The sequence below is a fragment of the Lactuca serriola genome, chromosome 7, assembly GCF_051521515.1.
Source record: "Lactuca serriola cultivar US96UC23 chromosome 7, Lser_US96UC23_V15, whole genome shotgun sequence".
NCBI lineage: Eukaryota > Viridiplantae > Streptophyta > Magnoliopsida > Asterales > Asteraceae > Lactuca > Lactuca serriola.
In genome coordinates this window covers 142,452,709-142,524,797 of record NC_136414.1, presented here as the reverse complement: position 1 = coordinate 142,524,797, position 72,089 = coordinate 142,452,709, and the positions used below count along the sequence as shown (strand labels likewise).

Below are 72,089 nucleotides of genomic sequence, written 5' to 3'. Positions count from 1 at the left end.
CTTGATGTTATATCTAACGTTGGATTTGGTTGGATGCTTTATATTTTTATTTGTGTCATCTGAGACGAAATATTTACATCCGTAAATACTATAATGAAGCATGTATAATCAAAAAGAAGACCAGAACCATTGCCAAAAGAAATTGGTATGAAATGATGCTCTATTTATATGCTTTTCCTTTTTCATATGTTTACCTTATTTACCTTCTGTTCTTGTTGATAGTAGCTAAGAAATGGACTGTGGAAGCTCATCTAGCAGGAGGATCTTTTCCTCGTACCATTTTCTTATAAAATTGTCAATGAGAGGTAAGGGTATAATTGTCTATTTACAGTCCCACTAGTGTTCAACTTGCCTTTGGATTGAGACAAGAGAATGAAAATTCCCTTGATAGTGCAAGAGGATTGGCGTATCTACATGAGGATTCACAGCCTTGTGTGATTCACAAAAATGTTATGGCTTCTATTATCTGGAGAAAAACTTTCATGTGCAGACTTTGGCCTAGCTCAACAAGCGGAAGAGCAACTTTTTTATGTACTCATGTGGTGGCTACATTCAGTTAGTTACTTCCCATTCTTCTTTAATCACTTGTTTTCAACTATTAAACATAGATGATTATAATAGTTGTTGAATTGTAATTGATTTATAGGTACGTGGCCCCAAAATATGCTATAACCGAACATTTTTTGGTGAAGAGTGATGTGTACATCTATCGTGTGGTCTTGCTTGAAGCGTTAACTAGAAAGATGGTCAATATTTTTGACAAGCTAGACACTTTGTTGAAGGTAAGTTCCTATCTTTTTTTATTACAATTTTTCTTTTTAATTCTAATAAAATTGCATATTAAATATTCAGATAGAAGTAGAAAGCAAGATTGGTTTTCTTGCATTAAGCTTGCTTTATAGGGACAAATTGAAGCTAAAATGATTGCTTTGTTGACATCATCTCTTGTTGAAATGAAATGTAAGAGACATAATTTTCTTATTTGTCAAAAGATTGAACATGTCTTTTTGGTTTTCTTCATTAACCTCACTTGCCATGTATATTGTGCATTTTTGTTTATTTTTTATGTAAGGTTTATGGTTTCCTTTTATTATTTTTATCATGTTCTACTTCTATTAAGATGTAGTCAGTATAGATGCATGAAGTTTATTATTATATATAATAATTTTCAATTCATAATGTCATGTTTTTGTACTTTCAATTTTAACCACTTGGATCTAGTAGTTATAGATTATGAAATATGGATGTTTTACCAAAGGGATGTAACTAATTAAACATGTCTTTTTGGTTTTCTTCATAATTTTCAATGATCTTTTATGATGTGTTACGGGGTTGTATAAAATATTATTAAATAAACCTTTTAAGAATATACTTTAATTCATCATTTCGTTTGGTTACTATTGACATTTAAATGTCATCTTGCTTATAGATAATGATACAAATACATTGAAAGAGGGGCCAGATACTTGTATCCGCAGAAGTAACTCATGACCCTCTTGAATAAAACATAAACTATGAAGATATGCCCTTATCAGGTGATGTCGTTGAGAATGTACAATTTCTAGTTTCATGAATATAATTCATTTATCCATTCTTCATACTGTGCAAACTTTGTTGGTGTGTATATAAGTACAAACAAAAATCCAAAGGGATTGGTTACATGTAAGATTTGCAGGAAAAAGTTAAAGAATTTGACAATTATTAGATCGATATCACCCGAAAGCCCTAAAAGATTCAAAGATTTCTTTGGTGTATTAGTCAACATTGTCACAAAACTTGAAAAACATGAAATATACTTTTGACTAAAATTTAGAATATACTTTTGTATTTGAGACTATGTTTTATATAATTGGTTGTATTGTTGTATATGTATGATTTTATTTTGCATTAGACATTAAATGTGTAATTTAGCTTGATTAAAATATTCGGTACAAATTTAGAATGAATGAATATATATATATATATATATATATATATATATATATATATATATATAGACACACACGTAAAGTCATATATGCATATTTTAAAATAATATCAGAAATCATGACGTACAAAATATGTCGTGAATGTCTGTCAAGAATTAGAAAAATGTTACGAATTACGACATACAAAGTCAGTCATAATTGTATGTCGTAAATGTATTTCATGTATCTATGTCGTAATTATAGGTCATGAAGACCTGTTATAAATTTTATGACATGCCAAATGTTTGTCATTTTCGTTTATGACATGACTTTCAATGACAGACATTTGTCTTTCATGTGTAGACATTTACAACATACATTGTCTGTCATAGAAAGCCTTTTTTCTAGTAGTAATGTTACAACAACTTAAGAGAGCAATGGTAGAATGAGGGTGTCATTGGCATCAATGCGGGAAAAGTTCGTCGACGATGGAGAGTGGCCGATAAAGGAGACAAAAGGACGAGAAAGGATGGAGCATTTTATTTGGTAACAAGGATGAAAGGAAGTATATTTGATTATAGAGATGAAATTCATAAATTTTTATATTTTATAACAACTATTTATTATATATTTTATAATAAATATTTCTAACAATACCGGTAATACAAAAGTTCAAAAAGTGTAGAAAATGATAAATAAATCATCTTAAGTATTAAATAGAAAAAGAGTTACAAAACAAAACCATAAAAACAGAAAAACGTAAGCTTTAATGATAGACATTAGACACAAACACTAAATTTTTTATACCACATAAAAAATCATGTAATTTACTTATAATTTAGTAACTACTAGTTGTGAAACCCGTATATTATACGGGTTGATTAAAACAAAATGTTAAATAGAAACGATTAAATGAGAAGTTTATTTGAATTCGAAATTTGAAATAAATAAAAATTATGAAAAAAAAAAACATGCAAAAAATAAATAAATTAAAATTATTGTTTAGTTATCAGACTCGTATACTAAACAGGTTAATTATAACAAAATGTTAAAAACAAATATTTAAACTGTAAATTTATTTGAAATTGAAATTGAAATTTAAAATTTAAAATTTGAAATTAATATCATTATGGTAGGTTTAATTTATGAAAATTAATTAATAATATATTAGATATGGAAAATGAAATAAATGACAAGTGGAAAATAAATATATCTTTAAATTATGACAAAATGACATGTGACAAATTGAATTAGAGAATGACATGTGGCAAAATCATTCTTATTTATTAGGGTAGATACTATAGTCTATTGGTAAAAAGTGATATTTTTAATTCAAATATGCAATTTAAATTTAAGTACAAATATTTATTTATTTGTTTTTAATTTCTCTTTTTATTTACAAAGGTTTTATGAAATTAGAAAAAGTAGGAAACGCGGCGGAGACACGGATCTAAGAGCATTAGATAGGGCTGACGTACTTGTTTGAGATACCTAGGAGAAAATAAACCACTTAAATGATGCCACGTGGAGAACTCGATTCCAAGACAGATAGATCGGATGCAGCGAATGGGAAGCGAAGGAGGCACGTGTGCTTCGAGGTTGGGTGTCGGCGACTCCACGGGCTTAAGCTTCAGCCGATGCTGGAATTATAAAATCTCATGCCACATGCTAATTGATATTATTAGAAAGATATTTTCTTCTTTTCCATTTCATTGTAATTTGATGAGTTGTGACTTGTACGAAAAAGAGTAATGTATATTTGTTGATTTATTTATCATACTAATCTAAATAAATTAGAGATACATTGTATAATTTGTACGTATTAGCTCTAATGTAGAATTATTTCACAAAGAAATTTGAAGTCTCATTTTAGAACAACCAAGGGATTTCATTAAAACAACTAGCAATTAAGTAAAAATAAAACATAAACATAGGTTACCACTTACAAGTAAATTTTTTATCCAATCTGACTAAGAATTTTTTTTTCTTACATGTAGCATCTATCAAATAAAAAACCAAGTTCTTGCGCATTCGTTTCTCAATGAAAATCCTTTGATTTCTTTACATCCATATCATCCACATGATAGTAAGGATGATAACATCGACAATTTCTTTTTAAATACATGCATTTTATATTGTTATATTCCGTACAATTTAGTTTGTGTCAAGAATTTTGTTTGATTCAAATCCAGAAACTACCACCAATTTTGTAACTTTAGACCAAATATCATTGGTAATTATGTAGTCTATAAAGAAATATTTACTAGAATCCATTTTCAACATGCAAGTGGACAGGGGTGTGTTCGAAAAAAAAAAAAGTTAGCGGGTAGCTTGTAACTTATAGCTTGCACCATTTTGTTAAACGTTACATGAAGTAACATTTGAATTTTAAGCGTTTTGTTTAAACTAAACGCTAGAAGCTTGTGGTGTCAAAAAATACTTTCTGTTTAAAATGGAGCGTTTTATCAAACGTTCGAAGCTAAAAATTTTCAAACGCCCACAAACGCTCTGTGTTGAACTTTTTCATGCTACTTACATTAATTATATACCTCTTAAATTCAAATAATTGTATACCTCTCAAATTCAAAATGATCCAACTAGCCAAATGATCCATATAACATATGTATTTTGAGGCTTGAACTTTTAACCTCTAAGTATAAATATAAATAAATAAATAAATAAATAAAATGTTGTTTTAAATTAAATAAAAATACATTTTTTGAAGTGTTAGGATTAAAGTTTAAGATATTAAAGATAAGTGTTGACATTTGAAGATTGGGAGTTGAGGTATATAATTTGACAAAAGTACATTTTACTAGAAATAGATTTTAATTGTAAGAGAAATTTATTTTTGGGATCAATGTAGAAAGTTGGTAACTTAAATTGTTAGACAAAGTTCTTGATTTTGTTATTTTGCAACAATAAGTACTTAAGGGACTAGATCTAGCAATAAGTAGAACTTTGTGAAGTTGTAAATCCACAACCCCTCTTCCTTTTCTCTTGCATATGCTTACCCCAGAGAAAGAGAAAGAGAGGGAACTTGATGTTCGAAGATAGATATATTTTTTTAAAGGAAATAGTTGTCCTAATCAAGTTTTAGCATCATCTTTGAGAGTTAAAGTTGAGAGGTAATGATCTCCTTCATTTAAATGTCTATTTTTTTAGATTTTGAGTTTCATTAAACGTGAAGCACCTTCTAGTTTCACCAATCTCGAAAGTGATGAAGAAAGTCTAATACTAAATGAGTTTAGTAGTAGATTCTATTGCTATAATGGTAATTTATTGATATTAATCCATCTCCATTGCTAAATTTGTAATCATGAAGCTTGTGTAGGTATTTTGAATCGTAACTTTGATGAAGCATTGATTCATTTGATCATAGTGTTCTATTGCATTTGAGAGTTAGATTTTATCTTTCTAAGTTTAAGTCATGAATGGGAGTAAAATGTAGTGATCATCTTTAGAGTTTTGAAGCTTGAAGTTAAGATGTAGAGGATAATTTCTTAAATTAATGGATGAACTAACTTCTCGCTGTTAATTATATTGTTATCACATATTTAAGTTTAGTTTAAGACCATTTAGATTCATCCTAACCTATTATATTAAACCGGAAGAGTATAGTGACTATTCATAAAGCTTTTCACAACTAATCATGATCATATGATCATACCGACAAAAGGTTTAGTGTAGACGAGAGCCATTGTACATGTCGGGGAAGTTGATAATGGCTATATGGCCCTAAAATGTAACGTTGATTTTCACCAAATTTTTATTTTAATTTTAAAACATAATTTAACAGCAGTTAGCAACGAAAGTCTTTAAAAGAAGCATTTTCAAAATCATCAAACTTTACGTTTTAAACCAATGAATCTAAACCAAAAATCCATTAAGTATGATAATATAAAACACATCAACAAGAAAAAGAGCAAGTGTTAGCAATTGCTACATGATTCAATCATAAGTACAATGTAAAAAGAAAACATAAATATCTCATATAGATCAATCATTTAAATTATCACCGAAAGCATGTTTTCTACAACTCACGCCGTATTCCTTCACATACAAATGTAACGTCCCAAAGTCCAAAAATGTTAAACGAGCCCACAATGGAATTGGGCCATTTACGCTGGGTGTACCCACAAGTACGCTGGGCGTACTCCCAAAATCCTCAATACGCAGGGCATACTATCAATTACTCTAGGCGTACACATGTTTTCTCCAACATTGACTTATGACTTAACTCCCTAAGCCCTTAGCCCCAAAACCTCATGAAACCTTCATAATAAGCTCTTAACTGATAAAGTTGGCAACTTTATCAGTTTTCATGTCTTAATGGGGCCCAACAATCAAATTAATCCTCCAAGACCCATAATAGCCACCTAGACACATGCTCGGTCCATCCTTAAACATCAAGCAAGCATCTTTATGAACTAATAACCTAAGAAATACTAAGAGTAGCAACTCAAAGCTCCTAGAGTGGTGTCAAACCACTAAATCTCACCCATGAGACCAAAATGGGACCAAAACTCATATAATGATAGATCCAAGATTCAAATGAGCAAGGTTAGAACTTTATACCTCTAATGAGCTGGAAATGAAGTAGATAGTCCAGATCTACAAGCCTTACCTTGATATACCACCTTGCATCAAACTTCCACTTCTTGAATAATCACCAAAACCCACCAAAGATGCACACAATGAACTCACAACACTATTGGAGGGAGCTAGGGTTCAAAATTAGGGTTATATGACAATGGAGGTTGATAAATAAGAGAGTCTTGAGGTTATAAAGATGTTTATATAGTGCCCAAACCCTAAAAATTTTGATTTGGCACTTTTCCCATTACGTGGGGCGTACCTGGTCCTCCTACGCGTTCCTTAGCACTGCAAAATGGACCAATCAGCCAACTTATTCCACCAAGGGCCAAACTTGCCAAAACTTTAAACTGCCATAACTTCTTCATTATAAGTCCGTTTCCAACAAACTTTATATCCACGGAAAGGTGACGAGAATCCCTACACTTCTAACAACTCACCTTTGCCTAAGAAATTACCAAAAAAAACCTAAAATTCCTAGGGACTAATTTATCAAATTACGATTTTACCATTGGCCTCCGAAACACAAACGAACACCTGGGTCACTTAGGCTATAGCACCCACATCCAAAAAGGGCCAAATCCTTCCTTCACCAAGGCCCAAAGCCTCATGATGACTGATAACAGGGCCACGACCCAGAACAGTGAAACTATTCAAAACCAGTTGTTACGACTCTTCACCACTTAAATTCGATTTAGTCCTCAAAAATAATTCCTTACCATTCCCCGCATGCTCGACAGTCCACGAGACACAATCACAACCTTGAGCATACAACAGTCTTCCCAAAGTAACCGAACCCAACCCAAGCAGAACATTCCAACCCCAAGAGGACAATCTGAAACCCATGCAGAAAACCAATCCTACTTCTCCTGAAATCATAAATCTTGAATTAGTCTGACTCCCGGACAGACCGCCCATACTGAACCATTGCTCAATCCATTCCACTTTATCCCCCAACTGACTATTCATATTCTGATAACTCGAGATCCCCAATAGAAAATAGAATCACTGACCAAAAATTGTTGTAGAACACTTATACTTGACAGAAGGCTCAGATAATCCTTCGAGTAGAGAACTTATCCCTACAACGGTTAGACTCAAACGAGAGCTGCACAACAGAGTCCAATCAACCACACTGAGATTATTTATTCCAACTACAAGTGACTTAGCATATACCCCAAACAACAAGTAACTCCACACATGAATCCCAAATCACTGAAACCACTCTGACTCCTCTTGCTACTCCCTAACTACTTTCCAAAAGCAATTAAGACCTCCCTGGTCACAAATTGTCTGCCAACCATCTGAGACGCTGGACTCCTGCCCGATTGTTGAGTCGAAAGACACACAAAGACAATCGCCCCACGTGACTCCCGAGAGAAACCTTGTCTAGCGAGAATTGCTCGAACCATCTTGCCACCAAATCTACTACTAAAAGAATTCTTCATAACCAATTGTTGTCACATATCATACCTGGTCTCCAACGACCTACCATTTCCTGATTTCAGACATAATATGGCTCCCCCACACATAGAACCATCCCAAGATACAAACACAATGTCTTGATCTATATGCCAGGGGACCCAATCCCAAGACACAAACACAATGGCTTGATCTATCTGCCAATACTCATTCCACTAAAACAAAAATCCTGCACAAAAAACTTGCGATACCCGACTCGAGATCTTACCTAAAAACCAACTTGACACTCAACTCGTAACCCAAGATCCATAAATTTGCACTTGTATTTCACACCAAAACCTTCTGATTCCCGATGACCCCTCACTTGACTGATATAAATGTTCCCAAACCAACTCTGAGACTACCAGTCTCGCACCTGGTTCAACCACCAGTTTCCTAAGAGTCCACACAACAAGGCACCCAGCCTATAAACCCCTCTGCGCCACACACTGACCACCCACTTGATCCTACAACTAAATATGCAAAACCTTGACCCAACGGTCTCTACTAGGTCCAACCTGTGTTTCCATAAACACACGGGCCTCACCCACGGCCCCACCCATTGAGGGCTACTCAGGTCCGACTACACCTCGGACCCCAATGGTCCTCAATCTTAAACAAAAAATACTCCTCGACAATCCTAGCCAGCGTGCCCAAGGCACGGACTGATTTCCCCTCCACACTCGTGACCATCTCTAACAATAGTTTACCACGAACCGGTGAATCCAATGCTCCCATCTCAATATTACAACACATCAACCAACCATGGTTACCACCCATGGCCTTGCCATACCCTAATCATCATAACTCTACGTATCCTGAGTCAAAACCTGAATCCAAATGCGTCCCAAAAGATGTTCGGGACATGCTTCGAATTTCGAATCCCTCAACTTGGACTCACCCACAAGTCTACAATGCATAATAAAGGAGACGTTAACCAGCGGTTGGAAGTTTCCTAAACTCCCACTTATACAACCTCAATCTAAACAGCCACTCAAGTCGTCCCTCTCCCCTTAGCCAGGATGTGAAACTTGCCATAGCTCCACACCCTTCCCTACTTCCGGAGATCCGGATCGATCCTCCCCCACTTGGATTCGATGAAGCTCTCTCTCACCACTTAATTTTGATGGATCTCCGACCCGCCTATCGCAAATAGCATGAACCGTCTATAACCTTTTCTAATCAATACTAGCCTTCCATTGATAGCCAAACTCAGGGATCGCCCAACACCTGAAACCCTGAAGGATGCTCCTTAAATCTTACCAAATTTGATAATCCAAATCACCCCCCCCTAATGATACTATACCATTTCCTCGAGTTCTTATGCTGGCGGCTGAAAACCATAGCCCTTGCCTTGAACTGATGAATCCTCATCCCAGCTCCCACTCTTGAAGAATCTTTGAGTTCTAGTCGATTGCAACCTGAGCAAATATAAAACTCCCTTGACATTTCCTGTAACCAACAACTCATGCAACTGAAACCATCATCTCCCTGCCACCGCTCATTTCCTAGCAACGGTAGTGTTTGAACCCCCACAGTTTTTCCATAGGTAACTGCTACTCCTACCTGTACAATTACAAAACCACTAAAACCTGACTATATTGGAGAACTTTCCCACTGAGTCCTGACTAAAGATCTTCCACACAATACCCCTGAACCGATCTCGACCGAACCCAGAATAACAACCAAACACATTAGAAACCGTTACACGAGATACAATGTGACATCCCCATTTTTCACAGCCAGAAAAGACCGATTTTGTTTATGCTTTGTAAAAATCAGATTACTTCTTTTCATAAAAATGTTGCGGAATTTGTTCCTACAAAAACACGTCAAATACGTTATCAAAATTTTTTCGAAGAAACGTATTTTATTCATTTTAAAAACATTTGGGATGTCATCGTCAATACAGAAACATAGGCATAAACAGAACTTACAATTATTTACACTAGTGATCTACATCTCTTTAATCTCTCAGTGTAATGTGACTTCATAAAAACACCTGTGATATAAATAAACTAAGTGGGTCAAGTTGGAAAACCTGGTGAGTACATAGGGTTTTCAACCCACAATAATATAATTATTATGTTTAATCGTCAAACAGTTAACCCAATTACCCATCCCCATTATCTTCTTTACTCTTAAGGGTCTACCCTAAGAATCAGCTACTCCTCGTTAATTCATTCCTAAGGATCATCTTAAGGAATTGGCATGAAATCCATTGTTGCAAGGGTTTACTCGACGGGCACTATATCTATAGCTGCCAGGGTTTGCTTGTAACGCCCGCAAATTCGGGCTAGTCAAATTAGAGGCAATAAGGGTCGAAAATGACTTTTTGGCAAAATATTAATTAGAACAAATAATTTAACCAAGTTGTAGTATATGTCACAAGGTTTCCGTACATATAAAAAACGCCGAAATCCGAGTTATAACGAATAAGTTATGACCCGTTGAAGTTTTGCGACGGAATCGACACGATGTCGAGAAGCGTAAATAGTGAATTTATGATAGAGCGAAATTTAGCCTTAGCAATCCAAACAAAAGTCGTAGAATACGTAAAACCGAGAGTGTCCATCAAAAGAACGCCCAAATCTGACTTCGTATGAGGAAATTATGATTTTTCAAAGTTTCATATTAGCAGTGTACAGCCCGAAATTCGAATATTAGATCGAGCAGTTTTTAATCGACATGACCTAAATGAGAATCAAATATCTCGTTAAGAATAGCGTAACGAGAAAAAGATGGGCGAAAACGGACGTCGGATGAAGAAGTTATGAGAATTTAACGGACCAATCATGTCCCGGCTTGTTAATAATATAACTTTTAAAATAAATTCAAAATTAGCCGACGGAGTCTAAACAAAAGTTGTAGAGTACGTTCCCACCTTTGCGTGTATATAAAGAACGTCAAAAACGGAGCTCGTACGCGAAATTTACGAATTTTTAAAGTTGAAGCATGAACTTGCGAAGCTGATGCATGAAATGATGACGTGGCCGAACTCCCAGCCGTCGGATGAACTCGCTTCGGATGGTGACACCTGGTGCGAGGGTTACGCCCAGCGTAGCGAAGAGACACCTAGCGTCCGGAGTACGCCCCGCGTCGGAAAGAATTGTGCCCCGCATACAGTTGTATTCCCTCAGTCCAGAAGAAGCCTCGTCGCCCCACCGAAGCCGCAACACGTGTTGTACGATGTGAGAGTACGCCCAGCATACCTCGGAATTACGCCCAGCGTAACCGAGGCCTCGCAGGCTATAAAAGGGGGCCGAGGCAACTTCATTTTTTCACACAAAAATCATTCTCTCTTTAGTTTCTTTCTCTCTCTAACTCCCCTAAACCCTCCTAAACCCTAGGAAAACCCCTTAGCACCCGAAGGAAGCCCCGAGGCTCCCGGAGTCCTGAGAAAAAGTGTCTTTCGATTTCGAAACGCTGCTCCGAGCAAAGCCCAGTTTTCTTTAAAATCCGCCGTAAGTGAGCTACGCTTACGTAACTTTTAATATAGCTTTCAAATAATTATAGTAATGTTATTAGGTCCTTAAAATAATTATTTGGGCTATTCTTATGAGTTATATTGAGTGCTATTTAACGCTTATATAATAATAATAATAGTCAGACTATTAATTTGTCGCGGTTATCGTTAGACTAAACCCTAGTGGTATTGGTACTAGGTTTTATCGAAGGAAAGTTGTTTTGAGAGCATCGAAGTGCTATCCGAGTGTTGAGTCACCACCTTTCAGGTGAGTGCATAGTTACTTTCAGCTTACACATAGATATGAAGTATTTTATATAAATTACGTGCTATGTGTGCATATTATCAGAATACTTGTTATCTATGCTGGGTGAACGATTTTATACACGTTTTAAATGATTTAAACTGTATATGTATTTTATATCTACGAAAATGTTGGGGTAAGACATGGGTAGATGTAATAGATGAAATATGAGTTGGATGATGAGTTGAGAGGTGAAATAGACCGTGAAGTGAGGGTGAGAGGTGGACGATGTGAGAAGCCTTTTTCCAAATGATGGCCCCGTCATTCATCAGAGTATGGATGACAACCACGGACTATTCTAGACAGTCCAGTGGAACACTAGCAGGCTCACAACCTATAGGTGTTGTGAACGACATGTTCACCGGTGTACTCTAAGAACCCATTGATGTGTATTGCGAGTGGACTCTCGAAAACGATACTGTCAATAAAACCCGACAGATGCGCCTAAAGGACTCTACCGGCAGAAGCGCCTAATAGAGAACCTCATAACCCCGGCAGATGCGCCTAAAGGACTATTTCGGCAGATGCGCCCCATAGAGAATGTCACAATTTTGGCAGCTACGCCCTAGTGACAGAACTAGCAGTTGTGCTTGACAGATGCGTCATTTACAACGATGGAATTTGTACCTATTCCTTAGGATACTCCTTAAGAATAAATGAACGAGGAATAGCTGATTCTTAGGGCAGATCCTTAAGAATAAAGAAGATAATGGGGATGGGTAATTGGGTTGATTGTTTAATTATTTAAACATAATAATTATATTATTATGGGTTGAAAACCCTATGTACTCACCAGGTTTCCCAACCCGACCCACTAAGTTTATTTATATCACAGGTGTCGATATGAAGTGACATTACACTGAGAGATTAAAGATATGTAGATCACTAGTGTAACTAAATGTAAGTTCCGTTTATGCTTATGTTCCTGTATTGGCAATGACATCCCAAACGTTTTAAAATGAATAAAATACGTTTCTTCAAAAATGTTTTGATAACGTATTTATCGTATTTTTCTGGGAACAAATTCCGCAACATTTTTATGAAAAGAAGTACTCTGATTTTTATAAAGCATAAACAAAATCGGTCTTTTCTGGCCATGAAGATGGGGATGTCACAGTTGGTATCAGAGCATTAGTTTAAGCGAACTAGGAATATAGATTTATTTCTAGACTTAAACTTAGAATGCTAAGCAATGATTGTGAGGAGTGTGTCTAATAAAATTTAGGTAATACACCTGAATAGACACAAGCACTAGCTTATTTGGGGAAAATTCCTAACATACTTTTAGGTGCTAAATGATTTATGATATGCATTATATGATCGGATCTATGGTCTGTTGTCGACCGGATCTGGAAATTTTATGTGCTCAGGTTTCTAAACATTTAATTACGATATTAGAACTGGCATGTAACTTTTTGGAGTAATAAGGAGGAATACGCGTCTAATTCTTCCTCTATCTATATTCTCGTCTCGATACACCAAACGCCTGCTTTGGAGAATAGAATGTCATGATAAGGACTCATAGAGAATTAAGTAAATAGAGGAAATGAAAAGGCTTATGATAGTGAATGACACCTATCGGAAGATATCATAAGAGTGGTATCTTGCCTTTAGAATATGTCATGCAGTACGTTTAGAGGAGTACAGTACGTCCGAAGTACACCTTCGATTGGCAGGATGATGGAATGATTGGCGTAATTCATGAAGTTGACCCATCGTATGGCATTTCCACCAAGCTGAAGCAGAATTGATGATTGAAGATACGCATAGAAGAAGTCCTAGTAGAGTCTAGGGAAAATTTTGTGATTGTTTGGACACATTTTTATGTGTTAAAAATTGTTTTTGTAATAATAACTTGGAAAACTACGAGACAATACTTGGGACGAGTATGAGTAGGTGTGAATGGTACTAGAGGCCTATACTACTGGAAGCACAGGACTCACACTTAATTCAAGGAAAGTCACAAGGTTACCAAGAAGCTAGTAATTGATTTCGTTTTATTCAAGTATGACGTTACCATTGTTTCGGTAATGACTAAGAAAAATTGTTGTTATCCCGACCCTAGTGGTCATATCACATTGAGTCCAACTACGATGAGTAGGTTACATGGTTCAGAGAACCAAGTTTGATGTAGCGTCCGACTTAAACAAAACGATTGAAATCAAAGCAATCAATAGAAGTATCGCGCTCGTTGTTAAAGAAGTTGGTAGCTAGAAATGCTACATGTTAAAGTGTGATTATATCACATTAGAACATGAAGGAAGGCATAGTCTGTTTTAGAATTTAACTCTAAGAGACCTGAGTCTAAACGTGGATCACATGATGATAGGTCATAATTTGGAGTCTAACCTGAGGTAGAGAGCAGGTGCACGATTAAGTTCTACTTACAGTCAATAAGTCTAAGAGATAGACTTGAAGGAATATAGAAGTTATAATTATTACCTAGGATGAACAGATGACGTATGGAGTCATTATACGAGCCCTGTTTCGTTGATGATTCCGGGACGTAATCATCCTAAAGGGGAGATAATTGTAACGCCCGTAGATCCGGGCTAGTCAAATTAGAGGCAATAAGGGTCGAAAATGAATTTTTGGCAAAATATTAATTAGAACAAATAATCTTAACCAACTTGTAGTATATGTCACAAGGTTTTCATACATATAAAGAACGCCGAAATCCGAGTTATAACGAAGAAGTTATGACCCGTTGAAGTTTCGCGACGGAACCGACACAATGCCGGGAAGCGTAAATAGTGAATTTACGATAGAGCGAGACTTAACCTTAGCAATCCAAACAAAAGTCATAGAATATGTAAAACCGAGAGCATCCATAAAAAGAACGCCCAAATCTGACTTCGTATGAAGAAGTTATGATTTTTCGAAGTTTCGGATTAGCAGTGTACAGCCCAGAATTCGAATATTAGATCGAGCGGTTTTTAGTAGACACGACCTAAACGAGAATCGAATATCTCATTAAGAATAGCGTAACAAGAAAAATATGGGCGAAAACGGACGTCGGATGAAGAAGTTATGAGAATTTAACGGACCAATCCTGTCCCGGCCTGTTAATAATATAACTTTTAAAATAAAGTCAAAATTAGCCGACGGAGTCTAAACGAAACTTGTAGAGTATGTTCCCACCTTCGCATGTATATAAAGAACGTCAAAACAGAGCTCGTACGCGAAAGTTACGAATTTTTAAGGTTGCGAGCTTGCTAGTGTTCCACTGGACTGTCTAGAATAGTCCGTGGTTGTCATCCATACTCTGCTGAATGACGGGGCCATCATTTGGGAAAAAGGCTTCTCACATCGTCCACCTCTCACCCTCAACTCACGATCTATTTCACCTCTCAACTCATCATCCAACTCATACTCCATCTATTACATCTACCCATGTTTTACCCGAACATTATCGTAGATATAAAATACATAAACAGTTTAAATCATTTAAAACATGTATAAAATCGTTCATTCAGCATAAATAGCAATTATACAGATAATATTCACACATAGCACGTAGTTTATATAAAATACTTCATATCTATGTGTAAGATGAAAGTAATTATGCACTCACCTGATAAGGTGATGAATCGATACTCGGACAGCACTTCATTACTGTTAAAACAATTTCCGTCGGACAAAACCTAGTATCATTACCACTAGAGTTTAGTCTAACGTTAATCGCGACTAACTAATAGTCTAGATATTATTACTATTATAAAAGCGTTAAGAAACAATCTTATATAACTCATAATAATAGCCCAAATACTCATTATAAGTTCCTAATAACGTTACTATATTAAAACATAAGCTATACTAAAGATAGGGTAGGCATAGCTCACTTACAGCGGGTTTGTCTCAAAACCGGGCGCCGCTAGAGAGGTTCCCTAGGCTTTTCGGGGGGTTTCGGGGCTAGAGAGAAGTTCTAGAGAGAGAGGGAAGTAAGGGGAGGTGTGAGGAATGAATGGAGGCCTCACCACTTATTTATAGGGGCTGGAGGAAGGTTCACATCCTGAATTTTTAATATTCACATCATGAGCCAGGCTGGCTACAGCCGGGTACAGCCTGTTGCTGACACGTGGCATCGCACATAGGGTGGAAATCAGCCGATTTTCAAAAATCCATAACTTTCGCATACGAGCTCTATTTTCGACATTCTTAATATCCACGCGTAGGTAAAAACAGGATCTACAACTTTCATTTAGACTCCGTTGGCTAATTCTCGACCGATCTTAAATTTAACAGTAGGAGGGGATTAGACTGCTAAATGACCGCGAAGAATTCGTAACTCCTTCATATGGAATCCATTTTTTTCTATCTTTTTACCATTGAGTTCCTATTAATGAGATTTTCAACTCTCATTTAGGTCGCGTAAGCCAAAAACCGCTCGAACTAAAATTCGAGTTTCGGGTCGTGCACTGCTAAGCCGAATCATAGAAAAATCATAACTTCCTCATACGAAGTCAGATTTGCGCGTTCTTTTTTGTATGTTCTCAGTTTAACATATACTACAACTTTTGTTTAGATTTCTAAGGATAAAAGTCGCTCCATCGTAAATTTACTATTTACGCTTCCCGGTGTCATGTCGGTTTTGCCGTAAAACTTCGACGGGCCATAACTTCTTCGTTATAACTCGGATTTCGGTGTTCTTTATATGTACGGAAACCTTGATACATATTCTATAACTTGGTTAATACTATTTATTATAAATAATATTTTGCTGAAAAGTCATTTTCGACCCCTATTATCTCTAAATTGACTAGCTCGGATCTACGGGCGTTACATACAACCCCTCAATAACCCACTAATGATTCAAGGCATGCAAAAGACATAAAACAAATCTCGAAGATATATCCCAAAAATCAGAGAATTAACCAAAGATAACGCATACCAAACCAATTTAAAATTCCAAGCAAGAAAATATTTATAACAACCGAGTAGAATGCAAAAGATAACATACCCGCAAAATCGTCTGCTGGAGCACGAGTCCCCCCTTACTAACACTGATATAACTGGATCCCCTATGTTGGGGCTCCTGTCCTACCCTCATAACTATAAAAAATCCACAAAACAGCTAGAGTAGGTGCACTCACTGATCCTCAACTCCTCATCGTACATCGGACATCAGATATACCTCCTCGTCCAACGAGATGAACTCTCGCATCTACTCGTTAATCGGCTCAATACCCTCAACTGAGCCGGAACCAAGACCTAAACCTCCAACCTAGAAGGTCATCACCAAAATGAAATACAACATGCAAAAGATCGGACATACCCAAGAATCCTCTTCCCACGAGCTTCTTAGATTCTCCAAGACTCTCCCCGAATCGAGTATGGATCATGTGCTTTTCAGTAGTACAGGCCCAATACTACCTTCCATACATATCCATACTTTGCTCAAGAATCATCCCGAATCCTCTAAGTCACCTTCTTAAACCGATGCACCCAAAAGTCACTCAACAACACAACAAAACCTGCTGGAGCACTTCCTAGGCTCTCTTAGGTTCCCGACCTCACCCTGCCATCAGCTGCTGAAGAACTCCCCATAATTCCAGTCACCCACCTCATGAATACATTCATATTTACTTAGTGGCTAACTCCCATTACCTAAGAGTTCGACAAAGCACAAAGTAAGAAACATTCGTGCAGTAACACTCCAATCCATAAAACGATCATAATATATTCAACCCACATACCACAACTCATGCTAGAAATTTCCATTATTGCCAGTAGCCTTATGCATGCAAATTATACACAGAACAGGATCAAATAGACCGTCGAATAATAGGCTCTACCCTAGAACCACAACCAGACAAGGAACAAGAATTAAGGGCAAATCATTTATTCTAGGGCTATGAGATCCTAACCGTATACAATTTTTGAAGCTTACACTTAGCATTTACTAATACCAATAGATATTTCCATTAAAGCATAGCGTCCAATACTCCCAATACTACAAAGCATCACACATATCAAGCCAACCTATCACTGACTAATCAGCTCTAGCATGCAAGTCTACCAACTCATACAATAGACATACAAAGGCATTTCCCCTAGCATTCTATCATGCAAAAACTGAGCAGATCCTTAGCCTAAACTAGCATGCGATTCACAAATTCATAAATAAAATCATATTAGAAAACACGTGTTGGAATTTTGGGAAAACTTACTTGATCTCGGCTAATTGTATGCACCACACCCTTTTCTTATCTTAGAAAATTTATTTTCTTAAAAATATTTCTCTTTTGAAAACTCTACCAAATCCTCAGTTTGAGTTCAGACACACCCGAGAGTATGTCTAAATCCCTCAAACCAAGGCTATGAGAGTATATATATATATATATATATATATATATATATATATATATATATATATATATATATATATATATATATATAGTTTTAATAATGGAAATGATTAATAAATATTTAAAAGATTTAGATATTAACATAAATTTTCTTGTGTTACACTTGTATTCCATCCCCCCCCCCCCCTCTAAAATAGTGAAAAATCATGAAAACGTAGGGGTATGAACTCACATTGTGTGTGATAGCGGTTTTATTAACGGAATAGAAACGGTAACTTTGATTTAGAACACAAAATGATAGTCATATCCTAATGATTTTAAACACATTATCATGTGTGATTAAGATGATATAATTAACATATGTGTTGTATAATACAAGTTTTATGACTAAAACTTACCAAAATATGAAGGATGAAAAAGTGGATCAAAGCTTCTTGTGAAGAGTTTTGGTGAATAAGTCATTCACTGGAACTTTAAATTGAAAGGAAATGAGGGTAATTGTCTTTTATGGATCTGTAAAAGTGATCCATTTTGTTGCTTAAATATGAAAGAAAAAGATAATCGGTTTGGGGATTTTAGCCGAGAAACGAAGAGATTTCGGCCGAGAAGTCAAGCTGTTTGCGGTCCGAAGAAGGTTTCTGATGCAAGAGGTTTTCGGTCAGGTGTTTTCGGTCCAAAGTTGGGGTGATTTTGGTCTTAACCGAAATCTCTTTTGTAGTCCGAGGAGGTGGGGGTCTCGCGAAGGTTTTCGTCCCAAAATTGTTTCTAAAGTGGTACTCATGAACTAGGGAAAAGATGTGGATACTTTTGCTTCATTTGATCTTCCCATTCCCAAGTGAATTCAAGTCCCCGCTTAGCATTCCAGCGAACCTTCACTATTGGTATACGACTTTATTTTGTTCTTTTGACTTCCCTGTCCATGACCTCCACTGGTTCTTCTACAAAATGTAGACTCTCGTTTAACTCGATTTCGTCGAGTGGGGTTACAAGAGTCTCCTTAGAGAGACACTTCTTGAGATTAGAGACATGAAAAGTGGGATGAATATTATTGAGTTTATGCGGTAGATTGAGTTTATAAGCAACCGGACCAATTCTAGTAAGAATCTCGAATGGTCCGATGTACCTTGGATTTATTTTTCCACGTTTTCCGAAACGTATCATTCCTTTCCACAGTGAGACCTTTAACAAGACGCGGTCACCAACATGGAATTCCAAGGGTTTTCGTCATTTGTCCGCATAACTCTTTTGTATATCTCTAGAAGCTTTCAATCGTTCCCGGATTTGTACAATCTTTTCTGTTTTTTCTCAAATGATCTCGGGACAGGTTACAATACTGTCAGGTACTTGGTTCTTGGCTAGTTGCGTATCATCCACTTCAGTCGAGCAGAGAGGAGATCTACACTTACAGCCATAGAGGGCTTCAAAGGGAGCAACTTTTATGCTAGTGTGATACCTATTGTTGTACGAGAATTCGATGAGTGGTAAATGGGTATCCCAAGCTTTACCAAAATCTATTACATAAGCTCTCAACATGTCTTCCAGCGTTTGTATGGTTCTTTCACTTTACCCATCAGTCTGAGGATGGTACATTATACTCATGTCAAGATTGGTTCCCAAGGACTTTTGTAGCGATCGTCAAAACCGCGGGGTAAATCTACTATCTCGGTCAGAGATAATGGATATTGGCACACCATGCAATCGTAATATCTCTTTAATGTGTGTCCTTGTTAACTTCTCCATTTTTTCAGTTTCTTTATTTTCTCTTTAATGTGCGTCCTTGTTAACTTCTCCATTTTGTCAGTTTCTTTATTGGCAGGAAGTGTGTGGATTTGGTTAATCTGTCGGCGATTGCCCAAATGGTATCATGGCCACTCGTTGTCCTAGGTAACTTGGTTATGAAATTCATTGTAATGCACTCCCACTTCCACTCAGGTATTTTTGGTTGTTGTAGTATACCTGAGGGCTTTTGATATTCTACCTGGACATTGGCACAAGTCAGACACTTGCCCACATAGGTAGCAATCTCAGCTTTCATGTTAGGCCACCAATAGAGTTTCTTGAGCTCCAAATACATTGTTTCTGAACCTGGATGAATGGATTATCGAGTTTTATGGGATTCATTCATGACAACATCTCTGTAGCCACCAAAATTCGGTGTCCAGATCCGATTCATGAGATAACAAACTTCGTCACCCTTGATTTCCAATTTCTTTTTCCATTCCTTTTAAGACTCCACCTGTCACGTTCTCGGGTTTTTAAGGCTTCCAGCTGAACCTCCTTGATCTGTGTGGACTTGTGGGAATGGATAATCATAGTTAGAGAATTTACTTGGTGTCCCGAGTACTCTTTTCAACTAAGGGCATCTACTACTACATTGACTTTACCGGTATGATAGCGAATCTCGCATTTGTAATCATTGAGTAGCTCTACACATCGTCGTTGCCTCATTTTTAGTTCTTTTTGATCAAATATGTGCTGGAGACCTTTGTGATCTGTAAAGACTGTGCATTTCGTACCATACAAGTAATACCTCCAGATCTTTAGAGCGAAAACCATTGCCCCCAGTTCAAGGTCGTATGTGGTATAGTTAACCTCGTGGTTCTTAAGCTATCTTGAGGAATAGGATATGACCTTTCCTCGCTGCATAAGAACGCAGTCCAGCCCTTGCTTGGACGCATCACAGTAAACTACAAAATCTTCCATCCCTTCTGGGAGGGACAATATCTATGCGCTGCAGAGGGCTCGCTTTAGTGTCTGGAAATCAGTTTCTTGTTTCTCCTACCAGCTGAAGGTTACATCCTTCTGGGTCAAGGTGGTGAGGGGTTTTGCGATTTTGCAGAAGTTTTGGATAAACCTCCTGTAGTAGCCATCGAGACCTAGAAATTGATGAATCTTTGTTGCGGTGCGTGGGGTCGCCCAATTTTCGATAGCTTTGATCTTGGAGGGATCTACATGTATCCCTTCCTTGTTGACTACATGACCTAGGAATTCCACCTTTTGAATCCAAAATTCTCATTTCGAGAACTTCGCATACAATTTCTCTGTCCATAAGGTTTCCAATACTTGTTGTAAGTGTTGGATATGTTCTTCCTTACTCCGAGAATAGGTTAGTATATCGTTGATGAAAACTATAACGGACTAAGTAAGGTCGACACACATGGTTCATCAGGTCCATGAACACTGTGGGCGCATTCGTTAGACCAAAGGGCATCACTAAAAATTATAGTAACCGTAGCGAGTTCTAAAAGCATTCTTTGGAATATTGGCCTCTTGGACTCGTAGCTGATGGTATCCTGATCTTAGGTCAATCTTGGAGAAGAAACAGGCTCCTTGATGTTAGTCAAAAAGGTCATGAATTCGAGGCAAAGGATATCGATTCTTGATAGTAAGTTTATTTAATTCCTGGTAGTCTATACACATGTGGAACGATCCATATTTCTTTTTCACGAACAGGACCGGTGCTCCCCACGATGAGAAGCTTGGTCTAATGAATCATTTGCTTAGAAGTTCGTTCAATTGGCTGGACAGTTCCTGCATCTCTGACAGTGCAAGACGATATGGGGGTAGCTCCGGGAATCAAGTCGATTCAGAATTCGACTTGGCGTTCAAGAGGAACCCCTGAGAGATCCTCGGGGAATACATCAGGGAAATCACAAACTTCGGGAATATTGTTGATGTTTTTCACTTCTTGAGTTTTATCAACCACGTGAGCTAATGTCACACCCCAAAACCAGAACAGCCGAAACGTTCTGGGGCGGAGGACGTCATGTACAGTATCACAACAATGCATAAAAGTAAACAAGCGACAACATCATCCATTACATTAATAGTATAGTTCATTACAAGTGTGTTATGTGCAATAATAATAAGACACCAAAAATGAATAATCAAAATAAAGAAGAGTCTTGAAAGCTCCGTCTTCACAAAACCTGGTCATCGGTGCCTATCTACTGGTGATCTGAGAATACAAGTTATTTTGAAAGAGTTGATTAGCATTTAAGTTGGTGAGTTCATAAGTATTTTAGTGTCATTTGATGTATAAGTTTCATGAAAGCGTTTGAAAATGTTTATGGTAAGTGTTTGTAAGTGTTTGTAGTAAATGTTTGTATCTCCTAGAAAATCCTATATTTTCTACTATAAAAGTAGCCTTGTACCAAGGCCCGAATGTTCTGTATGTTGTTTGTTTGTAAAATTGTGTGTTTATCCCAAGTATAACTATCATTACCAAAATATAGTTTACATTTGGTAAGTGTTTGTAAGTGTTTGTAGTAAATGTTTGTATCTCCTAGAAAATCCTATATTTTCTACTAAAAAAGTAGCCTTGTACCAAGGCCCGAATGTTCTGTATGTTGTTTGTTTGTAAAATTGTGTGTTTTTCCCAAGTATAACTATCATTACCAAAATATAGTTTACATTTCCGTTTATGTGAGAAGATCACAAAATGAATGCAATGGGAAAATAAAGATGTATTGTAGTATTATATGTAAGTAACTACCAATGTACTAACTACCTTAAACCAATTTGTGTAATTAAGTTAAAATGTGATGAAGTTGTAACCATACTTGATTGACTAGTATAACACGACGATCGAAGACGTCGATATGGTATGACATTCATCACCCGTAGACCTGCAAGCCCCACTGTAGCTAGCAGTAAGGTGTAGGACGGTCAGTCCCGTATAGATCTATACACAAACTCACACTCTCCCTCCAGGAGACTCTGGTTAAAAAACATGACACAGGAGTATGATGCCATGCCATGAAGTAGTGGCTCACATTAGTGTTATAGTATTCTTGTATATGTATAGTATGTTCTATATGTTCTAGTGTATTGTGTGTTCTCTTTGTATAGTGTATAGTATGTTCTCTATGTATAGTGTATAATATGTTCTTTCTGTTTCTTGTTATAGTATGTTCTTTCTGTTTCTCGTTATAGTATGTTTGAACTGACTCGTGTATGAACTGACTCTTGTATGTTTAATTGTTCTAGAAACAGTGAGTAGTAAAACTCTAAACTATACCTATTATAGTTTACTAGCTTTTTAATGAGTGTGAATGTTTGTACACCTTTGCTACCCAAAGGTGTTGAACTGATAGTTATTAATCACATGTGATTGATATAATAACTATAATGTTTTCAACTTGTATTCCCCCCATAAAAGCATTTAAAATCATTTAAAAGGTAGATTAAGGGGTATGAACTCACCTGTAGTGAGTGATCTGGCAAGAAAGACAGATATAGGATACTAAGTGTCAAGTGAAGTCTCGAGCACAAACGGATCCTATTGACTATTGAGCATATAATGACACATATATGTATATAATTAGTGTATAAGCAACTAATCATGCAAGGAAATCACCTTAGGGACTAGGAAACACTTATATTGAAGTGTTACAATCACAAATGATTGCATCAAAGGGGGTCACGTCCACACCATGGTGTGTATGGCCAAGATGTGTACGGTCCATATGGTGTACGGAAAATGGGTGTACGGTCATGGAGTGTACGGTCGTACACTCATGTTTGAAACATGCAAAAGAGGTATTTTACGGCTCTAACTAGCATCCACTAAGTGTTCATGATCCTATATTAGGACATAAGATAAGTTGGAGGCCAAAACATGCACTAAACAAGGGTTTACAGCCATATGAGGAGTGTACGGCCGTACACCCTTGGTGTTCATGAATTAGATGGTGATTTAGGGCTAGAAATAAAGTGTTTCTTAGGCTCAACTAGAAGATAAAAGAAATACTCAAACTTTTGAAGGTTCCTAAGGAGTTCACGGCCCAAGAACAAGTAGGTGTTCTTGGTGAAAGTGAAGAAGACTTGAAGATCTATCCAAAAGAGATATTTTGTAACGCCCGTAGATCCGGGCTAGTCAATTTAGAGATAATAGGGGTCGAAAACGACTTTTTGACAAAAGATTATTTAGAATAAATAATCTTAACCAAGTTGTAGAATATGTCTCAAGGGTTTCGTACATAGTGAATTTATTATAGAGCGACTTTTAGCCTTAGTAATATAAATGAAAGTCGTAGAATATGTTAACCTGAGAATGTCCATAAAAAGAACACCCAAATCTAACTTCATATGAGGAAGTTATGATTTTTCGAAGTTTCGGCTTAGCGGTGTACAACCCGAAGTTCGAGTATTAGATCGAGCGGTTTTTAGCCGACACAACCAAAACGAGAATCGAAGATTTCATTATTAGTAGCGTAACAATAAAAAGACAGATGAAAATGGACATCAGATTAAGATTTTATGAGATTTTAACGGACCAATCATGTCCCGACCTGTTAAAAATATAACTTTAAAAATAAATTCAAAATTAGCCGATAGAGTCTAAATGAAAGTTGTAGAGTACGTCTCCACCTACGCGTGGATATAAAGAACGTAAAAAACGGAGTTCGTATGAACAAGTTACAAATTATAATAGCATATTTAGGTATTAAAATAAAGTATAAATCATATATACGTACACATATATATATACATATGTATATATCATTAGAAAGGTATCGACGATGCGATCATTATAAGACTAATGTTGAGTTCTTTTGACATTAGTTTAGTACAAATATCATTAAATCTATTTAAAATAGTATTATAAAGGGGTGTTTAGTTGTTTATATAACTATAAGGTCATTAAGTAATTATGGAGGGTAGTTTTTGTAAATTCAATTACTATAAATAAGAGCCTTGGGCTCTCATATTTCTTGCACTATTCTCTTGATTCAAGAGTCTTTCTCTCCTTATCTACCAAGCATTTCGGTCCCTCATGATTCGAATTCTATTTCTGTAGTTTTTAGTATAGTAAGGTGAGCGCTGAAGCGTTGCACGAATCTTTCTTAGAAAGATTCAGCGACGAAGTTCTGCCCCTGCAGAGCCCGACTCCTAGCTAAAATCCCCTTGTAAGTAAGTTATGCTTACCCTATTTTAAATGTAGTTTATATTTAAAATTAGTATTGTTATTATAAATTTATAATAAATATTTGAGCTATTATTATGACTTATATAAGTGTCGTTATAATATCTTTTTAACTACTCGCGGTACGGGGAATCTGGTTTAAAGGGCCGCATAGGGTTGTTGGATTTCAGAAGTGCTATACGCCAAAATGGTCCTGCCCTCCGGTGTTTTATGTCTGGCCCCTGTCTGTACATAGTGGTTGGAAAGTATTTTTTAAACGCTTATATAATAATAATAATAAGACTAATAATTAGTCACGGTAATATTAGACTAAAATCTAGTGGTAATAATACTAGGTTTCGTCGAAGGAAATTATTTTAAAGTAAACGAAGCGTTGTCCGAGTACCGAGTCACCACCTTCTCAGGTGAGTGCATAGTTACTTTCATCTTACACATAGATATGAAGTATTTTATATAAACTATGTGCTATGTGTGCATATTATCTGAATACTTGCTGTCTATGCTGGATGAACGTTTTTTTTATACATGTTTTAAATGATTTGAACTGTATACGTATTTTAAATATACAAATATGTTGGGTATGAGATGGGTAGATGAATGATGAGAGATAAAAGATGATGTGAGTAAACATTGACAGCTATAGACTTAGTGCCTAACAAATAACATCGGCAGCTATGGACTTAGTGCCTATTGGACAAACACTGGTACCTATGGACTTAGTACCTGTTAGGAATTGGTAGCTATGGACTTAGTACCTATTAGATAAACACTTAGCTATGGCTTTAGTACCCAACAGCTATGGAATTAGTGCTTTACGAACGAGCATTGGCAGCTATGGATTTAGTGTCAGTCATATAACTCTGGAAGCAAAGGACTTCAGAATGAACGAATGCGGGATACATGAATCTTATGATAGATCCTTAAGAGTAAAGAAGATAATGGGGATGGGTAATTGGGTCGATTGTTTGATTGTTTAAACATAATAGTTATATTATTGTGGGTTGAAAACCCTATGTACTCACCAGGTTTCCCAACCTGACCCACTCAGTTTATTTATATTACAGGTGTTGAGATGAAGTCACATTACACTGAGAGATTAAAGAGATGTAGATCACTAGTGTAAATAAATGTAAGTTCTATTTATGCTTATGTTTCTGTATTGACAATTACATCCCAAATGTTTTAAAACGAATTAAAAATACTTTTCTTCGGAAATGCTTTGATAACGTATTTATCATGTTTTACTGGGGGCAAATTCCGAAACATTTTTATTAAAAGAGGTCTCTGATTTTTATAAAGCATAAACAAAATCGGTCTTTTCTGGCCGTGAAAATGGGGATCTCACATATTTCATGGATGAAAACATGAATCTTCACTAGATAAAGCAATGTATCAACTAATCAATGGAAGGAATACTTACATATTTGAAGATCAAGGTGAAAAGCTTGATGAGAGTTGAGAGAGATTTGACTTTCTTGACTTGGAATAGTGAAAAGTGAGGAAAAATGAAGGATAGGCTTATATATGGGCATGAGTTCACGGCCATGATGGGTGTACGTCCGTACACCCATGTGTACAACCGTACACTCCTCTTGAAGGAGTGTTTAACCCGAATGCTACACTATGAACTTAAGATAACTCATCCCTTAACCCAAACCTTGAAATGTACTAGTCTTAGAACACTCAAATAGACCCTAAACAATGCTAAAAGATAGCAAAAATGAGTCTGAATTTGATTGAATTGAATGGTTGTACAAGATAGAAATTTCGGGTTGTCACAGCTAAGAAGGTGAAGTAACTTTGGTGAAGATAATTTTGGGCCTTGACACAAGAAATGATTTAAAGGTTCGTACCAGGTTTATCGCCATAAATAATGAAGGATTTGCTATTTGGCAGATTTAGACGAATGGCTTTTTCATAACATATGACTTAACGAATCTATACCGATGATAATATCAAAGCTTTTAATTGAGACCGGCATAAGGTCAATTTGAAAAGTATAGTTGTTTAGAGTAAGTGTGTATCCTATGTATATGTTATTTGTGCTCTCGGTCTTTCCGTTTTCCATCTCTACTGTGAATGTATCGTTTAACGATTTGGGATTTTGTTTTAGAAGATATTTGAATTTATGGCTCACGAAGCTTTTCTCCGCACCACTATAAAAAAGAAGGCATGCGTAAGAATTGTTGAGAAGAAACGTTCTGGTAACCACGTTAAGAAATCTGCTACCTCTTCTTTATAGCCAATTGCCAAAACCCTTCCTACACTGCCATCATTCTTTACCTTAAGTGAATCTCTTTTGAAATGTCCTACTTCCCTACACTCGTAACAGGCTTGACTTACTCCTACTTTGGGGACTTGGGAGATAGGTTGCGCTGGCGCTTTACAGAAATGGGCAGTGTGCCCCTTTCTATTGCATTTTTTGCAGTGCATTTCTCTACAAACTCCCGTGTGATGGAAGTTGCATTTATTACACTTTGGCAAAGTTCCAGCATATCGACTCGGGGGTGCTGGAGTAGCAGAAATAGTGGTAGGAGTAGAAGCAGGAACAATATCAGTGTGTACTGCCATGGTTTGTTGCTTCTTTAAGGGATCTTGTGACGATTAACCCTTTCGTTTATTCCAGAACTTCTTTTTGATGCCTCCTTCTTTGGGCTTTTCAGAAACGGCTGGCATTGAGCCTTAACGAACTCCATGATCTATAAGTGTTTGAGCCAAACGCTTGGCACTATCGAATGTAAGTGGATTGGTGGAAATAAAGTTTCCTTGAGTTAGGGGAGTTAACCCCCAGATGTATCTTTCTACTTTCTTTCTCTCCGAGGTGACCATCCTGGGACACAGAAGGGTCAGGTCACTGAATCTGGCAGTATAATCAGCAATATCAGAGTCCTTCATCGTCAGACTCCAAAGTTCCAGCTCTAACTTTTGTATTTCACCTCTGGGACAATATTCTGCCAGTATCAAAACCTTTAGGTTTTCCGAGTTCATGGCATTGGCTATTGGGAGAGATAACGACTTGACATAGTTGTTCCACCAAGAGAGGGCTCTATCCAAGAAAGTGCTTGTTGTAAATTCTACTTTGCTAGATTCGGGGCACGCACATATTTTAAACACTGATTCGGTTTTCTCAAACCAGCGTGTCAAAGTAATGACACATCCGATGCCATCAAAGGATTTGGGTTTTTCATTCGAGAAATCTTTATAATAACACTCCCTTGGGTGTCCAAGACTTTCCCCATGATTTGAGTTGTGAGCTCCACTACCAGCTCCACTAGTACCATTGGACTTAATTTACGTCATGGAAGCAGCCACAACAGCGGTTACTGCTTCTTGGAATACAGCATGATCATACTGTGGAGGTGGTGGCGGTGGTGGAATTAGTAGATTGTTGTTGAAACGCGTATTAGATTTACGTGGCGGCATCTTTTTCTATAAGATTTAAAGTGGAAATAATGATAAGTCCTCTTTAGGAATTACGAGTCAGGTGATATTGAACAAGATATATCTTACTTCTAAACGCATCATATCCTGACTTTCATAGTGTTCTGTAATTTACAATAGAAGTTAACTAATATAAGTAAACTATCGCAATTTCAGTTTATGGAATTTGTAGTAATAGTGCTAAGAAATTTGTATAGTATAACTCATACTGGGTCACCCTATAATCACATAGTGCATACAAATTATATAACTAAAACCAAAGAGACCTTCGAATAAATGAATCTACTCTAAGTCCACAACCAAACAAGGAACAAGAAGTAAAGCTAAATCACCAATTCTAAGTCTATACAATCTTAATTATACATAACTCTTGTATACACTTTGTAATTATAGATCTACCAGTATGAGTCCTTTGTTTTCACATGATTGATTCTAGTAAGAAGGACCTTCTTGAATATTGTTGTTTTAATGTTATAGTGCTATAAAATACTCCTATAGTATTTTAAATTCATGTTTTGTTCTAGAGTTTCTCTGGTATAAAAGTTGGGTAAGTTTTAGAGTTGTTGCAACACCACGATCACTCCCAAAAACATGTTGGTCGTATCTCAAATAAATATAGTTGATCAGGATATATTTATCCCAAATAAGATTACATAACTATCTAAGTTAAACTTCCGTGTCCAGCATCTAAATACTTTTGTGTAGTTCTCCATGTGATACTGTTTCTTGTATGTATGCATGTTAGTATACTTCTTATAAAATACCTAGATTTTTAAAAGTATACTTTTGGTCAGAGCGTTTTAGCCCCATTGTATTTATAGTTGTATATCTTTTACGATTTGATATACTTAGTTCACTATAAACAATGCTCTAATACCAATCTGTCACAACCCAAACCGGAACGGCAGAAACGTTCGGGGACGGAGGACGTCATGTACAGTATCACAACAATTGCATAATAGTAATCAAAGTACAGTAGTCATGTATTGATAAAGTATAAGTTTTTACATATGTATTCAAGTCATAGTATATATGACACCAAAATGTATATCAAAAGTTGAAAGACATGAGTCTATAATGCTCTGTCTTCTCAAAAACCGAGGATGTACCTGTTTACTGATTTCGTGAGAATACAAGTAGTTTTGAAAAGAGTGTCAACAATTAAGTTGGTGAGTTCATAAGCATGTTTGTAACTGAAATCTGTTATTTGTTCCTTGAAAATGTAAGCATGTTTTCCCAGAAAATCCTATATTTTATGTTGTAATATGTTGTAATCAAAATGTGTAAATTTTATTGTACTCTGAGATAGTAAAATGTAGTTCTAATTCACATAAAACTATGAAAAGTATGTTTTCTTTGCACTGAAATAGTATTCTGTATTTGTACTTGTATGAAAACAGTGTAATTGTAACTGTCTGCGTTCACCAGTTGTACTTGTAAAATACTATATTATAGTTTTATTATTTAATAAAACTATGTGAAGTTGTTTACTTATTCATACACTAATCGTATTATTCAATACCAAATTTTGAGTTGTTATAACCATGCTTGATGACGTTCTTCAAGCGTCGAAATCGGTACAACATTTGTCACCTTAGACCAGCCGGCCTAGCAGTTGCAAGCAGGTCAGGTGCGAGATTGTTAGTCACGTGTAGATCTATACACAAGTATCACGGTCTCCCTCCAGGAGAATTTGGTTATAATTTCAAGACTTGGTTGGTACTTAGATAAGTACGTGAAGGGTGTCTCACAAATGTTATATTGATGGTTACGTGTAGAATAATGAAAAGTTACATTGAAATAAATAAACTCTAAGTATATCTCATAAACTATATTTAATATAATTTATATGTTTGTTATCCGTAAGTTATTCTGAATATGTGAAGTAGTATATATGATCCATAAACTATACCTATTATAGTTTATATGCTTGTTTTCCGTATTGTAATCTGAACTTTGAAAAGTAACATGTAAGTTCCATAAACTATACCCATTATAGTTTATATGTTTGTGTTTTATTGAAACGAAAACCTTTGTATTGTTAATAATTCGGTAAGTTTAAATCGAAAAATCTGCGATACAGTTGTCCCGTGAAATTCAATATTTATACCCGAATGGTATTAGGATAGTTTGCAAAAATTATATTTTTATTTAACAAGTTTAAAGTGATTTTATACTTATATAAATATAATATTTATATAATTATGATTAACTAGACAGTCGAATAAATAATTCTACCCCAAGTCCACAACCAAACAAGGAACAGGAAATGGAGTCAAATTATCAATTCTAAGTCTGTTGAACCCTAATTATAATATATATATATATATATATATATATATATATATATATATATATATATATATATATATATAGGCTTAGGTTATTATATTCTAACTAATTATTGTGTGAATGTATGAATGATTGCCGGCCAATCATTTTACTTATTTTAAGAAAGTGAGTAATACATATTATTGAATTAAATATAATTGAAAAATACCATCTAATTTAACTAGAAGGGTATTTTAGTCAATTAATATAGATTTAATAAAGGAAATTTGCATATTTTAAGGGATCATAGATTCTATTAATTTTAAAAATCTGATTTTACGAATTAATAGGTTTTTAATGCGGACATTCTGACAGAATAAGTTTGAGTATTTTCAAAAATAAAAATATTCTTGAACCATAAAATAATAAAAATATTCTTGAACATATTTCTTGATCATCACTTTAAAAATTTCTTGTAGAATAACAAAATTCTCGAACCATCAATTGAAGAATTACAACAAAAATTACATTAATTCTTATAGGATACATGTAACAATTGCTAAAAATTACATTTATTGTTAAAGAATAAAACTAAAATACTTTCAAATCAGGAAAAACGAATACACTAATTTATTCTAAAAGAATAATGTTGCTAAGAAACACTTTCAATTTTGTTTTCCGTTCTTCAAGCATCAACTTCTATGAAAACAAATCCAGTTGTAGTTTAGAATCCAATAACGCATTAGCAAATGATAAATAAAAACTATATTCCTTTGGAAAAATATGCGGACTTGTTAATTGCACCAAAACCACTAACCAAAAATTGTAGAACATGTATAATCAATGAGAAAATATCCGTATTTCATTCCAATAGAATTAGAATTCGTGTTTCCATTCCGATAGATTTTGAATTTGTGATTCCATTCCTATAGAATTGGAATTGTATAAAATACACAAACCACTAAGGGATTACTAAAAAGTAGTTTCATAAGTTAATGGACAAATATATGAATCATACATAGAAAGATGGATACCGTAAATATTCTCCCGGAAATGGACAAATATATGAATCATACACAGAAAGATGGATCTCATCGGAAATGGACAAAAAATTTCTTTCAGCCATTTCAGCGAACGGCTGGCGGGCAAGGATTGCTACACAAAGAATGAAAGAAAAAAAACTAGAAATACCAATAATCTTGCAAAATTGATAGGTTAGATGAAGCTTACATGTAATCGATGCTAGGCGACTGCTGCCTCGAGGTCTCTCTAGAATCGCCAATAACATTGAAAAGGGAGTGGTGGCGATTGTTGTAGATGGCAGGTGGTTTGAGTTGTTACTGATCGGTAAGAATGGTGAGGAAAAAGTGGTTCTTGGTGGTGTTCGATGGACAACAACAACACCACCCCCTCGGTGCTGGTTTTTCACAGCAGGGAAACACAAAGAAAAAGGAACATGACTCCAACTGAGTCTTCATGGTCGATCGATTACGAAAAAGGAATCAAAAAAAGTTTATATATACGGTGGTGGTGATGGCAACCGGTAAAACTCAAATAAACTTCAATTTCACTTGATGGGATCGGTCGGAGGTGTGGACGTTGGAAGGGAGCGACGGGCAACGGAGTAAACATGGCAGGAAGATGACGTTGATGAGTAATTGTTGATGGCGATCGGAGATGGCGATGGCAATCGATTTTTGTAGAACTCAAGATCGATTTTATAGTCTATTCCAATTTTGCAGATCGGTCAAGATTTGGTTTTTGGATAAAGAGGGGAACGACTCTAGATATAAACCTGGAGAAATTAGGTTAAAAGTCAACACCATGATTATAAGGATTATTTTTGGAAGTTACTAAACAACTTACTTAATTACCCTTATTTATTTATTTAATTATTTAATTTTGATTGGCCCACATTTATGCATACAATCACACAATAATTACTTTGAACACCTGAACTTATCTCTCTCTCTCTCTCTCTCTCTCTATATATATATATATATATATATATATATATATATATATATATATATATATATATATATATAATGGCAAATTGAAAACATTTAGATATTAACACAAATTTTCTTTTGTTAGACTTGTGTGATAGCGGTTTTGTTAACGGAATAGAAACGATAACATCGATTTAGAACACGAAATGATAGCTATATCCTAATGATTTTAAGCACATAATCATGTGTGATTAAGATGATATAATTAATATATGTGCTGTATAATACAAGTTTTATGACGAAAACTTACCAAAATATTAAGGATGAAAAAAATGGATCAAAGCTTCTTGTGAAGAGTTTTGGTGAATAAGTCGTCCACTGGAACTTTAAATTGAAAGGAAATAAGGGTAATTCTCTTTTATGGATGTGTAAAAGTGATCCATTTTGTTGCTTAAATATGAAGGAAAAAGATAGTCGGTTTGGGGATTTCGGCCGAGAAAGGAAGAGATTTCGTCCGAGAAGTCAAGTTGTTTGCGGTCCGAAGAAGGTTCCTGATGCAAAAGGTTTTTGGTCAGGTGTTTTCGGTCCGAAGATGGGGTGATTTCGGTCTTGACCGAAATCTCGTTTGCAATCCGAGGAGGTGGGGGTCTCGTGAAGGTTTTCGGTCAGGAGGTTTTCCATGTGAGATTTCGTGATTTTTAGCAAAATGATATTTTTGATTTTAAAAGTATTTGATTTCTCTTATGAAAATCACATTGTAACTATAAATATTTGATTAAATCTAAGGATTTCTATTTGACCATCGCTTGACTTTTGTTGGCTTTGGTTGACTTTTACAGACTTGAAAATAACGGGTTGTTATAGCAATAGACTCGCTAGTGAGGAAAGCTTAGTCAAGTAAAGCGGCACAAACTTATGGCTGATATCTCTACAACATGCGGAGCCGACAAAGAACCCCACATGCCTTTAAACCATCTCATATTGCACAAGAAGTCTGGAACTCCTGGCAAGTAAAATGGAATAAAGATGAATACAAGCTAAAATTCGAGCAGAACAAGAAAAATAGGCGTAACGGTGTGGCTGATGGAGTAGCACAACCTACATGTAATGCTGGATCTGCAAATCATTTGAAGATAGCTTCTGATTTGGTAACTTTTTTAATGGTACATCAATGTTTATTTTTATGTGTATATTTGACATTTTATGGTATTTATGCAGAAGGGGAAATTAGGACGTGATCCACCCCATAGTGAGTATACACACACGAAGAATCACGATGGAGTTACATTCACAAATGAAAAAGATAGACAAACTCATGTAATATTCATTTCAGTGCAATTAAACTTTTATGTTGTAGCTAGTCCATAATGCCATTCACAACTTTGATATCTTTAACTGATATTATTTTTATTTTGTAGACGACCTATACAAAAAAACGGGAAGAGTTGGAAGCTGAAGGTGCTGAATTTGAGGAGGACAAACTATTTTATGATGTTGGTGGTCATGACAAATAAAGAAAACTTAATGGATTAGGCTCTTTTGCAAAGGCGGTTTCCAATATTAACGCTAAAATGGATGTATCTTACATTCTGAAAAAAAATGATGAAATGGAAAAAATGAGGGAGCTTGTTGTTAAATAAAAAGAGCAACACGAAGAGCTTAAAGAAATAATGAAGACCCAATAAGAACAATACAACGCAAGAGTTGTACAATTTGAAAAACAACTTAAAAGTGCAGTGGATCTTATTAATGTCACTAGGTGTAAGACCCGTGTAATACACGAGTTTATTAAAAATAAAAATTTAATATCAATATTTAAACATTAAATTTAATATCAATATCAATTTTAGAGCTCTCATTAATTATGATATTTATTACATTATAAATTTATCAATTCTTTTTCAAGGAAACATTTATTTCTCTCAATATTATAACCGAAATAAGTTATGATATGTGAACAAATCAGAAAATTACATGCGGAAATAAATAAATTCTAAAAATCTATTAAAATGTCATGTGTCCAAATCAATGAGGACATGACATGTGGCAGAAAATGGGTTTTATTTATTAGTATAGATTACAAAACAACAACACTAGTAGGTTATAAAATGTTGATATGTTTATTGCAAATTATTTATTTTAGATTAGTCACTTTCCATTTTCCATGTAATAGATAATTATAGTATTATTTCATGATATAATGTTATTTGTTTTTTTTGTTATTTTTGTTTTTCATATATTACTACAAAATAATTTTGATTTAATTTATAAATCAATTATCCATCCCTCCATATGGAATCTTTGATCTAGAATCAGCTATATAATATACACCACGACAATTGCTAGGGATTCCTGACCACAAAATTTGCTAGGAAGTCATCAAACAAAAGTTGCTAGGGATTCATCACCACCAAATTTGCTAGGGATCCACAACCATGAATTTTCTAGAGATTCAGTACAACGGAATTTGCTAGGGAATTACCACCATGAAATTTGCTAGAGATTCACCACCATGAAATTTGCTAGAGAATCACCACCATGAAATTTACTGAAGATTCACCACCACAGAATTTGCTAGGGATTCACCACCATGCAATTTGCTAGGGAATCATCACCATGGATTTTGCTAGGGTTCAATTACAACGAAATTTGTGATGGAAGAACTACCACATAATTTGTGATGGAATCCTACTACGGAATACACGACGGAATACCATGTACAATGGATTTCATTCCATTGTCATAATTGCAACAAAATGATTATTTCCCTAGCAAACTCTCGCTATGGAGTTTTTTGGGACGAAAATCAGTCGTCGCAAATTCCGTCGCTATTCGTCTTTTGCAACGAAATTTCAACTTTTTGCAACAGATTCATTCCCTAGCAAAATTGTGTTTTTCTTGTAGTGTTTCCTTCAACCCGTCCAAAAATCAAAATGTCAGTCGGTTTAAGGTTGGACATTCCTTCTGTCGGGTTGGTCAAGAAATTTACAGATGCTTTTTTTTTTTTGCGGAAACCACAACATGCTCAAATATGTCAAATAAAACATCTCTAAACATATATTGCCTGTATTTCAATAAAAAAAAACTAAAATCTTTTTCTCAGTAATAAATTTGTACATGTGATTTTTAAGTTATAACTAGTTTCTTGACCAACTAATTTGTTTAATATATTGTTAAATTAGTTAACTTATTATAATTTAGCCTTTTATACATAGAAGTCTATAATTTAGGGTTTTATACATAAAAGTAGTTTGTTGTAATTTATAAATTGTTTTATAAACTAGCTTATATGATCTATATGACACTTCACCAAACATAGTCTAAATGTGACTATTTTTCTACAAAAATATTAGCATTAAATTTTATAAAATGTGATTATTTGTATGAATGCTTTTTTTACAAAGCATCCGTTTTTCTTACTAATATGCTTATCAATATAAGTAACTTTCATTATACTTTATACATTTTTTCAATATGATTAACTTTTATGATGCTAATGTTTAAAAAATATATATAAATACTTTAATTATGATAGATATTAAAATTTTAATCTTCTTAAATAATATCAAAATTTTCAAAATTGAACAATTTTTTCTATAATTTAGAACATAGTTGACTCTTATGATATGAATTTCCTTTTCATACGCTATCATATATTTCTAACCTCAATATTTAAATATCTTAAACCCAAAAAATCAATATGGACTATTTATTTAAAACAAAAAGAAAAATCAAAAACACATTTGCTGTACTATTTTATACCAAAGCCGGTTAGCCGCATATAAACTATAAGCGGCTACAAAAAAGTGGCGGCTGGAAAGTCGAAGTACAGACAAAAGACATTGGACGGATGCACTTTTTATTGGTTGTTGGCACGAGATTGCCACGTCATCGATTCACCTCCACCACTAATTTATAATACCCCATCTTACATCACCATTACTTCTCAAATGACGAATTTACCCCCGCCACATTGCTACAAACAGGGGCGAAATGGTCATTTGCGGGAACAACGTCGCTTTCGCTAAAAAGTAATCAAACGTTCCGTCGTCGTCTACCCTCCAAGCGGTCCAAAAGACAGTTGTACGTTGAGGGGTATTTTCGGTAATTTGTCCAATAATAGAAGTAGAATGTGCAATGTGTTGCACACTCCAAAATAATTCAGTATTCAATTAATATTTGAGGAAGAATATTTAATGCTTGTGGTCCTTCTACAATTTGCAAAAGGTATGTTTGCCCTTACAAGTACAAATGTGATGTTTTTAGTCCTTTACGTGTCATGAATTTCAACCATTGTACAAAAAATAATGTCAACATTATAAATTTTATTAACCAAATAGAATAGAATATTTCATAACTTAAATGTCTTTATCATAAGATTCTTTTTCTTTTATTTCCCAACATAATTTCAATTATTTTCGTTATAAATTTTCTTTTTTGAATGATTTATATGTTTGAAAAAAATGAAACTAGAAAAGATAAAAATGAACATTTCTCATTAAGCAGCTGAATGAAAATTAACACTACACAATTAGTACTTTAACAAAGCTACACCTATCTTGCTAACATAAGCCTAATGTTCTACTTGCTAACATAAGCCTAATGTTCTACTTGTTAACCTAAATTAACTAACTCTAATGATTATTTATCATTTAACTACTTTTATAAATTTATGTTAATGTTAACATTAATAGTTTAAAACCTTTATTGCAACTCAATACATAAAAAATATGTTGTAATTATTGCCCTTGTAACTCAAACTCCAAGAAAATCTTTTTCTTTGTCAAAAATAATATAAACCATTCGGAGAATATTGATGTTAACTATAGAGACTAATTTTTATTTGGATTTGATATATAATTCGTGTTTGAATATACCTCCATAGAGGATAATGGGTATTGTAGGTGTTGATGTTAGTTTTGACTTTTTGATTATTTAATATCAAACTTTAATCAACTACTTTTTTCACATTGTAATCAACTACTTTTCTTTTATATTTTAAGTAAATATATATTAGGGACCAAATATATAATTTGACTCAAGATAAAGGGCTAAATTGATAGTTTCCCAATAAATATTCTTGGGCTTTTCAATTTTCACTTCATTACCAAATTATTACTCCACTTGTTCAAACATCATCTTTCCCCTTCTTTCTCTCTTTCTCTTTCTCTCTCGCAAACTCATTCCAATCAATTTTCTATATCTGTCAACTGTTGTTCTTGGCTGGATTCTGATGCTTTAAATGTCTTCTTAGATCTGCTAACTCCGCCTGATTTTGCTTCTTGAGGTATGCTTCTGTTCATCTTTCTAATTTCATACATCTATTTTAGTTTTCCATTACTGTATATAATAATCGTTGTGTTTTTCTTCTACAATTCGACTTCTGATTCTGCTAGGGTTTACATATTGAGGAATTTTATGCTCTTTCTTTAAGTTGTTTCTATTCTTATCATTCATTTCATTGTGTTTGTCTGATTGAGAATTTGAGATCCTTATATCGGTAAACAGTTCGTTAATTGCTCATAATAAGTTAGCTACAATTATTAGATGATGAGATTACTGAATTTCGCTTTACTATTGTTTACCTTTTTATAATTTTGTAGCTGCTTGCTAAATCGAATCAGTTCATCTAATACCCTAATTTTTTGTCGTCAACATAACATCATGTTCTATTGTATTCTACGCTTCAAGTGCTGTTCATTTTTACTTTGATTTTACTGATATACTATTAAATTCCACGGGATTCAAAACAAATTGATGAATTTGGAACGTTCAAATTCGAAAACAATGATGTTTATCAGAATTCAACCGATTGATGTTTTAGGAGCATTAAATTTTGCGATTCATTTAACTACTTTCTTCAAATTTGGTATTTAAGTATCTCTGTTCCTTGAATTGCAGGTGAATGAAGCTCAAAGACTTATCCATTAGGAGGAACAGAGAGTTCGCTGATCTAAACATCCCAATCTTCGTTGACTACGTAATCGGATTTTATCCAAGAAATGTCATCAGATACACCTCCCAATTGAAACGTTTCCATAAGTGGAAAAGGTAATGGATAGATCAGACACATCTGGATTTGTGAGTGGTGGAGCTAGCCTATTGGAAACTTCTCTATTTCTCTTCATCTTGATATACAGATCATTCTAATTTCTAGATATACTCTCCTAGTTTCCTACAAACACTTTCTTCAAAAATGGTATACAGTAACCCTAAAATGGATCTCAACAATAGTCTCGCACTTGTTTCTTGTAATGGTGACACAACATTAAGCTTGGATTGCTTTGGTTATGGCGGAAACACAACCACGGCGTCTGGATATGAAATCAGCCGTGAAAAACCAACCAGTCCGCCGGCGGCGGACGATGGCTGCAGATTAGTTCTCGGATTAGGGCCCACACCTAGTATATATTCTAATGATTATTTCTCCACCGGAACCATAACCAAAAAACCAACAAATGGATCGAAATCGAACAGGGGAATGGAATGCGAAGGTGATTCCGTTCTCAAATTAGGGTTTTCCGATCATTCTGTAACTGATCTGAATCCATCTTTTTATTCTCATAAAACTTGTTTTGACGATGAGGGCTCTACATCGGCAAAAAAATCCGGCGGCTATATGCCGTCGCTTCTTCTAGCTCCGAGAATGAAAACCAACGTTTTTGAGGCGGGAGAAAACTCTTTCCATGGTCCTCAGGTAAGCTCAGAACCCTCTGCAATCTCCGACTACTCCATGGGAACAATCTCCGACCACCAAACCAGCAACTCCAAAAAATGTAAGTTTTCCGGTTGCACAAAAGGTGCTAGAGGCGCAACCGGCCTCTGTATCGGCCATGGCGGAGGTCAGAGATGTCAGAAACCGGGGTGTAGCAAAGGAGCTGAGAGCAGAACCGCGTACTGTAAAGCTCACGGCGGCGGGCGGCGGTGTCAGCATTTAGGCTGTACAAAAAGTGCAGAAGGTAGGACGGAGTATTGCATTGCCCACGGCGGTGGGAGACGGTGTGGCCACCCATCGGGGTGTAGTAAAGCCGCTAGGGGAAAATCAGGGCTTTGTATTAAGCACGGCGGAGGAAAGCGGTGTAAGGTTGACGGATGTACTCGTAGTGCTGAAGGACAGGTTGGTTTGTGCATTTCTCACGGCGGCGGCCGGCGGTGCCAGTTCCAAGGTTGTAACAAGGGAGCTCAAGGCAGCACAATGTATTGTAAAGCTCACGGTGGTGGGAAACGCTGTGTGTTCGCCGGTTGTACGAAAGGAGCGGAAGGCAGTACACCACTTTGTAAAGCACACGGCGGCGGAAAGCGGTGTTTGTACGACGGCGGTGGGATTTGCCCTAAAAGCGTTCACGGAGGAACGAACTTTTGTGTCGCTCACGGTGGCGGCAAGAGGTGTTCAATCGCCGGATGTACGAAAAGCGCACGTGGCCGGACTGATTGCTGTGTGAAGCACGGAGGAGGGAAGCGGTGTCGATCTGAAAACTGTACAAAAAGCGCGCAAGGAAGCACCGACTTCTGTAAAGCTCACGGCGGCGGAAAGCGGTGTAACTGGGGCGGAGAAGGGACGTGCGAGAAGTTTGCGAGGGGGAAGAGCGGGCTTTGCGCCGCCCATACGAGTATGGTTCAAGAAAGAGAAAACAAGAAGAGTAACTTTGGAATCGGAATCGGACCAGGGCTCTTCCATGGGTTAGTTCCGGCGCCGCCAGCGTCGGCGTCAACCGTCGTGAGCAGCTTTGAAAACACGTATTCTTCCTCCGGCGTTAGTATCGTCTCTGACTCCAATGACTCCCTAGAAAATCCCGCCAAACGACAACACCTGATTCCGCCTCAGGTATTGGTTCCTTCGTCGATGAAATCCCCATTTTCATCATCGTTTCAATTGAGTTCTGACGGAAGACAAGGCGGAGAAAGTGGGAGGAGATCGGAGTTGGCGGTGCCGGAGGGCCGGGTACACGGCGGCGGACTGTTGTCGCTGCTTGGGGGGAACCTGAAGAACGCAAGCATTGATGGTGTGTAATTTTAGGATTTGTCGAAGTGATTTTTTTTCTTTATTTTTTAGTGTGTGTGTGTGTATAATTGGTGAGACTCCTTTTTGTTGTATGATAATTGATAAGCATTTGTTGTTTGTGTCTAAATTCTTCCGACCTTAATAAATGAGGAAAGAAAAATAATTTTATAATCATATAATGCGTGGTGGTGTGTAGTGAAAAAACAAGTTAAATCATTAAAGTTTGGTTTTTTTATATGTTTAAAAATACAGTTACTTTATGAATTTGGTGATAGGTGACTACAAATTAGCAGTAATAAAGTTACAAATTAAATGGTAACTTTTAAAGAAACAAACAATCCCTATGACCTTGAATTGAATGATTAGTGTCTAACCGAGTCTCTTCGTCGGTCTCTTGAATCGAATGATGTGTAATACTTCTACTCTGAAAATTGGTTTTCTAGAATATAAAATGACTTAATTGCAAACACCTAAAGAGAAAACACTTATCATTGGGATTGGTTTGGTAGATCCAAACTACCCTTCATTGAGATTCATTAATTCCAAGACAAAGCATTAGATTGACGTCACTTTAGTTTGATGCCCTCAAATCTATAATTTATTTATTATTACCATCCCCTCATCTATAAAAATCATGTTCTCATTTAGTCTCAAACTTAGGTTTAGCCTCAAAGTCAAATTGTGGGTCCTTTGAACTTTCCCCTATCTCACATCCGCCACTTGTTGACCGTCTACAACCACCTTTATTTCCTTGCCACCTCTGGCCCTCTTCTTCCTCCTCTTCCAACTCTTCTCCAATGTGTAAGACCACGATCCAACTTAGGCCTTCATATTTTCTTATTTGGTTTTAGATTAGATATCACCTTGAGATTTTTATAAGATACCTTATTACGACCCTTTTGCTAGCAGTTTTTATATTGGACAGTTTTGCCTTTAGATGATACTTGTGTTGTGAGATCTTATCCTCATGTTCATAAACATGCTTCTTTCTCTTGATGGATGGCCTTCTTGGCACCTTTCTTTCAATATGTGGGAGTGTATAACATCCCAAAATATGGTTCCAAAAATTTCATTTATTTAATAATAGATAAAATAGTATTTTCCAACATCATCTAGATATTTCAAAAAAAAAAAAAAAAACCAATGTAACAATTGCCATAAAATCAGACTAAAACATCATGTGCAGAATCTCAATGGTGCGTGCGATGCTGTCAACCCAAACTCTTTCATTTGCAACCAACATAAATTAAAAATAGTAAGCATAAAACTTAGTGAGCTCCTCCAAATACCACATACCATACATATCATGCAATAATGAGATACGGATCCCGTCCACACTCAGATAACAGTGAGATATGGGCCCCGTCCTCACTCGAATAACGGGCCCTGACCATAATTGGATAGTAATGAGATATGGGCCATGCCTACACTCAGATAATAATGAGATACGGGTCCCACCTAAAAGACATACATATACGAGTACATACAAGTATCACACAGACAACAAGTATAGTAACATAACTAAACATGGGTCGGCCTTGGTGCCTTAGATCTGCTAAACCCAGTGAGGAAACTCACCTTGAAAAGCTGAATCTCACAGAAGGAAATCTCTAATTGTTGCCCTGACGACTCCCGAGCTATTAGAGAAAAAAAATATCCAATCAAAATCCAATAATCCATCTTAGGGTAAAATGACCATTTTACCCCTGGCCTAAATTGGTTCATGACTAACGTCCAAAACTATAACATAAAAGGTCCATCACTATATGATCTTCCAAAGACCACCAATGGCCCGCTTATGGGAAAATTTGGCCCAAACTCCTCTAATGGGCTTTACCCTAAAGCCCACACATATACATAGTCCAAAAACCAGATTTCTGATGGTCCACTAAAGCCCAAAGCAACAAGGTCCAAGAAAATGGCCCAAGGAAAGCCCACTGTTAGATCGAACGTTGGGCGTTCCCTTGTAGAACGTTAGACGTTCCCTTGTGGAACGTTGGGCGTTCTTTACCAGTCAACAAATCGCGAGCCTCAGCCGGAACGTTGGGCGTTCGCACACTGATGCCCAAAAGTTCTTATTAAGCACTTAATGCCTAAAGCGACATGACTAGAACCTAGATCTAAGTCCTAAAGATCATCTAGAAGCATAAAGTCACTGACTTGGTGGCTTTGGATGCCCCAAAAGGTCCCACCTTTAATATATAACATTCAACTTCCATAAAAAGGGCTTAATCTCTTGCGTGGGGCTTATACAAATCTAAAGATGCAAACTTTATGAATCTAAAACATCATAAACACCAAGAGAAGCAACTCAAAGCTTCCGGAGTGATCATAACTAGAAGATCTCAACCATGGGACCAAAAAGGGACCAAAATTCATAAAAACTTAGATCTAAGCTTCTAATGAGAAAGGTTAGAGCTTTATACCTTAAATGTTCTGGAAATAGAGTAGAGAACCAAGATCTATAGGCTCATACTTGAACCACCACCTTGCACCAAGTTTCTCTTCATTGAATGAGCTTCAAACACACACACAATAAGCTCACAACACTCAAGGAGGCTCTAGGGTTTCGAGACTAGGGTTTGAGGCTATGGAGGCTAGAAATGAGGACAACACATGGGACTTAAGATGTTTAAATAGGTTTTAAACCCTAAAAATTAGGGTTTGAGCTCCACGTGTAAACGCCCTACATTCCCCAAGGGAACGCCCTACATTCGAGCTCCGCCTCCGAAAGTCCAATCTTGGCAAAAATGGTCCCTCCTCTACCATAACCTTGCAAAACAAGTCCAAAAGCAATAAATTAATATATAAAGGGACCAAAAATGAATAATACCTGGATCGGACGTTACATAGTGGCTTTGTATAAGGAGATTCCATCCATAAATTGCTACCACTGACTGGTAGTATGTTAGAACCATAAGTCAAAAGGTATTTCTCCTTAGCAAACCAAGTGCTAATGAAACTCATAGGATCTTGTTATGTACAAAAAATAGAAGCTTCGACATGTACTTACAAGATCTTAACAGTTGATTTTGCAGCAGCCCAAAACATACTCCCTCCGTCCCAAAATTATTGTCCACCTTACTATTTTAGTTTGTCCCAAAATTATTGTCCACTACCAAAAGTAGATATACCTTTTTACCATATTACCCCTAACATTTAATAAAGTAAACTATAATAATTAGATATACACATTTCCCACTGTTCCGTTATTTTATTTTCTTTTTTGTAAATGACATTTTTTGAACTGTTTAATCTGCTATTCTCAACATACTTCAACGAATCCAACTTTTTTGTGGGAATATTTTAATCAAAAAATACAAAACATTATCACAATTAACTTTGAGGACTCGTTGGAATATTTTAATCAAAAACTACAAAGAGTTATCATACTTAATTTTGAGCACAATTTTCTTTTCTTCAATTAACTATGCATATACAAATGTTGTGCAGCTTCGTTTATTAGATCTTCATCACACTTAATTTGGAGTAGCAAGTTATCTTCTTGATCCAACCTACTCTTACCAATATGCGGTATTTGATAGTTGTTGCCACCTTGAACCTCTATGATTTCTTTCATGAACGTTTGCAAAGTTAAAAATACACTGTTAAGTTGTCGTGCTTGCATTTTTTCAAAGGATGTGTAAACTGCAGAAACCAATTCATCAATTGTACCCAAAGCCTCTTGTTCTTGAAGTAATTGGATAGCTCGAAAAAAACCAAGGTCTAAAACATTTAAATCTGGACTATTGGTGGGCTGAAAACATAGTCGGATATCAAATTCATCTCGAGATGCTGCTTGAAGGAACTCACTATCATTAACGTCAATATGCAGTTTTGCGTTATCTTGATGAATAAATATGGGACCACCATGAGCTTGTGGCCATTTAGCGGTAGCACTTTTTCTATCAACCATGACCTTGTTATCTCTTTAGTAACCGACAACATGGGCTTCGTCTCCAATGTCCCCGCTACTCGACTTTTCCTTGAACGCTTAGCGGGTTCTAATGTTGTAAATGGATAGATACCAAATTTTCCCGAAAAAACTCCGTCCCCATATTCATTAAATCTTGGTCTTGCTACGACTGCCAAAAACATAACCTTTGTGATGAACTTTTTGCTTTGGCATGTTCTTAATGGTTCACTCTCGCCGGGCACAAGGTAGTAATGTTTTGATGGTTTTGACATGTAAAACCACTTTTCATCAATATGAACAACATTAAACATATCATGGAATTTAGGAATCCGACTTGACAATGATCGTGTGACCTTAGATAAACAAAATTCCAGCCTTGCTCTTTTATTCTCAACAGTGAGATTCAGTTTTATGACGTTCGTGTGTGGTCGAAGTTCACCTTCCTTGATACGTTTATGCATGATTGATTTAGAAACACCTAAAGATTTAGCAAGAGATCTTATATTGCTTCGAAGACGTAATGGAATTTCCATAACTTGATTCAAATTGGTTTGAACCTTTTTTCGTCCAACAACTGTTGGCATGTTTGAAGATAAATCAACCGTTTGTCCATTATCAACTTGACATTTCGCTTGATGCCAAATGCGACTAACGGTCCGCTTGGATACCGAGAATTGTGATGCTAAATCACCTATGGAACCTTTTTTAACTCACCGTAGGGAACTATCTTGCAATAAGGAATGATATATATCTTGACGATCTTCATTACTAGTGTTCTTTTTAGTTACTGAAATTGCAGCATGATCCATCTGGAAGAGGTGAACCTGGAACTAATTAAAACAACAATAAAGTTCAGCAACAAGCATAAACTAAACAAAGTCCACAAAATTTTGATTAATCTAAATCTAAAATACAATAGTAACGACTAGCATTGAACCAAAACAAATCGTAATCTAGAACAAAATCAAGAATACAACAAAAGCAAACAAACAATAAACCAAAACAATACAACAACAAACAAAGTGTAAAACAATACATTAAGAAGCAAATCAAATTGGTTACATCAAACATATGTAAAAAAAAGCATTTCAATAAACCAACTACATGCATGTACAAAAATAAGCAAACCAACTACAATGAACACAAGCTAATCAAATTGTTAAAAAACCGACTACAACAAACGCAAGCTAACTGAATTGTTAAAAACCGACTACAACAAACGCAAGCTAATTGAATCACTAAACCGATTTATGTATACAACAAAAGAAAAATAAAGCAAATCGTATGTATCAAATCGATCCATCATATGCAATTTCTTAAAAGCGGTTACATGGTATCCAACAAGTGTATCAAAACTCCAAATCGTTTATCACATGTTTCGAATCGAGATAACATGAAGAATAAAATGTGTACCTTGCATGCAACAGTGACTGATACATGACGGTGGTGATTAAGAAATTTGGGTGGGTTTACACTAAACAAGTGAGATGCATTTAGTGCTTTGAAATTAGAATAATGAAGTGAATGGATCTGGAAGATTAGAATAAAAAAATTAGTTTAGGTAGAAGACAGAAGCTAGGAATTTTGTCGAGAGAAGCTCTAGGGATTTAAGGAATTAATTAATGTAAGTGGTGGGAAAAGTTGGCTCTATAATTTAATTTAACTAAAAATTAAGGGATGGAAAAATTGGCTCTATAGTTTAACTTAATTAAAAAGTTAATGGTGGAAAATTTGTGCTGGAATTTAGTAAATTAAAACATTAAGTATGCTTTTAGAAAAGGGAAAAATGGTCATTTTACTCAAAAAGACAAGACTAATTATTGTTTTTCTTAATTTGTGTGTTTTTTGTTTGTGGACAATAATTTTGGGACGGAGGGAGTATTTTTGAACTCCATCCCACTATAGACCTTTCTAAAGTTGACATATATATATATATATATATATATATATATATATATATATATATATATATATATATGCCTGATACATTATTTGTGTTGTGCAAGTGGTAGGATTTCCTCTTTAGCCTCATGAAGCCCCTATTTATAAAAAACAATTACATTAGTAAAGTAAATATGAAGTACCTTGTATATACTTGTATTTATAGAATAAAGTATGTATGAAGAACCTTGCATAACACCCTATTTCAAGTCGTTTCATAATTCGGGCCGTAACCCAGTATCATAAGGCTTCGGACTTTGGAGAAGGGAGGTTTGGGCCCATTTGGATGTGAGTGATGTAAATATGTGATCCAACAGTTCGGTTTGTGCTTAAATCAAATGGTAAAATGGGAAAGTAGTGTTTCAGACCTCTTTTATGAATTATGGATTTTAGTTCGATGTGTTTAAAGTCAAAAGTAATTAGATAAGGATGTAGAGCTCCTCAATATATTTCCATGGATATAAAGATCATCGAAATCGGTGTTGAAACGAAGAAGTTATGACCGTTTGAAGTTTGGACGGTTTTGGGTTAAGCTGAGTACGTTGGACGTACAGGGGGGAGTACGTTGGGCGTATTGGGCATCCTGAGTACATTGGGCGTACCAGGAGTACGCATGGGGTATGCGATCAATGCCCAAACCCTATGTTTTGAGCCCTATTTAATCTCCTTAACTCCCCCAAAACCATTTCATTCTCAACCTTCACCTCTCTAACACCCTCCCATGAAACCTTAATGATAGTTTGAGCCTTGTGAGTTAAAAGAAGGCGTTTTGAGTGCTTTGGAATATGCATGGTGCACTTTGGAGAAGAAGGAACTTCTTGGAGAAGTGTTGTTTGCATTGGAGCTTGTAGATTTGGACTTTGTTCACCTTGATCTCTCTCTTAAAGGTATAAAGTTTGAATATTGATGATGCATTTGTTAGATCTAGCTAGTTTTGGATGTTATGAGCTTTTGGTCAATTTAGTGCATAAAGTTTAGATCTTGAAAGTTTATGACCTTGTTATGGATAAAGTTGGAAACTGTATCCATCTAAACATCATTGTGATTCAGATTTGAAGGTTGGAGACTTACACTTAATGGATTAAGTTGAAAAAGATGCACTTTTTGGTCCCTTTGATACTTAAAGTCTAAATTTTGGTGGTTTGAACCATTCTAATGGATAAAGTTGGAAACTTTATCCATTATGGAGCTATTAGGATCCATAAAAATATGATCTTGATCCTTCTCTTCCCTCCATGAAAGTGTCATGACTGTTATATATATATATATATATATATATATATATATATATATATATATATATATATATATATATATATATATATATGTTTGTATGATCAGGTTTATTTCAACCCGATCACACCATAATGGGGCCCTTCATGGGGTTTATTTCAACCCGGTCATATAAACATATATGTAACAGTCACATAACAGCTAGCATTCTACATAACAAAATAATGGGCCGACATTGGTGCCTTCGACCCATGGATGCAGTGAGGAGACTCACCTTACAAATAGATGAAATAGCTAAATAGGACACTCTTCTAAATATTAGCTCTACCGAACACCTAATCAATGATAAATGACCAAATTTAACTATAATTCAAAATACCCAAAATACCCATAGGTTAAATCCTAGTCAAAGTTAAAAGGCAATCGAGCCAACCGGATTAACTCAGCTGAGTATGCCCAGCATACTCAACTTGTACGCACGACATACTACACATTGACCAAAAGATGAGGAGCTGACCATGTACACATGACGTACTCTAACGTACGCCCAACGTACACACCTGCTACCTTTTCCTTCTATTAAGAGCTTAATCGCTTAAGCTCTCTCGTCCAAAACCCAGATCTAGTCCTCAAATGATGTCCTTAATCATAAAGTTTCCAACTTTATGATCTTGCATGGCTATTAAGTTGTAACGTCCAAAAATTCAAGGCCAAAAATTTCATTTTTAATTAGGTTATTACATAAAACCAAAGTGTGAATAATCAAAATATAATATTATGAAACCATATCAGAGTATAATCACAAGGATCTCGCGTGCGGAAAACATAGTGTGATACGCTACGACCAAGCCGGCCTTTGAAACAAAGTACCTGAAACCAAAACTGTAAACCGTAAGCACGAAGCTTAGTGATTTCCCCCATCATACCACATACCACATAACACCATCGGTATCTCTCAACCGGTAACTGCGATCGATATCTTTCAACCGGTAACCGGGGACTATTTCACCCCTACCACTATCACATAATAACATGTCATAAACATACTGATCACGTACTAACATCATAAACATGTTGATCACATACTAACATATCATAAACATGCTGATCACATACTAACATATCATAAACAGACAGGTATGCATTACATGGGTTCTGTATACCCCTTTAGTATCTTTCAACCGGTAACTGTCATCGGTATCTTTCAACCGGTATCCGCCATCGGTATCTTTCAACCGGTATCCGCCATCGGTATCTTTCAACCAGTATCTGCCATCGATATATTTCAAACGGTAACCGGGAACTATTTCACCCCTACCAATATCATATAATAACATGATATAATCATACAGTCAGGCATTATATGGGTACTGACCTACCCTTCGATCCTAACGACCGAGTCAAGGAAGAACTATTCCTTGCTACTACCACTGACATACATAACACATCACATAAGCATATCACATAAGCATATCTCATAAGAATATCTCATAAGCATATCACATAAGCATATCTCATAAGCATATCTCATAAGCATATCACATAAGCATATCTCATAAGCATATCACATAAGCATATCACATAAGCATACCAAGATAATTATCACAAAGACAATTATCTACCAACTACCCCTGTTGGTGGGCCGACATTGTGGCCTTAGACCCACCCCTACTGGAAGGTAACTCACCTCGCACTGTTGAAGTCCCGCAGACATAACCCCACATTGCTGAAGTCCCGCAGACTTCACCCCAGCCGCTGGATGACAGATTCCCGAACTGTCAACACCAAAATAACACCTAATTAATAATTGGGTCCCAACACATAATCATAGATGCTCGCTTGGATAATTACTACATTACCCCAAGGTTGGCTTTATGCAAGCCTAAAGCCCAATCTAAGGCCCAAAAGTCCAAGTATGGCTTAAAGCCTAACATATGGCCCAATTTTCCAAATTGGGCCCAGGCCTATACATGGTCTCACTCTAAGGCCCAACATCACATAATCATTAAGGTCCAAACTATGGCCTAATTTTCCAAATTGGGCCCAAACCCCTTACATGGGCCTTACCCCAAAGCCCATTAATTATTCTAGTCCATTTGCTTGATCTTAGATGACCCATTTAATAACTCAATCATCAGGCCCAATAGAAAGGCCCAATAATAAACCCAAGTGAAATTAAGGTTTCACATAAAATGACGATTAGGGTTAAGTGTTCCTACTTAACCCATTAAGGACTAAATCCATTAAGTCTAATGTTGACTTAGGTTGATTGCAAATAATTATTAATTAATCCCAATGCAATCCCGATAAATCCCAAATTAGGGTTTCACGACATTAGGGTTTTCCAAACCCTAATTAGGGTTTCCGACCCATCTTAGTCCAATAGGCCCATTAGTTAAGTCCTTGGATCCATTAGGGTCCATTAAGCCCATTAGACACATGTTTGGGCTTTTATGCCCATTAAGCCTCATTGGGCCCATTAGGGTTTCAAGGCCCATTAGGGTTTTAGTCCCTTGGCCAAACATCCCCAAACTAGCAATCCCAACACAACTAAGCACACCGCCACCCGACACGGCGGCCGGTGGCGGCAGCCACCACCCTAAGGTGGTGTTTTCAATGTCTTTTATTATACCAAGCTGTGATTTACATTTTACATTGCTAAATATCAAAATAACACACACTAAACAAATAAACACACACACACACACACAACTACCTTTTGGTGGCCGGTGGTGGCAGAAGCGGAATCATTCCTTACACAGGGTGTTACAACTCTCCCCTACTTAAATTAGATTTCGTCCTCAAAATCATTCCTTACACGCTAAACCACTCAAGTAACATGGTCACCATCCTGACACACCCTAGCCTTCCCTGGGTAGCCTCACCAATCTTTGGAAAGCCCTAAATCTGCAGGTGAACGAATTCCTCACGACGAGAGTACATTTACTCCGTCCGAAATCTGCTATCTCGAGATGGTTTGAATCCTTGACAGACCACTCATACTTAATCATTATCGTTGAACCCAGTCCAGTTATCCCTCAACGGACCACTCAACTTCTAATAAATTGAGGTTCCCACTATAAAACTGAAATCATAGACCCAATTATCCCTGCGGGTCATTTAGCAAAACCCAAGCAATCTGTTATTCCGTCCGTACCTGCAACCCTAAACACAAATACTAATACGGACCATTGCTTTCCTTATCCCATAACTACAGTGAAGTCCATACGGTCTTATCACTGGCTCAAATAGATCTAATCCATCTGGGAAATTCCGAAATCCAATCTGTGGATTTCCATATCTTCATTACTACACCCGAACTGGTGGGTACTACTGCTCCTTCCGCATCCTAACACACGCTAAAACTATCTACCAACCGAGTGAATGCTACAGCTACCCCCGCAGTCTTACACACTTCCCATGCTAACTTACCACTAGTGAATGCTACAGCTACCCATGCAGTCTTACAACACTTCCCATGCTAACTGACCACTAGTGAATGCTACAGCTAACCCTGTAGTCTTACAACACTTCCCATGCTAACTGACCACTAGTGAATGCTACAGCTACCCCCGTAGTCTTACAACACTTCCCATGCTAACTGACCACTAGTGAATGCTACGACTACCCCCGCAATCTTATAACACTTCCCATGCTAACTTACCACTAGTGAATGCTACGGCTACCCCGTAGTCTTACAACACTTTCCATGCTAACTGACCACTAGTGAAAGCTACAGCTACCCCCGTAGTCTTACAACACTTTCCAAACCGGGTCGAACACGCACTCGACCTAACACATCACTGAACTTGAGTCCTAACCGGAACTCTAACCTGGTTCCCGAAACCTGCTATCACGTGACCCCAATGTATCAGTACCACACTCATGCCCGTTATCAAAGCGTCACAGTAAAACATGGAATCATCTACACCTTCTAGCAGGTGAGAATCGGTGCCTCGCACAACAACTGTCTGAGAGTCTCGAAGACTGCCTGCTGTTCAGGCCCCTAAGCAAGAGGCCACCGAATTCTTGGTAAGTCGGTGTCAAAGGAACCGCAATCTTGGAGAAATCTCGCATAAATCTCTGGTAATAACCTGTTAGACCTACGAAACTCCAAATCTCATATGGAGACCTCGGAATCTCCCACTGCATCACAACCTCTATCTTGGCCGGATGGACTAGTATACCCTTCTGGTTGACAAGGTGCCCAAGAGATTGCACCCCGTGCAACCAGAACTCATGTTTGGATAACTTTATAAAAAATATCTCCCCCACTTAGATTCAACTAAGTCTTCACGACACGCAAGAATTGAAGGATTCCCAATCCTTCTCGCTTTCTAGTATCCCACTGATGACAACCTGTGCTCACCAATGCTAGCGATTATTCATCGGTTAAACCTTAAGATCGAGTACTCTTGAAATCTGGTACAATCTGACACCTCAATCCACCTCCCGTGCTGACACCAGAGGCCTTAATCTTAACTCTGGCTGACGAGTCCTCGTTCCCACTTCCAATCTCACAGTACCATTGAACACTAACTTCACTGGAGAACTATCACTCTAACCATGACCGAGTATCCTCCAAACAATACTCCCGCACAGATCTTGAAAAATATCTGGAATAATAACGGTCCACGCGGAACCCACTCTGCAAGGTACGTCCCTCTGTGGGTTCATCAAGGACCTTTCGGCATGCTGGATGGCATATATGATCCTTGATAACCCAAACACTAGAAGAAAACCGACCCGAGATCTGACTTACCCAAACTCGTTCAAAATCCCAAAGAGATACGTATTACCATCATCCATTTATTAGCACTAGAATATGACATACCCACAACATATGGAGGAATATTGATCACCCTCAACTATCATGATTAACCCTGCCACACTTGTAGCAGCCTAAACCCTTGGAGTGACAAACTCCCTTGTGCACTTCCCTGTACGTGCTGCACTGACTCCGGCCATGCTGGCCTTTCACCCGATGATCAAAAGTCATGGGTCTCTTCCTGAGACCCTCTACTATATGCACCTGGCACAACCCTCTCTTTCCAGGGTGCTCCAAATCGATCTCACATCTGCAACTTCTTGTAAATCATATCCTTCAGAGTCTGACACCCTGCCACGCTCACTAACTCACTTGCCAATGGCTAAGCTGCAACAACTAGAACATCCTATGTCCCTAAATTGTGTCACAAACTTCTCCCCGAAGCTTCCCAGATTCTCCAAGACTCTTGTTGATTTGAGTATGGGTCCTGTGCTTTCAGTAGTACGGACCCAATACTACCCTCCACACCTATCCATACTTTCCTCAGCAATCCTCTTGAATCCTCTAAGTCACCTCCTCAAACTGGTACACCCAAGTCTCACTGAGCCTCACTACTAACTCACTGAAACATATCCCAGGCTTTCCTAGGTTTCGTACTCACCCAGTCCTTAGCTGCTGAAAGATTCCCAGTAATGTCAACTAGCTACCTCATGAATATAGCCACTCGCGATTTAGCATATTCACTTAGTAGCTAGCTCACATTACCAAGAGTCCCTCGTAGCACAAAGCAAGAAGCATTCAGAGAATGGAAAATCTAACCAACACATTCCAATCAAATCAGTTTATCCTCCTATCAGGAATCTATACTAGCATGTAACTCCAAAGGCTCATACGATCATGCATAACCTAAACAGGCTATCCTATCACTGACTGATATGTACTATCATGTAATTCAGCAAGCACATACAGCAGGCACATAAGGCATATTCCTAGATCCTTAGCCCTAGTTTAGCATGCAGTTCTCATAATCATATCATATCCTAACACAACATCTATGGGTATCTTGAGGAAACTTACTTGAGCTCGACTGATTGCACGCATCAGACACCTTGTTCTTTTTAAAGTTATTTTCTCCCAAATTCTTTTTATAAAAATGATTTTCTTTTGAAAATTTTCATGCCAAGCCCTCAGTTTGAGATAAGACACACCCGAGAGTGTGCCCGAATCCCTTAAACCAAGGCTCTGATACCAACTTGTAATGTCCCAAAATTCAAGGCCAAAATTTCATTTTTAATTAGGTTATTACATAAAACCGAAGTTTGAATAATCAAAATATAATATTATGAAACCATATCAGAGTATAATCCCAAGGATCTCGCGTGCGGAAAACATAGTGTGATGCGCTGCGACCAATCCGGATCCTTTCCTTTGAAACAAAGTACTTGAAACCAAAATTGTAAACCATAAGCACGAAGCTTAGTGAGTTCCTCCATCATACCACATACCACATAACACCATCGGTATCTCGCAACCGGTAACTGCCATCGTTATCTTTCAACCGGGGACTATTTCACCCCAACCACTATCACAAATAATATGTCATAAACATACTGATCACGTACTAACATCATAAACATGCTGACTGCGTACTAACATATCATAAACATGTTGATCACATACTAACATATCATAACAGACAGATATGCATTACATGGGTTCTATATACCCATTCGGTATCTTTCAATCGGTAACTGCCATAGGTATCTTTCAACCGGTATCTGCCATCGGTATCTGTCAACCGGTATCCTCCATCGGTATCTTTCAACCGGTAACTGTCATCGGTATCTTTCAACCGGCATCTGCCATCGGTATCTTTCAACCGGTATCCGCCATCAATATCTTTCAACCGGTAACCGGGGACTATTTCATCCCTACCACTATCATATAATAACATGCTATAATCATACAGTCAGGCATTATAGGGGTACTGACCTACCCTTTGATCCTAACGACCGAGTCAAGGAAGAACTATTCCATGCTACTACCACTAACACACATAGCACATCACATAAGCATATCTCATAAGCATATCTCATAAGAATATCACATAAGCATATCTCATAAGTATATATCATAAGCATATCACATAAGCATATCTCATAAGCATATCACATAAGCATATCTCATAAGCATATCTCATAAGCATATCACATAAGCATATCTCATAAGCATATCACATAAGCATACCAAGATAATTATCACAAAGACAATTATCTACCAACTACCCCTGTTGGTGGGCCGACATTGTGGCCTTAGACCCACCCTTACTGGAAGGTAACTCACCTCGCACTGCTGAAGTCCCGCAGACATAACTCCACATTGCTGAAGTCCCGCAGACTTCACCCCAGCTGTTGGATGACAGACTCCCAAACTATCAACACCAAAATAACACCCAATTAATAATTGGGTCCCAACACATAATCATAGATGCTCGCTTGGATAATTACTACATTACCCCAAGGTTGGCTTTATGTAAGCCCAAGGCCCAATGTAAGGCCCAAAAGTCAAACTATGGCTCAAAGCCCAACAGATGACCCAATTTTCCAAATTAGGCCCAGGCCTATACATGGTCTTACTCTAAGGCCCAACATCATATAATCATTAAGGTCCAAACTATGGCCTAATTTTCCAAATTGGGCCCAAACCCCTTACATGGGCCTTACCCCAAAGCCCATTAATTATTCTAGTCCATTTTCTTGATCTTGGATGGCCCATTTAATAACCTAATCATCAAGCCTAATAATAAACCCAAGTGAAATTAGGGTTTCACATAAAATGACAAATAGGGTTAAGTGTTCCTACTTAACCCATTAAGGACTTCGTCCATTAAGTCCAATGTTGACTTAGGTTGGTTGCAAATAATTATTAATTAATCCCGATGTGATCTCGATAAATCCCAAATTAGGGTTTCATGGCATTAGGGTTTTCCAAACCCTAATTAGGGTTTCTAACCCATTTTAGCCCAATAGGACCATTAGTTAAGTTCTTGGATCCATTAGGGTCCATTAAGCCCATTAGACACATGTTTGGGCTTTTATGCCCATTAAGCCTCAGTGGACCCATTAGGGTTTTAGTCCCTTGTTCAAACATCCCCAAACTAGCAATCCCAACACAACTAAGCACACTGCCACCCGAGACGGCGGCCGGTGGCGACAACCACTACCCTAAGGTGGTGGTTTTCAATTTCTTTTATTATACCAAGCTGTAATTTACATTTTACATTGCTAAATATCAAAATAACACAGACTAAACAAATAAACACACACACACACAACCACCTTTTGGTGGCCGGCAGCGGCAGAAGCGGTGGCAGCCACCGTGGCCGGCGGCCATGGTGGGTATCTTTTCCATTTTCCAGCTATCAACACTACCCTCAACAGACACACACATGAGCTGGACACATGAAACACACCCCGTATGATCACAAAAGCAACTTCAGCCATCCCCGGTGGAGGTTAGCGACGATAGCACCAAGGAGATGCGACAGTGGCGGAATGGCCGTTGAAATAGATGTAGCGGCGGCACGAAGACGATGGCTATAAGCTTAGAACGAATCACCAGCAAGGGACGAGGGGGATGGTGGAACCGTGAGCGACAGAAGCGGCAGTAGGAGGCGCTTCGCCCTCGTCTTCAGCAGCGGCGGCTATCGGTAGCTTCGTATCTTCGCCGGAATGGATCACAGCAACAACAGCGAGGCGGAAAGGGGTCGGAAGCACTGGTCACCGTTGGCGATTGATGAAGTAGCAGCACATGGAGGCTATTCGATGGTTATAAGTGGTCGGAGAACGGACGTAATGAACGATGGTGTTGCCCATTCAACTCCCACAGTCCCATCATCCAACGTCCTCAACTAGTTGGACTCATCCTCGCAGGCCGCAAGCACGATGGAAGTCTGATGGTCACGGTGGTTGCTTGGCTGATCGGAGATAGGATGGTAGCGGCCCCGGTAGGGAGGTATAAGGTTGGGAGGCGACTGTAACATGTTCTTTAGGGCTAGGATTTGCATTGTATAAATACCCGTCACCCATTCAAACTTCATTCCATAATGTCACAAATAGTCCCTCCCCAAAGGATTCTTTTCACAAAAAGTCCATAATTTACTCTTTCCACCCCTACTCACATAATTCCTTACATATTTAGTCCCATAGTTACATTCAGCCCCTCCTTTACAAATTATTCTCAAATAAAGTCCATATGTTACCCTTTTAACCCCAGCCTTCAAAACTCTTTACAAATTGAGTCCGAAATTTACCATTTAGCCCTTCCTTCTCATAATCTATCCATCTTAAGTCCCAATAATTTACCAAGTGGTCCCTACCTTCATAAATATTTACAAAACCAATCCAAAACTTAAACTTTCAACCCTCAATTACTAAATTATGCCAATTTACTCCTTGAAACCAACACCTTTCTATATAATTATTGATTTGGGGTTACTATTTATTCATTAATTTATTTTATTTATTTATTTAATAAACAGGGTGTTACATAAGTGCTTAATATCAAAAACCCTAACTTCTTAACTCATTAAGAGATCGTAGTCCATGCATGGAGGAAAATTAAGGACCAAGATTACATTTTTATGAATCTAAAAACTCCAAAACATCTGAAAGGACAACTCAAATGAATTAGAGTAACCCATACTCAATTACATCAAGCTTATGGGACCAAAATGAACACAATCCATGGTTAAACAAGATCTAAGAAAAACTTCATCAAGATCAGAGCTTTAGACCTCCAAGTCGTGCAAAATGATGATGTGCTCCTATATCCAAAGTGCTTCACTCTTCTAAGATGGTATCCTCTTCCTTCTTCCCCCTTCAAGATCACCAAAATACACACTCGAGGCTCAAATATGCTCTAAAATGGATTAGGATTTGCAAGGGTCGATATGAGGGATGGAGGTTGACGAAAGAAAGGGTTTTGGGGATATAAGGGTGTTTAAATAGTGCACAAACTTTAAATTTTAGGGTTTTGGTCCAGGCCATGAATGCCCAACGTACGAGAAGTATGTCTAGCGTACGTGATGAAAACACGCTTCATAAAAATACTACAAGGGACCAAATTAAAATCAAATTACATACCAAGGGCATAAATGGAAATACCTAAAAAACAAGATGTTACAACATAAAGTTGATTCTATCTGGGTCATTGTTGATAGATTGACCAGCAGTGCACACTTCATACCGATTTCCGAGAGCATATATGCTGAGAAGCTACCTGACATTTACATTTGGGAAGTGGTGGTTCGGCATGGGGAGCCAATATTGGTGGTTTCGGATCGAGATGTTCAATTCACCTCAAGGTTTTGGAGGAAGTTTCATGAGGAGTTGGGTACTCAGTTACATTTCAGTACAACATACCACCCCCAGACTGATGAACAGAGCAATCGGATGATTCAGACGCTCGAAGATATGCTTCAGGCGTGCTTGTTAGATTTTGGAGGGAATTGGGATACTTAGCTTCTACTGGCCGAGTTCTCCTACAACAACAGTTATCATGCTAGTATTGATCGTCCACCCTTCGAGATTTTGTATGAGATGAGGTGTAAGACCCTGGTTAGTTGGGGCGAGGTCGGACTGTTGGTTAAGGTGTCTAAGTCCATAATTATTTCTGGTATGTACTTGACCCGACCCGACATGGTCCATTTGGGTTGCATGGCACCATGCAATTGGATAGACTAAATGAGAGAAATAACATTTGTGGATTATTAATATATTATAAGTTATAATACATTGATAATATTATTTAATTAGTTTGATCAAGAATTAATTTAGAATTAATTAAGTGATCAAAAGATAACTAATTAAATATATGGGTTGATTATGTAAATCATCCATAACTTGTATAGTGGGCTAAGAGGCTCCATGGATTATCAGGTTGGGTTAAACCCATAGGATGCTCCATGGATGCTCCATGGGAGTTACAAACCCATGGATCATGGAAATGAAGAGTCATGACACATTAGGGTTTACATAGTGTAACCCTAGATGTGTCAACACTATATAAAGAACATATTCTCCACCAAAATCGGTTACACATGAACAAGTGAGGGATATGCCGATTTTAGAAGTGTGTATTCTCTCTAAAGTCATTCCAAAAGCATTTGGTGTTGTGTGAAGCATTTGAGGCATCACACTTGGGGTGCTAGGCTCACAAGGTTTCAAGGATCATAAGCAACAACAAGGTAAGTTATTCTATCTTTCATTCAAGTTAAAAATTGTTCCCCATGTATGCTAGATAGGAATATAACCTTGGAATTCAACTTTGCATGATAATTAGACAAACATAGATCCAAGGTTATTAGGGTTGCATGTACACTTAGGAAGTGTTAGAAAGCTCAAAACCCATCAGTGGTATCAGAGCCTTGGTTTCTTTGTTTGTTATTTGTGCAAAATTGTTGAAAAAAGTCGATTTTTTGCTGTCTTCTTGCTGAACTCACCGAGTCCATGGGGGGACTCACCGAGTTCATGTGTAAATTCATCCTACTCGCCGAGTAGGTTCGTGCACTCGACGAATAGGAGCCTCAGAATGTAGATTTTCGACTTTTGTTGCTGGAAATGGACTAGAAACATTACCCTAAACTGTTTTGGTACTTGAAAACTTGTTTAATTAGATGGTGTAATGTTTATGCTAATCCATTTGCAATGGCAAGTATCAAAATTACAAAGTTTTTAAGTGTAATATTTGATTCTTGAAAGTGTTCATATTCATGTTCTTGAACTTATGAAGATTAGATGATCATAGGAATTGCTTGTAACCTTCTTGGTAGTTTAATTGATGATCATAATGTGTTTTAATGGAGTTCATAACTTGTCCTCAAGTTATGGAAAATCAAAAGTCACACTTTTATTAAAACCATTAAAAGAACACATGAGTTATAAGAATGAAGAGTCTTCATTTTATTACTCAATTAACTCCTAAGTTATAAGAAATGAAAAGTTTTGAAAGTTTACAAAACTTGCCCTCAAGATTTGGAACAAGTAAAGTCTTGATTAAAACTTTAGTTCCAACCCTTAGAATTTATAATATTATAAGTTAATAATATATATATATATATATATATATATATATATATATATATATATATATATATATATATATATATATATATATATATATGTATAAGATCAAGTCGTCTTACCGCTAGTACGCCTCATTCACGAAGCCGGTCTATAAGGGGGTATAAGGTTGTTGCCTATAAAATGGCAACTTAATGGGTGTCCACTCTCACCCACCGCTTCCTTGATCGGTGGAGGGTCGTTAGCCGAACGGGTAAGACAAGGACTTATAAATTCTCATTAAAAGTATGATGAATATTATAAAGTAACTAAATGTTTTATTATATTCCCAATCTTAGTTACTTTAGGAAAAATGTGAATAAGGTGCTAATCCATGAAATTACACTTTACACTTTGTTTAAGTCGCTGGTGGAGCGTGTGTGGTTAACTGGTACACTAACTTGGACTTAACAAGGTAGGTAAAGGGTGACTTAAGGTTTATCATAGTATCAGTGGAGCGTGTGTGGTTTACCGGCACATCGATTGAGTGATAAACTTTAACGGTACCAAGTGATTTGCATGGTTACTTCACACCTCATTTTGTGATCCTCGGTATCCCAGTCACAAAACTTGGAGGGCACACTCGAGATTGAAACATGCCTTTGAAAAGTTCGTTGAATCTCAAAAGAATCTAGGAATTTCTAAGAACCAATCAAAAACCTAATATTTAATATTTCATTTTTCATTGTGGAAATTGGTGAATCGTCATTCACCTACCTTTCAAATATGTTATAGCTTGGATTACGACATACCTCTTCTAAGTTATAATATATTGTGATTGGATCCTAGCCTTAATATTACATTTGGGTGTTTTATTAAGGACTCTCTTAAATATCTAAACTAATCTTGTCCTCTTCTTTCAGATGTCTTCAAACAACGCTGCTTCTGGCTCTAATCCTAATGGCTCCTTTACCCTTATGAACTTGTGTAGGAAAGTCACTTTTTATGGATCCAACTTCAATGAATGGATCAGAAACATGAGGATGATTACCCGCTACGAGGACAAAGAATATGTCCTTGAAAAGGAGCTTAAGGAGATTGAAGAGACCACTGCAACTCCCCAGGAGATCGCTGACTTCCAGGCACATGAAAGGGATGCTACCAAAGTGGCATGCATCATGTTGGCCACGATGACAGCAAAACTCCAAAAATCCTATGAGGACTTCTACCCTTTTGAAATGCACCAAGATCAGATGGAAAGACACCATCAAAGTGCACGACAAGAGAGGTATGAAATCATCTGCTCCATGTTAACAACCATGATGAAGGACGGAGAGTCTGTCACGAGCCACATGTAGAAAATGCAAAGGTATGAGGATCGGTTGCTGAAGCTTATTGTGAAATTCCATGAGGAGCTTGCAATAGATATCATTTTGCACTCCTTACCATCGTGCTATGATCAATTTCGCATGACATATCACATGAATAAGGAAGAGGTCACACTCAGCAAACTTCAGGGACTTCTCAAGACCGCAGAAATAGGTCTTAAGGGGAAGTGGGTTGTAAACACTCCTACTCCAAACTCCGCCCCGGTTTTGGCAATCGGGAAAGGTCGAGGGAAGAAGAGGAGGAGCTCTTCGAAGGGTACCAAGGCTAGGACCCTTGATGGCTCCTCTTCAAGTGGAACCAAGAAAGGTTTCATCACTCCTTCTTCTGACCCAAAAGAGGCTGAATGCTTCTATTGCCATGAAAAGTCACATTGGAAGCGGAACTGCCCAAAATACCAACAAGATGTGAAGGATGGGAAAGTTAAACCCAACCATGCAGGTAATTACACTATCTTATCTAATAACTCACCCCATTCTAACTCTTGAGTCCTTGATACCGGTTACGGTATTCATATCTATTCTGATTTGTAGGGACTAAGAAGAAGTGAGAATGTGGAGCATGGAAGAGTAAACTTAATCATGGGGAATAGGAAAGCTTTACCTGTCACCAAGATTGGAGTTTATACATTATCGATAAGTAGTGGGTTTAGTTTAGATTTGAATAAGTGTTGTTATTCGCCAGAATTGGCAAGAAACATTATTTCCTTTCATGCATTGTATAAACAAGGTTTTACCTTTTCATTTGATAATGAAGTTGGTTTGATTAATGCTTTCTTTAATAATGTTCTTTATTTTAAAGCATTATCTTGCGATGGTATGTATGAAATAGCATTTGTGGTTGATAACTTAGGAAATAATGTATTGTGTATTGATTCTGTTAATGATAATAACTTGGATAAATCATAATTATGGCATTGTCGTCTTGTACATATAAGCAAGAAATGCATAGGCCAACTCCAAAAGGATGGAGTCTTGGAGTCATTTGATCCAAAGTCAGATGATAGTTGTGAATAATGCTTACTTGGAAAAATGACAAAGTCACCCTTCACAGGTTCTTGTGAGAGGGGTGAAGGTTTGTTGGATCTTATACACACAGATGTGTGTGGACCCTTCAAACATGCCACAAGGGATGCTAATCATTATTATTTGACTTTTACTGATGATTACAGTAGATATGGATATGTCTACTTAATCAAGCATAAGTCAAAGACTTTCGAAAGGTTTAAAGACTTTAAACAGGAATTCGAGAATCAATTGGGCAGGAACATTAAGATGTTTCGATCCGATCGAGGTGGTGAGTATCTTAGTTCAGAGTTCCTCGATTATCTTAGGGAATGTGGGATTGTCTCACAGTTGACACCTCCCAGGACACCGCAGTTGAATGGTGTGGCTGAGAGGCGTAATCGAACCTTGTTGGATATGGTTCGTTCCATGATGAGTCGAGCTTTGCTACCAATCTCATTTTGGGGGTATGCCTTAGAGACTGCTGCCAATATCCTTAATCTAGTCCTTACAAAGAAAGTTGCCAAAACTCCTCATTAGATGTGGACTGGTAAAGTACCCAAACTAGACCACATCAAGATTTGGGGTTGCGAGGATTTTGTGAGACGTGAGACTCATGATAGGCTCGAACCTCGAAGCAAGAGGTGTATTTTCATCGGCTACCCACAGCAATCCTTTGGTTACCTCTTCTACAGACCTAGTGAAAATTTGGTCTTTGTAGCTAGGAGGGCTTTCTTGAGAGAGAGAGAGAGAGAGAGAGAGAGTTCATAAGCCAAGGAAACAGTGGGAGGTAAGTTGACCTTGAAGAAATTCAAGAGTCAAGTGGTGAAGGAACTTCAAACCCTAGCACTTAACTTGAGGAGGAAACTCCTGTTGAGCCAATTGACAAGTATGTACCTCTGAGGCGTTCCACAAGGGTTATGAATGCACCTGAGCACTACTATGGATTCCATATTACTGCGGAAGGTGATACACTTATCAGTGATAAGACACTGATAGGTCTGGATGAACCTAATACTTACGCGGAAGCCATGGCAGGCCCTGAGTCAGCCAAGTGGAAAGAGGCAATGGACAACGAGATACAGTCCATGTATGACAATCAAGTTTGGAACTTGGTTGAGAATGTACCAGGTCGCAAGACTGTAGGGTGCAAATGGATCTTCAAGAAGAAGACTGACATGGATGGTAAGGTACACACTTATAAGGCTCGACTGGTTGCAAAGGGTTTCTCACAAACTCCAGGAGTTGATTATGATGAGACCTTTTCTCCAGTGGCCAAGATAAAGTCTATTAGGGTTCTGTTAGCCATAGCCACATTTCATGACTATGAAATATGGCAAATGGATGTCAATACCGCTTTCCTTAATGGAAAGTTGGCTGAGGATGTTTACATGAGTCAGCCAGAGGGTTTTGTCAATATAGAGTACCCTAATAGAGTGTGTAAGCTTGAGAAATCCATTTATGGGTTAAAGCAAGCACCTCGCAGATGGAATCTTTGCTTTGATGAGAAAGTCAAGGAATTTGGCTTTTCTAGGAGTGAAGATGAATCTTGTGTATATGTCTAGGCTAGTGGGAGTATAGTTAGCTTTTTGGTATTGTATGTGGATGACATACTACTCGTAGGAAATGACATCCCAACTCTGCAGGAAGTTAAGTCTTGGCTTGGGAAGTGTTTCTCTATGTCAGAGTACCTATTTGGATAAGGTGCTGAAGAGATTCGGCATGCAAGACTCCAAGAAAGGAGAGTTACCCATCCAGAGTAACGCCAGATTAAGTAAGACACAAAGCCCTAGTATTGAGGCTGAGATAGAAGAAATGATTCAAATACCTTATGCTTCGGCTGTAGGATCGATCATGTATGCTATGACGTGTACTCGACCTGATGTAGCCTTTGCCTTGAGCATGGTTAGCAGGTATCAGGGGAACCCAGGCAAGACACAGTGGACTGCGGTAAAGAATAACCTCAAGTACCTACAGAGGACTAAGGACTGGGTCCTTACCCTCGGTGGGAGTGATGACTTGAGAGTTGTGGGGTATAGTGATGCTAGCTTTCAGACTGATAGGGATAATTTTCGCTCCCAGTCAGGCTGGATCTTTACCTTAAATAGATGTGGAATTTCTTTGAAGAGTTCCAAGCAAGAGACAGTGGCTTATTCAACTTGTGAATCAGAGTATATTACAGCTAGCGAGGCAGCAAAGGAGGCGATATGGCTGAAGAACTTCATTGGAGACCTTGGAGTTGTACCAGCTATTAAAGAGCCAATGGAAATTTTCTGTGATAGTGAAAGTGAAGTTGCCTTAGCCAAGGAACCAAGGGATCACGGGAGATCCAGACACATCGACAAAAAATACCATTTCATCAGACATCGAATAGAAGAAGGACTCCTCGTGGCAAAGAGGGTATCATCGGATGAGAATCCAGCAGATCCCCTCACGAAGGGACTGACTCGGGTTAAGCATCTCCAGCATGCTCGGAGCATAGGGCTGAAGGATGATATTAGATTTAGTAGTTAGATAACCTGGAAATTTGTAAAGTGTAATTGACATTAGATGAGGAATAAAAGGTGTTTTATTTATGAGTAAAGTGTTGCTATCTCTTGTCGATCGTTTACTATATTTCTTTTGCATGTTTTGACTTCCAGAATAATTATGTTTGGTATATCATATTATTCAAACCTCCACAGTCAGTCACATGTCAGGAGTAGGTATGAATCAAGACTGTCATGATTGGTTGCAGAGGTCTAAGGTGTTGGACATGGCTACAACAATCATGAGTGCTCATAATCTCTGAGCATTGGACTCAACCCACGCTCACTGGAATCACTTCATGGAATTTATTTCGAGTGATCATGAGACGGTAATATCATATAAGTCTTCAAACCTAGAGATTTGATTTGTTACTTATGAGTTGGTTATGCATTGATTGTACGTAAACGCATTGGTAACTCGATGTTATAAAACGTGCTCATGTGTATAATTCAATGAGTAGTAGAACAAACATATGAGTCGAAGTTTATCTATCCTTCTTAGATTAGAAGCTGATATATGGGCCCCTCGATGATTTTGTTTTGACCTATGTATCGGGCCCGGTCAGAACTAAGTTGATGTGTTCAATTAAGTTCTTTGTCAAACAAATCGGAAATCGGGAAACAAACTGTTGGACAATAAATAAGACATTGTTCCATGTATTTGTACGGCTGATATCTAGAAAAGATGATTATATGATCACTTATCTTAAATGGCGTATCATCATCTTCTCAGTTCTGAGAGACCTTGAAAGAGCTACGATTGCCGTTCGGTTCCTGAAGTAGTACAGTTATAGTTATTAGACTTATCCAAATGGGAGACTGTTGGATAAGGTGTCTAAGTCCATAACTATTTTTGGTATGTACTTGACCTGACCCGGCATGGTCCATTTGGGTTGCATGGCACCATGCAATTGGATAGACAAAATGAGAGAAATAACACTTGTGGATTATTAATATATTATAAGTTCTAATATATTAATAATATTATTTAATTAGTTTGATCAAGAGTTAATTAAGTGATCAAAAGATAACTAATTAAATATATGGGTTGATTATGTAAATCATCCATAACTTGTATAGTGGGCTAAGAGGCTCCATGGATTATCAAGTTGGGTTAAACCCATAGGATGCTCCATGGGAGTTACAAACCCATGGGTCATGGAAATGAAGAGTCATGACACATTAGGGTTTACATGGTGTAACCCTAGATGTGTCAACACTATATAAAGAACATATTCTCCACCAAAATCGGTTACACATGAACAAGTGAGGGCTAGGCCGATTTTAGAAGTGTGTATTCTCTCTAAAGTCATTCCAAAAGCATTTGGTGTTGTGTGAAGCATTTGAGGCATCACACTTGGGGTGCTAGGCTCACAAGGTTTCAAGGATCATAAGCAACAACAAGGTAAGTTATTCTATCTTTCATTCAAGTTAAAAATTGTTCCCCATGTATGCTAGATAGGAATATAACCTTGGAATTCAACTTTGCATGATAATTAGACAAACATAGATCCAAGGTTATTAGGGTTGCATGTACACTTAGGAAGTGTTAAAATGCTCAAAACCCATCACGGACATCGGGTCATGGGGAGTATTGAAGTGGTGCTCAAGACCACAGAGTTGATACAGCAAATGCAAGACAGGTTGCGGGTCGCACAAAGTTGGCAGAAGAGTTATGCAAACCTCTATCATCCAGCCCTCGAGTTTTTGGTGGGGGACTTTGTGCTTCTGAAGGTGTCACCTTGGAAATGTGTCATTTGATTTTGGAAGCGGAGCAAGCTGGGTCCCTGGTTTATTGGTCCTTTCAAGATTATTGTGTGGGTGGGTAAGGTTGCATACCGACTAGATTTGCCTGATGAGCTTCTTCAGATCCACAACACTTTCCATGTATCTTAGTTGCAGAAGTGTGTAGCCAATGATTCTACGGTGATTCACTTGGATGATATTTAGGTCGATGAGCGCATGAACTATGTGGATAGGCGATTACGATACTCGACAAGAAGACCAAGGCTCTGCGCAACAAAGTGTTGAAACTAGTGAAGGTGCAATGGCAACACCGGAAATGCTCTGAATAGACATGGGATCCTGAGGATGAGATGAGGGAGTACCACCCATACTTGTTAGCAATATCGAACTTCGAGGATGAAATCTGATTCTAGTAAGGGAGATTTGTAATTCTAGTGTTCCAGGTATTTTCATTATGAGATTGTTACATTAAAATTTTTGCAAAGTTGGTCCCTGCGTTGGGTGTACGAGATAGGTACGTAGGGTGTGGGTCACTAAAAAGGACCACAGATTTCCTCTCGTACGCTAGTCATACACTGGACATACTCATGTAGAGGGAAAAGCCTAAATTTTAGGGTTTTGACCCTATTTAAAGGACTTTATGGCCTTAAACCCTTCCTTAGCTCCAGCCTCCATCCCTCATATGAAAACCCTAATTCTTGTGTCCAAGTTTTTAAGCCTTTTAGTAACATCTTGGTGGTGAAAGAATACCCTTGGAGTTGTGGCGTTGCACTCAAGCTATTGGATCCAACATCTACTCATCTTTGTGCATCTTCAATAGGTATAAAGATCAAATCTTGATGCTTGCCTTGCTATATCTTGTTAGGTTGAAATTTAAGACCGTTTTGTCCCAAAAATCTTGGTCTCATGATTATTGTCTACCCCAGACCATTTAAGTTCTCCTTTCAAGCATTTGTGAGTGTTTGATGAAATAAAAATGTCAGCTTGATCCTTTATTTTCTTCCAAGAAAGAGTTATGGAGTGTTAAATGGTCTTATGAGTTAGGGTTTTTGGTTTTGAGCTCCTTCTAGCCATGCAAAGGCATAAAGGTTGCAACTTTATGGTTTTAGACGTTTATTAGGGTTATATATGAAGTTTGAATGTTAATAGGGTATTAGATGTATGAAGAGTACGTTGGGCGTAACCCTAAGTAAATCGTGTATACTTGGTTGTTGCCCCGTAAATATTCTAAATTAATGTGGTACATTAGGCGTAAAAGTAGTACACATGGCGTACTCCCAGAAAACCCAGTTGGGCCATTTTTGGGCCTTTGGGTGTTAAGGGTTTTGGGCCTTGCATATTGTGTCATGCGTGAGAGGGGAAATTGTCTTTCGCCCTTGGTAAAATGAATTATGATTTGGACCATTAATTATGGGTTAAAGCATGATTATAAACTAGGGTTGTCTTTAGGTCTCAATTAGTGCGAGGAGCCATGTTAGCAGCAGCTTGAGTGTGTGATTCAATTTTCTTCGGTTTGAGCCTTTGAGGTAAGTCTTCTCACTATGCTCGTGGGTCGAAGGCACTAATGCCGACCCACTAGATTGTTTATGTGGAATGCTAGATGTTATGTGATCTTGCATGCTTGTATGATCGGGTTGAAATAGATCCTAGGGTTGGGCCCATTATTTTATGATTGAATTGAAATAAAACCCAGGGTTTGGCCCATGAGTATATGATGGGTTGGTAGAAACCCTAGGACTAGGCCCATATTTATGTATTGGATTGGGATATACCATAGGGCTAGGCCCAATTGTATGTTTAGTATGTGGTACTTTGGGGAACTCACTTAGCTTTATGCTTACACTTTATGTTTAGGGTTTCAAGTACTTCCGGTACGAAAGGGAAAAGGCCCGATGTGATGGCACAACATCCCCTTCATGATTTCCGTACTATTTGGATATTTATAATCTGATGTTTTGATACTGTATTTTGCATTTAACTTTGTAACACATGATGAATGAAACTATTGTTTTTTAAAAATAAAAATTTTATCACTTGTTTTTTTGGGTTGTTACAGTTACACTTAAGTTTCTATATTTCCAATTTATTACAATACTAACAATTAACCAGTTTTCTTTAGGTTAGACGGTTTCTCACTTGTTGATCGGGCAAAATCCTGATGTGGCTTCCACCTGTAATCCTAGTTGGCTAACACGTGGGTATAACTAATGAGTTTTACACAAAACATATAAATCCTATGTGTGCATGCAACCCTAATAATTGACCTATGTTTTTGTTAGATTTAGTGTCTAAGCCCATAACTATAACTGGTATGTACTTGACAGTTGACCCGATTATAACATGGTCCTTTTGGGTTTCCTTCACCAGTGAAATTTGATAGGATGAATTTTAAGAATAAGGTTATTTATGGTTTATTAATATATTACAAGTATAAGATATTAATATGAAATTATTTAATTAGTATTGATCAAAACTTAATTTATTAATTTTGTGATTAAAAGAGACTAATTAAATATATGGGGATTGATTATGTAAATCAATCATTCTTGTAGTGTGGGCTAATGATCCATGATTATGGGCTAAACTAATCCATGGATAGTCCATGGAGGTTAAACCCATGGAGCATGAGAATGTGGAAAGTCATGGGTTATTAGGGTTTACCAAGTGTAACCCTAGCAAGTCCAACACTATAAATAGAACCCTCCATAGACCAAAATCCGTTGCCTCTTCTCTTTGAGATAAATAGATTAATATCTTAACCAACCTCTTGCATATTGGTGTTTGTGAACCATTAGAGGCATCACACTTGAGGTCCTCAAGCTTTCAAGGGTCAAGAACTACAAGTCCTTCAAAAGGAACGTCATCTAACTAGATGTTTTATTCAATTAGCAATTTTTATGCTAGTAACGACAATGGTTTGGAAAAAAATTGAAAATATGCATGTATAATTTATAAAACATATATCCAAAAGCATTTAAGGTTGCATGTGCACCATAGGAGTGTTATAGTGCTCAAAACCCAACAGTGGTATCAGAGACTAGGATTGTTTTCAATTATATTTGATACTTACTAGTTTTTCAAAGATGGAAAAGTCAAAATTTTGCATCTGACTAATGGACTCGCTGAGTCTATTGGCTGACTCGCCGAGCCCACTAAAAAACAGCCCAACTCGGTGAGTCCAGTTCATGTACTCGACGAGTTGGTGCTCCTCTTTGTAGAATTTCAAGTTTCTTGGCCTGGTTTAGATTAGGAACACTACCACAAACTGTTTTGGATCATTGGAAATGTTTTTTATGATATGGTAGTGCTTGTACTCATCCAACCACAAGATAATTGTCAAAGTTTTAAAATAATTGTTGTTTTTTATATGACGAACAAAATTGCTTTCAAATTGTTGACTTGAAATTATCTTGATTATGAGTTTAGTTAGATCATAAATTATGTGATAATTTTAATTGTTAGAAAAATGATCTAAATGAATTTTAATGACCTCCATAACTTGTCCTCAAGTTACGGAAGATGAAAGGCCTCTTCATTAAAATGAAATTAAACGCATATGTTATGAAAATGAAAGGACAATTGTCAAATATTAAGATAATAGGTTAATTAATTGTATTATTTGATATGAATTGTCTTGCTACATGAGTTAGATTAGATCAATAGAATATTATGTGATAATTTTTCTTTGTTAGAATTGATCTAAATATTCTTTAATGAGTTCCATAATTTGTCCTCAAGTTATGGAACATGAAAAGTCTTTTCTTAAATGTTTAAAGAACTCCATAACTTGTCCTCAAGTTATGGATTATCAAGAGTGTTTTCATAAAACACACATTAAAATCATAAGTTATGGATGTGAAGAGTTTTGACAAGTTTCAAAACTTGCCCTCAAGTTTTGGAATTTGCAAAGTCTCACTAAATGAAACTTTAATTCCAAACCCTAGAGTTTTAAAAGTTAAAATTCAACCCTTATACTTTATAATATTAAAAGTTAATACTTATATATATGTATAAGACAAGTCAATCTTACCGTTAGTAGGCCTCGTTCATGAAGCCGGTCTATAAGGGGGTATAAGGTTATTGCCTATAAAATGGCAGTTTAATGGGTGTCCACTCTCACCCACCGCTTCCTTGACTGGTGGAGGGTCGTTAGCCGAACGGGTAGGATAGGACATTAATTCTCCCTCATTAAAATTATAATGATAAAAGTATAAAGTAACAAAATTTTTATTAAATTCTCAATCTTAGTTACTTTAGGAAAAATGTGAAATGGTGCTAATCCATGAAATTACACTTTGCACCTTGTTAAGTCGTTAGTGAAGCGTGTGTGGTTAACCGACATACTAATCTGGGACTGACAATGTATGACAAAGGGTAACTTGGTGTTAATCATAGATCAATGGAGCGTGTGTGGTTAACTGGCACATTGATTAGGTGATCTGTAACATTGGGTGTTATATTAAGGACTTAAATCAACTAACTTGAATTTCTCCTTTGTAGATGTCTAGTTCAGACAACTATGGTCTTCCCGAATCTATTGGAAAAAGCTTTCCACATGAAGATGATATTTTGCAATATCATACTTCACTTCCTTCACCTCCTCCAATTGTTCTCCCTAACTCAGAAGTTCAAAGACTTGAAAATTTCAAGGTCACTCAATCCCTATTGGCTAGCAAACATGAATATGGAAGATCTGTGTGTGCACATGTCTTGGAGATGAAGTCACACGTTGACAAGGTGGGAATGTTAGGAGTTGATGTCTCACGGAAGTTGGCTGTTAACTTGGTTCTTCAGTCACTTCCCGAGTCGTATAGTCATTTTATTAAAGACTACTATATGATAGACCGTGACATGTCCCTTATCGATCTTACATATTTGCTAATTGCTGCTGAATCAACAATGATTTGGCGCATTGGTAATGCAAATTTTATTGGAAGAACTTTTTCCCAAACTTCCATGGACATTGACAATGGAAACATTGGAAGTCCAAAAAAGATTTCTCTTTCCAAGGGAAAGGGAAAGGCTAATACTGAGATTGTCCCGTGTACCGTTCCCAAAGAGTCCATATGTTTCTATTGCCAAGAAAACGGGCATTGGTTGTGAAGCTGACGTGTCTACCTGAAGGATCATAAGAATAGTGAGGTCAAAAAGTTTGACTCTGCTTCAGGTAAGTCCAATATCTAACTCTATTAAGTTCCTACTTATAGATTCTTATTACATGATGTAAAGTTACATTTTGATGTTTTGTAGAATAAAAGAGAAAGAAGGAAGCTTAAAGAAAACAGAAAAGCTGAATTTGATCACGAAGAGATGGATTTCGATCGCATGGTTCGATGATCGGATTTTTGAGCTGCTGCTTAAGAGTTGTGATAGATTGCTTAGAAATTTGTAATATCATAGTTTTCATTTGTAATTGCATTGTAAGGAAAAGTTTTTCCGCCCCATTTATAAATAGATTAAACTTTGACTTTTCATCTTATTTATATTTCCTTGCAATGACATTTGTGAAAATTGATGTTTTGTATGTTTCTATTTTAGCAATATGGATTTGATTCTTTCGTTTGTGGTAGTGTCTAAATTTACTAAATAAGGAAATATTCTCATCACCCAAGTTTCAGTTGGATAGAAACTTGGAATCATGCAACTTGTATTGTATGATGAATGAGAACCTTCATCTTTGAGAAATTAAGACTAATTCCTTGTTCATATGTATATGTGAGTCAAGTGAAGGACTAGGGGATCGGGTACACTTGGTTGTGCGCTGGTCAGGTCAACCACAAAGAACAGTAAGACTATTCGTCATGATTTACTAAAGTTTAGTAAGAACATTAAGTATAGTTATGAATCATTGAAAAAGTTTCAATGTATAG

The 72,089-nt window shown here is 37.0% G+C and overlaps 1 protein-coding gene across 1 annotated transcript; it reads left to right on the top strand.

Moving 5' to 3' along the window:
- The first annotated feature begins 37,745 nt into the window (after positions 1-37,745).
- Positions 37,746-40,763, top strand: LOC145061076 (uncharacterized). Its single transcript, XM_079008445.1, has 2 exons — positions 37,746-37,921; positions 38,536-40,763. Exon 2 carries the CDS (start codon positions 38,831-38,833, stop codon positions 40,643-40,645), a length of 1,815 nt encoding a protein of 604 aa, XP_078864571.1. The 5' UTR covers positions 37,746-37,921; positions 38,536-38,830; the 3' UTR covers positions 40,646-40,763.
- The last annotated feature ends 31,326 nt before the right edge of the window (positions 40,764-72,089 follow it).

What these genes read in the sequence shown, in the direction of transcription:
- LOC145061076 (XM_079008445.1), top strand. Translation starts at nt 38,831, where the DNA reads ATGGTATACAGTAACCCTAAAATGGATCTCAACAATAGTCTCGCACTT.